At 34.5% G+C, this 71,543-nt stretch overlaps 7 protein-coding genes across 9 annotated transcripts; 4 read left to right on the forward strand and 3 right to left on the reverse strand.

Moving 5' to 3' along the window:
* Positions 1-5,751: 5,751 nt before the first annotated feature.
* On the reverse strand, positions 5,752-7,550 carry LOC112773191 (uncharacterized). Its single transcript, XM_025818252.3, has 3 exons — positions 7,235-7,550; positions 7,023-7,152; positions 5,752-6,849 (listed from the first exon to the last, which is right to left on the reverse strand). The coding sequence occupies exons 1-3, from the start codon at positions 7,368-7,370 to the stop codon at positions 6,105-6,107; spliced, it is 1,011 nt and encodes a 336-aa protein (XP_025674037.1). The 5' UTR covers positions 7,371-7,550; the 3' UTR covers positions 5,752-6,104.
* Positions 7,551-16,681: 9,131 nt separating this feature from the next.
* LOC112771323 (alpha-L-fucosidase 1) lies at positions 16,682-21,698 on the forward strand. Its single transcript, XM_025816032.3, has 4 exons — positions 16,682-17,123; positions 19,516-20,200; positions 20,347-20,589; positions 20,677-21,698. Exons 2-4 carry the CDS (start codon positions 19,656-19,658, stop codon positions 21,473-21,475), a joined length of 1,587 nt encoding a protein of 528 aa, XP_025671817.1. The 5' UTR covers positions 16,682-17,123; positions 19,516-19,655; the 3' UTR covers positions 21,476-21,698.
* A 129-nt stretch (positions 21,699-21,827) lies between these two features.
* LOC112771325 (uncharacterized) lies at positions 21,828-24,145 on the forward strand. 2 transcript variants are annotated; one of them, XM_072225878.1, is made up of 4 exons: positions 21,955-22,243; positions 22,356-22,476; positions 22,628-22,761; positions 23,191-24,145. In XM_072225878.1, the coding sequence occupies exons 1-4, from the start codon at positions 22,010-22,012 to the stop codon at positions 23,194-23,196; spliced, it is 495 nt and encodes a 164-aa protein (XP_072081979.1). In that variant the 5' UTR covers positions 21,955-22,009; the 3' UTR covers positions 23,197-24,145. The 2 variants fall into 2 exon arrangements, with proteins under 2 accessions (XP_025671819.1, XP_072081979.1); XM_025816034.3 differs by lacking the exon at positions 23,191-24,145 and having other exon boundaries at positions 21,828-22,243; positions 22,628-23,019.
* On the reverse strand, positions 23,112-26,342 carry LOC112771324 (serine carboxypeptidase-like). Its single transcript, XM_025816033.2, has 9 exons — positions 25,804-26,342; positions 25,197-25,365; positions 24,850-24,969; positions 24,604-24,747; positions 24,353-24,503; positions 24,110-24,198; positions 23,742-24,000; positions 23,493-23,626; positions 23,112-23,416 (listed from the first exon to the last, which is right to left on the reverse strand). The coding sequence occupies exons 1-9, from the start codon at positions 26,169-26,171 to the stop codon at positions 23,294-23,296; spliced, it is 1,557 nt and encodes a 518-aa protein (XP_025671818.1). The 5' UTR covers positions 26,172-26,342; the 3' UTR covers positions 23,112-23,293.
* Positions 26,343-36,911: 10,569 nt separating this feature from the next.
* Positions 36,912-38,045, forward strand: LOC112769446 (uncharacterized). Its single transcript, XM_025813966.1, has 2 exons — positions 36,912-37,759; positions 37,886-38,045. The coding sequence occupies exons 1-2, from the start codon at positions 36,912-36,914 to the stop codon at positions 38,043-38,045; spliced, it is 1,008 nt and encodes a 335-aa protein (XP_025669751.1).
* A 9,518-nt stretch (positions 38,046-47,563) lies between these two features.
* LOC112772283 (xyloglucan endotransglucosylase/hydrolase protein 31) lies at positions 47,564-49,220 on the forward strand. Its single transcript, XM_025817189.3, has 4 exons — positions 47,564-47,893; positions 48,034-48,134; positions 48,328-48,548; positions 48,623-49,220. Exons 1-4 carry the CDS (start codon positions 47,656-47,658, stop codon positions 48,981-48,983), a joined length of 921 nt encoding a protein of 306 aa, XP_025672974.1. The 5' UTR covers positions 47,564-47,655; the 3' UTR covers positions 48,984-49,220.
* Positions 49,221-51,065: 1,845 nt separating this feature from the next.
* LOC112771799 (probable glucuronoxylan glucuronosyltransferase IRX7) lies at positions 51,066-54,786 on the reverse strand. 2 transcript variants are annotated; one of them, XM_025816619.3, is made up of 4 exons: positions 54,011-54,786; positions 52,630-53,304; positions 52,281-52,534; positions 51,066-52,152 (listed from the first exon to the last, which is right to left on the reverse strand). In XM_025816619.3, the coding sequence occupies exons 2-4, from the start codon at positions 53,245-53,247 to the stop codon at positions 51,672-51,674; spliced, it is 1,353 nt and encodes a 450-aa protein (XP_025672404.1). In that variant the 5' UTR covers positions 53,248-53,304; positions 54,011-54,786; the 3' UTR covers positions 51,066-51,671. The 2 variants fall into 2 exon arrangements, with proteins under 2 accessions (XP_025672404.1, XP_025672403.1); XM_025816618.3 differs by lacking the exon at positions 54,011-54,786 and having other exon boundaries at positions 52,630-53,902.
* Positions 54,787-71,543: the final 16,757 nt, after the last annotated feature.

The raw sequence follows: 71,543 nt of genomic DNA on the forward strand, positions 1-71,543 counted from the left end.
GCGGAACAAGTGATGGAGTTTTCCACCGAGGTTGGAGATGTTGGTGGTGGTAGTTCTATATACTCGACCTATGTACAGGACGACCGACCTCTCGCATCACCACCCATTCATGTCACCATTTTAGTGAAGGACAAGGAGGTGGGTGAGGAAGACTCCAACAAAGAGTACGTTGTTGATAGTGCCGATGGTGATTCTTTTGAAGGGGTGATGAGGAGGAATTTGTACCGGAAATGCCTGTCGGGACAGCGATGCACTATGTTTTGCCTCCCCCCTCCCCCCACCTAATTCCGGTGCTATCAGATGTACCAAGTCACTATTATACATTGGATCTGGACGCCATACATGAGAGAACTCTGTTTTCCAACACGGGGGGAGAGGATTACAACCTAGACGATAGGTTAGAGTTTCGGATCAGCCACAGATTCAAATGCCGAGATGCAGTGATACAGGGTATGAAGAACTACAGTATTCGCAAGAGTGCTGAGTACCGGGTGATCGAATCGGACCGATTAAAGTACCATGTGCAATGTCGTCAAGCTGCAAATGGCTGTCCATGGAGTTTCCGTGTTGCCCTTCAACAGAATCTCGGATACTGGTGAGTTCAAGTTTAATTGAGCCGTACTTACTCATTTATGATTGCTATATGTTAAGTAGTTTTGAACCAGGGCTGAAACATTATGGCTGTTTTATTTCGTTAGGAAGGTCCGGAGGGTTGGTGGAGCACATACTTGTTTAGCACCTACCATTCCCAAGACCATCGACAGTTGAATGACAGTTTCATCTGCAAGGTCAGCATCCTTGTCCTACAAGGTGCGGTCCGACAGAGCTATCACTTCAAACCCTTCTACAGAAAGGTGTGGATGACGAAATAGAAGGCAATTGCTCATATCTATGAAGATTGGGAGGAGTCATACAACAAGGTGCTGAAACTCAAAACCCTAAACCCTAAATTTTTAAATAGGTTTCTATATTTTTTTTATTAAGTTCTTACACTGTTTTTAGTTTTGTAATTAGGTCTTTTTAGTATAAAAAATATTAAAGTTAAATAAATAATTTTTTATAAATTAAAGATATTTATAATTAAGAACATAATTAGATATTTAGTTACATATTTTTGAGAAAAAATATTATTCTGTTAGTTTTAATATATTTGATATAAAAAATTTAATTATAAAATTAAAAGTAATATAATAACTAAATTAAAAAATATAAAAATATAATTATAAATTTGATGAAACTAAAAGAAATAAAATAGTGTTCTAAACTAATAATTATGTAGTGAAATAAAATAGAGTTCAAAATTTCTACTAGTGACCTATTTCTAACTATACAAACTATATTCTAGTTCTTGGCGATTACTTTAACCATGGCTGCATACACACATATATCTATATGAGATTGCATAAAATTCAACATAACAGAATTAATCGCAAAGTCGGCTGCCCCGACGTAATGAAGTCTTGTTCAGCCTGTTGATGTTTCTATCGTTACCAGCTTCGCGCGCCATCATCGTATTTATCGATTATATGGTTAGAAAGGAGTAAAAGAGAGGAGAAAGTGGTTAAAAAGTTTAAATTGGTACACGCTGTTAACGAGCTATATATATAGTTGTCGCCCAGTCTTATCTCGTTTTTACGTATCTGTTTACAGTGTAAATGAGATATACATGTATCATGTTTAAGTGTCTTATCTCGTTTACACTGTAAATGAAATACGTGTAAAATTATTTTGTTTACAGTGTAAACGAGATAAGAGATGCAGACAGATTTCAATAATAATTTTTAAAATTATTTAATTTAGTAATTATTATATTTTTTAATTTATTTAAATAAAAAATCCTTATTGTTGTACCATTCGTTTTTTAAACTATACTTAGTGTCAGTAATGTGATTATACGAGTCAGCACATGACGGAGAATGGGAAAAAGGACAAGAGCAGTGTGTGGAATTTATTGGCCTTGAGCTAATTTGCTTGTATTTTGGATGGCAACGTTACTCCATGGGAACAAAGCAAATGGCAAAAGGATCACGCATTAGTATTCGCTCACTTTTTTTAGGCCTAAAGTATAGAGTTTAAATAACACTTTTGCACTTTGCCTCCATTCCCACGTATATTCATACTCAAGGCTCTATTCAATTGCAATCTCTACTATAGAATCTAATTTGTTAGAAGAACTAAAGAAGGTTGTTTGTTCTTGTTATACTCGGTATATACTAAATTACTAGTATTTAACTATAGAAGTTTGATGTTGATATGTTTTTTTTCAAATAAAAAATTCATTAAGGACGGTATGCTTAGTATTAGTATCGATTTTCTAATAAAGTAAGACAGTTACATTAGTTGATTTCACTGTCATTGGAATTTTTTTTAAATTAGTAACTTTCTAATATTGATTGACTTGTTATTTGTTAATATAGTCCTCAAAAAAATTAAAAAGTTCTAACCTGGATGACATAAATATATAGATTCCATGTGTCACATGTTCATTTATTTTTTGGTATTAGTGTGACGTATTCGTTACTCAACTATACTACATCAATATCATTTTTGTTCTGCTCTGTTGGATCATAACGGGCCTTTACCCACAGGCCTAAATCCACACATTGGCCCTCTTCGAGTTTGGTGTTACCCATGACCCAAATATATGGTGATGGGCCCAAATCATGATGAAAAAAAAACTAAAAAAAGAATGCTAACATGACGTAAAGTAATTCAATCAACCAAGCTCTCTCTTTCTCCTCTAAGATGTGAATTATGAAACCTTATAAGGATCTTCTAAGTTCTAACACAAGAACGAACTATGATAAAATGCATCTGTAATTATGATAAAATTAATTTGTTCATTCTTAAATAAATTTGTATGATTAGAAAATAATTAAAGTGACATTATAAAATGTATCTGTAATTAATTTGATGGAGAGGATATCATTGTATGAAAACAGTAGAAAAGAATTTGTTTTGACAATACAAAGTTTTGTTGATGTGCAATCTCAAGTATGAACAGTGTATGCAGACTATAAAACTTGTCTTCTATCTCCGGTGTAGTAATCATCAGAAGAGACAAGGTTCTTCTGATCTGAGAGGTGCAAGCAACCAGTCCCGAGAATAATCATCTTCATAACTTATTGCTTTTCCTTCTCACCGTGACAAGTCAAACCAACTTCTCAATATATCTAATTACTTAATTAATTAAGCAGCTATAGCGAAAGCTTCAATTATTATTTTATGCGTAGAGATCAGAATACTTCGTTAACAAGTTGAAAGAAAGTGTGACACAGTAATAATCTATTTATGCTGATGACTGTTCTATAGGTCTGACAACGCCCAATTATGAGAATCCCACCCCTGCTCAATGGTTTAGACCTTAAATTAAGCAAATTATTTTGTGACAGGAAAACAGTAACAAACAATGAATTTATATATCTTCAATACAGATTTAAGGCTAATTTTTTTTACGTACAGGTCATTTTAACATAAAATAAAAAAATATTTAATTATTTTAATATTTATACTATTATAGTAATAACATAAAACCTGGTTGACATTTTGTAAAAAAAAATTATTTTTTAATTATAAAAAGACGTTTTGTATAAATATTTTTTTAATTATAAAAAAACAAAATGTTATTGATATTTTGTAAAGACAGACAATAATATATAACATTATTTGAGTCATTTTTTAAAAATTCACTCGTAATAATTTAATATTAGAAAAAAATTTCAGGTTTGATGTTTAGACTAAAATTTTTTATTATGAAAGAAAAATGTGTGTAATTTAATTTTATTGGTTATGTATGTATTTTTATTTTAGTATGAGAATCAGTAATCGGATTTACGATTACTTTTGCAGGTTGATTTTTAAAATGTTTTTAATATTAAATTGAAAGGTCCGATTTGTTTATTGTAATTTTTTAAAAATAAATTTATAAATTAAAAGATTCGATTTTTGTTCTTAACAAATTGTTCAATTTTTATTTCCAAAAGAATTGAAAAATCTAATTTTTATATTTTAAATAAAAAAATTTTACATTTAAAAATACCACCTTTATAATTTATAATTCTAAAAAATACCATTTTTACCTCGACATAACAAAATAATTTGCGTGATGTTTATTGTATTAGATTTTTAAAATGTAAATAGTATCTTGTATATATAGGATGGTATTATGAAAGTGGGTATGCGGCAATGCAAATTTCCAAGTGTTACTCCTACTTCTTTGTTGTTGACAACTAATACTTTTTGAATAATTACACAACTTACTTTATTAAATATGAAGAAATTAATTAAAGTGGGACTTTATAATTTAATATGTCACGATGTTCATATCACTGGGCCACACTGGCCTTTTCATTCACCCTTACATTTATTTCATCAGAAAGGACATTGGATAATAAACATTTAAATTCCATAATCTATAATGCGTGCTGATAAAATTTCAGGGTATAGTTTAGTGATGCAGATCTGCAAACAGAGAGTTAAACAGTTGACACGTTACGAACTCGTCAGATAATAACTCATATATATCTCATTCTGAACAAAAAGTGTATTAATAATTTAATATAGTTGTTTCTAAATAAGAAATATATATAGAGAGAAAATAATAACATATTATATTAATTTTTCTGAATAATAATTTAAGTCTCTGACTTAGCTGCTATGTGTGGTGGAGTTTTTATAATTATCAGCATTATTCTGCAACATGAACTACTCTGACAAAAGTCTCTTTAACGATCATGGAATTTTGGAGCCTTATCAGAGTTATTTGGGTTCCCAAAGGGGACTCTCCCTCCTCTCATCAAATAAAAGAAACGACTCGCATAGCAATTTTCTTTTTCTTTTTTTTTTTTAAATATAAAAAATACCATTATTTATATGTGTATGTGTATGTGTATGGAGTTTAAGTGGATAATAACCTTATTTAATGTGTACTGAATTTTTTTTTTTCGTAATAAATCCATTATATACATAGAGCGGGAGAAAATAAAGTACGTTATATTGGTATAGCAATTAATAAATTTATATTTTTAAATAATGGCATTTTTAAAATTTAGCAGTTTGAATTGTATATATATATATCATATAAGTTATTTGTACAATTTTTTAAGTTAAAAATGTAATTAAGTAGTTTATTTTAAATCGTATTAATGTGAAATTTTATGTTTATAATTTAGAAGATATGAATTTCATACTTAAAAATAAACTATTTTTTTTTATTAAAATAGGGTACTCAACATTGTTTTTCATTTGTCTTACATTTGCTAATCCTAGCCAATTCTCTTTTTCTTTAACTAAAAATGTTAGTCATTTAATATTTTTCAGAAAAATATATTTGATTACTATAGTTTAAGACAAATTGTATTTGGAATAAAAAAAAATGATTTGATTCGAAATAAATTGAAAATAAATTATTATATTTAAGATAGTTATATAAAATAAAATAACATTTTACTACCGGTGGTTAAACCTTTATAACTTATTCAAATATTTTAATTTTAATCCAAATTCTTGAAAAATGAGAAGATTTAATTAAAACAAGTGTTCAAATAAATTTATAAAACATATAATAAGATCAATCTAATTCTTATTATTTATCTATTCAAAAAAATAATTTAAAAATAAAAACAATACCAATTTCACTTTATTCTAAACACACTAAAAGAAAATTAATTAGTCCCATATTTCTTGGGTTAGTAATTGAGGCTGAAAGACATACAAATATAAAGGGGAAAACAACAAAAGCAGGAAAAGCTATGGACTAATAATTTGTCTTGATGATGATGATAAAATTCTAATAAATCAAAACGAGGCATTAACATTTTTCTTAGATAACAACAATAAGAACATATAAATGTCTCTAGCTAATGGATGGGGATGAAATAGTTACAAAAAAAAAAAATGAAAATGTAAGCTAATAATAAGAGCAGTGCAGAAAATATAAAGAAGACATTACCATGTACTGTCACAACTCAGAATTCACAATGCAATAATGAATGTATGTCTCTGAGTTGAGTTCATTGAAACACAACACAAAACCCCAAAAGCAACCTCATATGAGTCCTTTGTTTTTGTTGTTCATCTTCCCTACTAGCCTACTACACTAGTGATCAGTCAGAGTAGATGATGGGCTTGCTCTCTTGTACGGTCTTGTTTTCATCAACACTGAACAACCCATCATTGCTAATAACAAGTTGTTTAATCACCTCTAAATCATAGTCCAATGGGTTTGCCGTTTGGAACAGCCACTTGTCTAGCTTCTCTGTCCACTGGTTATTATTATTAATACCATCATGATCAACCACCATAGCCTGCTGCTGCTGCTCTTCATGATGATGAAACATGTGATGATGATGATGAAACCCCATTTCTTCTTTCTTGATCTCCCTCCCACCATGGCTACAGCTCCCATCAGATGAACTGCAACTCCCTTCACTCCCAAACATAGGGTAATACTGTTGCATGGGGCTCATCAATGCTTGCTGCTGCTCTTGTTGTTGGTTTTGGTAGAAAGGGAGACTAGACATTATTGGTGATGTTGCAATGGTGGTATTGTAATTATAATAATTAGTACTAGTTGAAGGAGGAGGAGCAGTAGTGAAAGACATGCTTGGTGGAGTAGTAGTAGTTGTAGTGTTGTAATAGTAGTAGTGATGATTATTATTATTATTATTATCTGTTGTCATGTGAATAGAAGAAGAAGAAGAAGAGTAGGGAAAGAATGGTGGTGGGTTTTGTTGATTATGATGATGACTCGGAAGCAAAGCCATGAGCTTCTTCTTGAGCTTGGTGTTCCAATAGTTCTTGATATCATTGTCAGTCCTTCCTGGCAACTGTGCTGCTATAATTGACCATCTGCAAATTCAAAAAACTATCTAATTGTGGAGATAGAGATAGAGCTATAGGTAGATCTAATAAGTAATAGATACATGCATGTGCAACTCAAAGAAGCCAAAGATCTCTTTTCATTTTACCTCTTTTAGATACATGGATATGATGGACATGAGGGTATGTATATAACTATATACCTGCTTCCAATATTAGCATAAAGACTGCAGATTATTCTGTCTTCCTCGTCTGAGAATTCACCATGCTTAATGTTAGGCCTCAAATAGTTAAGCCATCTCAATCTACAACTTTTTCCACACCTCTTTAGACCTACATATAAAAAATAAACCATCTTAATTATTATGTAGCTACCTAGGGACAAAAAAAGGTTCATGTATGTTATTATTATTACCAGCTTTGTGAGGAAGAGCGATCCAGTTTCCACCAGTTCCATGCTTGTCTATGTACTCTTTCAGCTTTGTGTCTTCTTCAGGTGACCATGGCCCTCTCTTCACATTTGCCTTGTCACAGCAAGGAGCTCTTCCCATTATTTCTCTGATCTTTTTCACGATCCAAATTTCAAACTCAAACTTCTCTGGCTACTACTGCTTCTTTCTCACTTATAATAAGAGACCCTAGTTTTTCAACACTTAGAAAAAATTATTATAAACAAATTTCTCATGATAGCGAACTGATCGAAAGCATCGACAAGACGTTTAATTCATTTTTTATTACACGGTTTAATTTAATTTTCCACTACACATGCGTGCTTTTAAGTCGTCTTATTTAATCCAAATACACTAAAGTCTAAAGTAAGTACACTGCACTAAATCTAAATTTAAATTTAATTTTATATATTTTTTATCTTTTATGTTTAATACTAAAAGAAGATAAAAAATATTTCTCTTAAATCATATACCAATATAATACCTATATGATCACTCATATAAAATTATCTATTAAAATTTAACAATTAATCTTTAATATTTAAAATTAACTAAATATTGAAAAAAAAATATATTAACTTTTTCGTCACTTAGCATCAAATGAAATAACATAAGATGAGAAGGCATCACATCCAACTCAAAACTTTAAGATATTAAATTAATGAGTCTCTCATTTTATAAACTCCTCACTCTTTCATACTTTATTTGATGTGGGACTAACTTCAACACTTGCAACACTAACAAAATGCTTATATTATGAGTTATATATAGAGGATTTCCTTTCCATTGAGTTATGAGATGAGAAGTTTCTATAATATTGATGGCTGAGTTATTAAATTAAAAATTTAAAACCCAGTTTTATTTATTTGATGTATCTGTTGTGGTGTAATTACAGAAGCATCCAAAGTTTGCGAGATAGAGAATTGAAAGAAACACAGCAGATGAGAACAGGGCTATTGCAGTGATGGATACAGCTACCAGAATTGTGACTCTTTCCAAACACAACGACCAAAATGGAGACTCGCCTGGTTTTCTTCGCACGACATACATACACTAGTGCCTTCTTTAATTAATTACTCCTATTTAGTTAATTATTATTTTATAAATAATAATGCATTGACACTCTGCCAAAAAGTAAAATGCCAGGCCATGTGTATTTAGCAAAAGACACACACAAAAGATATTTAAATGCTGCACGCAACTAATTAAAATATAGTAATACCATTATTATACATACGAAAGGATATAATGTTATATGTATGATTAGGGCATGAAACTTAATAAGATTGATTTAATTTGTATAATAAATATTGATGTACATAAATAAAAAAGGATTAAATAATAGTTTTTAAAGTAGTGCTTGCAGCAGGATGGGAGGTGTATATTTTGAAACAGCATACGACACGTCCATATAAACTTTACAGCCAAAAATCAGAAGGAATTATTATAGGTGGATATATAATAATGCAGTAATATATAGTAGTATTATATATAACAAACAGAATTGGACAACTTTCCAAAAGGCAAAAATAATTGTTAATATTAATAATGAATTAAGGGAATCGCGCATGTACTTATTGTAGTGTCTCATATGTGGTGTGGATCAGATTCTTTGGGATTGACTAATCAATGGAAGGGGTAAGGATGATGATACATCACATACATATATAGATATGTATTAGCATTATTAGGACCAAGATTTGTTGTGAAGAAAAAGGTAAAACAATGATCTTGCATATGCAGATGGGTCGTGTCACTCTATACATAACATTCCTTTTCTTTTTTTTCTTTTTTTTTTTTTTAATTTTATTTTGTTGCGTTGTGACTTATAGGAATAGAAAGAAAACCTAGCTATGGAGTCTCGGGAATGGCTTTAAGTCATTTTCGTACTTCATATACCATCATGGTGTGCCTATACACTAGTCCTCCTCACTCTTTTTTCTTTTCATTAATTATAATTACTAATTGTTCTAGTTATTGAAATGAACAAGAGAGTACGTACATGATTACATACGTAACGTAGAAAGTGATAGTTGATTGATGAATATATACAATTAATTAATTACACGAGCTCAAATATTAAAATTGATACATGGAACTAAGTCCAGTTGTGCGTGTCACTGATAACGTGTGGATTTAATTTGCAGCTAAAACTGTAACCTATATATATGTGTGCAGTTCTGTGAATGCACCTATAATTAGGGTAATTTTAATATAAGCAATTAACCAATTAAATATCTACTAGGTATTCAATTTTGGTCATATCGCTTTCTATTTCTGTTAGAACCTTATAGTAATTCAAGGTTAGTATTTGCCAGAAGAAGTCTACTTAGTCCTCTGGATTTCAATTCTCGAATCTCCTTCGTCTTGTCACACTCACATAAAACTCATTGCATAACACAAACTTTCTTGCAAACTTTTCTTTTATAAGAAGCTCAAACGAATAATCATATTCAAGTTTTCCACAATTTCATCTTCGGCTATGTCTCGGTCAAACGTGGATTTGACCAACAAAAACAATAATAATACAAAAATGTTGGTATTTAATTACTATTTGGATTTACGTGGCCCCTATTAATTAAACACCAAAAGTCATGGTCCTATGAAAGAAGAGTATAGTGGGTTCCATAAAGTAATAAACTTTAGGGATTAAATCAAAGTAATTAATCTGCATCGGTAGGCAGGGATCTAGGATGATATTTTTGGCTTTTTGTAATTAGCTAAGACCTATATATAATGCCTGCATTTTTGTTCCCTTTATGCCCCCAAATAAATATCACTACTATACTGTATATAGTAGTGCTTGTTTACAGTAACATATACTACTTATATTTGACCATACTATATAATATTTAACAATTATAAGGCAATCATTAATCATACGATAGAAACGTTTCACCATACATATATCTCCACAATTTTATTACTCTCAGCAACAAGGCCTACACAAATAAATATTGTCCTCTTCTTCTTATTTAAATAAATATATCGTACATTTATATATCACCCAAATATTTATTCGGCAAAACATATAGCTGTGTCTCTATGAAGGTTAGGGGCTATGAACGAATTGGACTAAATCTCTTGCTTGCAATGCATACACAAAATATTTCAGTATTTACAGTGATATAATGTCATGCTGTATAAAGTTGTGACATGTAGTAGTTCAAAAGTAGCAGCATCAATCTGGTGCCAGGATATGGGACAGGAGGAGGAGGAGTAGTAGTAGTGGAGTAGTAGTAGAGTATATATAATTAAATTGATGAATATATATTAGGGTGAATATATATATAGCTAGGTGGCATTGCAACAAAGCCTTATATTACCATATTTATATAAAGGTCAAGATGCTGACAAAATTAAAGTCTTATATATAATATATTGAAGATTACTGGCTGGGATTGCCACATAATTGGTTATTCGAATAAGTGATCGCAAAATTCAAGCTAGGGACCATTGTGTTAAAATTTTATATTCTGTATATGGCCTAATTTGGTAATATAAAAATTAATTTAAGTCATGTTGTTAATTATTAAGTAATTATCTTTTGATTAATTGTATTGATAGTTAATTTATTTTTTGTTTTCTGATGAAGAGAAAATAATAAGTCATAAAAAAAAAATGTTAATATGATTTATACGTGAAAACCCCAAAACACAAGACTTGTAGTGATCTATCTATAAGTTTGATTTTTATATTTGTACATAAATTGTGAAAATGTGTTAGGTTTTATTAAAATGCTAAAATTTAAAATCCTTTAACGATTTATATAAATAATTTTTTAGAATATGATAATTTAAAATTTTGGTTGTATTATCAAATGTTCTGCCAAGCAACGTGTACTTGTTTTTCGTCTGTTTTCTTTCCGTTTATGAAGTCTAGGAATTGAAAAAACACAATGGGGCCATGGCCTTCCTAATCAATTAAAGTCAAATAAATAAATCATTATAATTAAAAAAATTCGGTAATGATTTCATGAAATTCAGAAAGAAATTCAAAATGACTGGATTAATTAATTAATAGAAGGGAGTGGTGTCATAATCTGGCATTGACTCTGAAACAGCAAGTGATGTCTCCCTTTCCTGTATGGTTGGCGAACTAAGCTGACAAAATTGATTTGTGGCATGTGAATTGTGCTAAAACGACTCTCTTTAGAAAGCGATTTTATTGTTCCGTACCAATAATAAATAATCTAAATGAAGAAAGAAAGAAAACAAGAGTAACAACATTGCTTTCTATTCGTTTTGATAAGTGAAATTGATTTCTAAACACAAACGACGAGTTTGGAAATTTTAGAATGTGAAAAAAGGAGGTTTTGGAGTATGTGTAGTGTATGTAATATTAGAATGTCGTAGTTTCAAAATTAATAGAATGTACTTTAAGTTATTATAAATATAATGATTTAAAATAAATAAATAAATAAACGAATAAAGTTCCTTCTTAAAGATCAATCTGAGGTTGGTTTTGATAATTTTTTTTAAGAGATATTTACATTTTTGAAAAATATAAACACTTCACTTTATTTTTAGTAAATGAAAAAATATAGTTATATATATAAAGTTATGAGTGTTTTGAAAACGTATAAAGAAATACTTTTGAAGTTAGTTTATAATTACTAATTTCAAATATTTAATATAATATACTATATATTAATAAACGGTGATACTATATAAAAATCCATAAAAAAATGCTTTTTTTTTGGTATTTGTGCAGTACATAAATTTTTATTAGAGAATAAAAAAATTTATTCATATCGTATAAAAATTTTTGCACATACACATAAATTTGTATTGCAGATATATTTTGTTAGTTGAGTAAGTTAATATTTTGAGTATGTGATCCTTTAAAAATTTGTATATTATACACCAAAATTTATATATTATACGTATTTTGTTGGTTGAGATATCAATGTTTTAGACATTTGGCCCTCAAAAATTTATGTGTTGAGCACCAATTTTTGGTATTGTGCACCAAAATTTTAGTGTTGTATATATACATCAAAATTTTTATGCTCTAATTTTTTGAATATATATGAGAAGAAGATGATGAAAAAGATGAAAGAGGTTGAGAAAGAAAAAAAGGAAGAAAAGAAATTAAATAAGAGAAGAAGAAGATATTGAAGAAGAAGATAACGATGATGAAGGAGGCGGTGGTAACGCGATAACGTTGAAGAAAAAAATGCGCAGAAAAATTAACGAAGAAAAAAGAAGAGGAAGAGAAGAATAAGAAGCAGCAAACAATTTGTATGTTAAGAAGAAAAAGAAGAAGAAGTACACAATAAATTTAGTTGAAAACTTAATTTAAAAACCGTTTGAACGTCTAATATTATTGATTAATAAATATTTTTATTTTTAATTATATTTGTGACTATTAAATTTATGTTTAAATTATAGTTAAAAATAATTTTATCAAATAGAATTAGTAGTATTACTTATGTTTATTAAAAGAGTTTAATTTTGATGTATTAACAATGTAATTATATCTGTTTTTTTATAATTATTCATGCGATCAACGTAAAAATAATTATTTTTACTCATATAATATTATATACGTAGTTAGATATATGTGTAAAATTACTTTATATTGCTAATGTATTGAAATTAAATTATTATTAAAATTCACTTTTATTTCGATTTAATTTATTAAATATAATTGTTATTTAAAAAAAAAAACAAAAACTTTATCAAATTGGACGTCATTTCTACTGTTTATTATTATTTATGATTAAACATCTGTATGCATGACCTAATAATATGAATGTGACACATATTTAATAATATTTGGTTTACCTTGAGCATTGATTTTTCTTAAGTACCTTGAACTTGTAAGTAGATGTAGGCACGCATGAGTATAACAAAATAATTGGTTATTACTTATTAGTGTAGGGTGGAAGAGAGAATTAAAGTCAAAGAAGGTGTAAGAAAAAATAAAAAAAAATAAAGTGGGATATGTGGTTGGTCGATGAAGGATGTGATGTGTGATTTTGGATGAGAAGATGAATTGGCATGCGTTGAAACTTTGAAGAATGCATGATACGTGGCTATGCTCATCACTCGAAACGTGTCCCTTGTGTGAATACCGAAGACGCCTCCCGCACGTGCATGCACGCTCGCTCCATACAGTCCTACTACTATATACTTATAGTACCCTTCTGATCTACTTCTATGGGGAATAATATTTGAACATCTTCAAAGCTTGTCAACCACACTCTGCCATCCATACATGTTTTGGACAAGAATAATACTTATAATATGAGCCATGAGGAGGAGGAATACGACGTCAAAGATGAGCGCCGAGCAAGAAGGTGGCGCGGATAAACAGCGGCGGAATATGATAAACTACGGACGAACGTGTATTTTTAGATTTATGATGTGCGATAAATGTGACTGTTTTGCTTCTTTCAAGATTTTGTATGGTATTAATTAATAATTAGATGGTTTAAGATTTATTTTAAAATATTAAAATCGAAATTTTGAATTTTAATTAATTTGATTTTTAGATATATATTTAAATTGTAATATATTAATAATTAAATATATTAAATTCGAAACAAAAATTTAAAATTTAAAATTTAAATTTAAATTTTATTTAGTTTGTATTTTAGATGTGTATTTAATTTTAAAAAGGTATTAAATTTATTCATAATTTTTAGATGTATTTATTTTATTTTACTAAATTATTGTAATAAAAGGCTGAATATTGTACTATTTTTAAAGAATACATAGTTGAATTGATTTTATATCTATTCTGATAGGAAGAATACAGAAATATTAACAAAAGATATAATTTATTTTTTATTATTTTTATTAATTTTTTATAATTATAATTTTTATTATTATATATATTTTTTAATTTTTTAAATTGAAAAAATAAAAATAAATTAGATTTCAATAATTTATTTTATTTTATCACCAAGAACACTAAATTTTGTATCTATATCTTTTATATCTAATTTTTATGATCTTATCTTATCCTATTTTCATAAACAAATCTAATAATTGTCTAATAACGTTATATCCAAAAAATGAAAAAACGAATAAAATAAAAAGAGAATTTAACAGATAAGTTTTTGTTCATTCTATCGCTTAAAATAGGATTTTCGAATCTTTCTAGCTCTACCAAAAGGCTTGAACAATACTACCCTAGCCAATTCTTCGCATATAAACATATAGAATAGTTTTTTTAATTTATCATCAACTAGAGATAAATGATTAAGAATTTCATTTAATAATGATAAAGATGAAAAAGGTTTTGATGGAATAATAAATTAATTAAATTAATAAGAGAAGTGATGCATGCGGCATTAATTAAGAAGTATGGTACGTTGAAGTAGCTAAGGTCTCTATATCTGACTGCACCTTACTTTCTGGTGAAGTTGCAGCACTCTTGCTTTGAGAGAGAGAGAGAGAGAGTTATTAAGTGGCCAATGGTGGTCCAATAATAATCAGGGAAAGGAAGACGGAAAACATAGATTAAATAAAAGACCAATCAATCATATCATTCAAAAAAACAAATATAAACTACTAGCAGGGTAAAACCAAGAAACCATTATATTTACTGGTTCGTTGTAGATTTCTATGATGTTTGATATGAAGTTGGTGAAGATAGGTTGCAAGTTTGAATTTGGAAAGTAGTTTGATTTAACAAAGAAGCAATACAATGCAAGACGACAACTTCAAAAACGTTGCATCGATCTGCCCTTCGTTGACTCATCATCTTCTTTTCAAAATACATATATATTATTCAAAATTATATAACATATATGCGTGGTTCATATATATGATTTCACCAAAAAACATGTGACACGTTATACGTACATATGATTAAAATCTGTTAGGCTTTATGCAGCTTCTTTTTTCTTTTCAATATAATATAATACCCGAATATTTTTTTGTTTGGGCTGATTACTGTGTTGTTCGTTTTGGACAGAAAAGATAATAGTGAACTTAACGAGATATACGTATTCTGACACTCGAGATTTGGATATGGAATTAAGGCCCAACTAAGAGTCCAAAAAGGGGCCTGGCTGGACACTAGTGTTATGATTTTGTTGGTCCAAGCCTTGTTGGACTCTGGCGAAGGATATAAACTATAGATCAGAGTACAGTTTAGTTAGTCCAAAGTGTTTAATAATTGTTAAAAACAAAGAACTCAAATTGCTATTAAAAAAAACTTTTTAAGTGGGAGCACTTTTATTAAATTTTATCCAACACTTAGGTAGTGTTTGGTGAAGAGACAAAGGCTAAGACTAAGAGACAGAAAGAGAAATAAATCTCAGTATTCTTTTTGGTGTAAAGTGCAAAAATTAAAACAAGAATGAAATTTTAATTTAATTTGTACAAAAGATAAAATTAGAATTAATTAATTGAAATGAAGGTATTTTAGGTATAAAATGTTATTAAAGTTTCAGTCTCTGTTTCTAAAATTTTAGTCCCCGTGTCCTCACTTTTTGGAAGTACTAAAATACTAAAATTTCAGCGATAGAGACAGAAATTTTAATATCAGTCTCTGAGTCAACAAACATGATACTGTGTCTCAGTCTTTCAGTGTCTGTCCTAGTACCTCAAAACAAATACTACTTTAACTAACAAAAAAAAAGTGAATGATTCTACACTATTAGTAGGGGTGTCCATGGATCGGATCGTATCCGCAGATCCGCAGTAAATATCCGCATCCGATCCGAAAATTGCGGATACAATCCGATCCGCAAATTGATCGGATCCGATCCGCACCCTTTGCGGATCGGATCGCGGATATCTGCTCTATATCCGCGTATCCGATCCGCAAATCCGCACTATAATAATTAAAAAATAAATAAATAAATATATATATATATATATATATATATATATATATATATATATGTTTGGTATTATATTTACTTGTTTGTATATTTTAGTTAGTAATTATTATTTATATATTGTATTATTTTATTTTTGTTATTTAGAGAGAGTTTGATTAAAAATATTTTAGGAATAAATAAGTTTAAAAGTATGAAAGAAATATTTTTATCGAATTCTTTTACATAGAAATATGATTAAAAAGAGAAGGTTTAATTATGCGGATATATCCGATATCCGATCCGGCACTAAAAAGTGCGGATATCATATCCGATCCGATCCGATGAAAATTGTGCGGATTGGATCGAATTTTCGGCCATATCCGATCCGATCCGATCCGCGGACACCCCTAACTATTAGAATCTAACACCATTAATGTTCTGAAAATTGGACCGGACTGACCGATCGAACCGGTTTAATCACAAACCAGCAATACTAACGGTCCGGTCAGGTATGTAAAACCGGAAATCATAAATCGGTAAAAAACCATTGAACCGAATGAGAACCGGCCGGTCGGACCGAACTAGAACCCGGCCGGTTTACACAAAAAAGGAAGCTCATTCGTTTCTTTCTCCCTTTCTTTGTTTCAGTCAGAGAAATCACCCAAACCCAGCCACAAAACCCTAGCACTGTAAGCCTACACCACCGCCACAAGGAGTGGCATACTGTCGCCGTCCGTCGCACTCAAAGTTCGCCATCCGTCATCTAGCTTCCCTCGTGCTCCAAATCTTCAACCCCTGTTCGCTGTCACCGATCGCGGTTGCTTCCTCGAGCTCGGCGTCCGTCGTCTTTGTCTGCTCAGCCGCGCTTCCGTCGCCGTTTGTTTGCCGTTCACGTTCGCGTCTTCGTTCGCGTTCTTCGCCATTCGCGTTCGCTCGGCGTTCACCGTTCGCGTTCACTCGCTGTTCACCGTTCGAGTTCGCGTTCGTCTGGAAGCCACGTTACTCTGCTTCAAACTCTGCCACCAACCCGCGCGCTCCACTCAGCCGTCGAACTGCTCTCTTTTGTCCCCGCCGTGAGTTCCCTAAACCCGCCACCAGACAATACACTCACACAACACCAATACTCTTCTTCAAACTCTGCAACTTCTGATTTCTATTACAATAAGTAATTATTTGATTTGGTAGTGGTTTGGATTTTTTCATAGACTAAATTAAAGTTACAATAGTTATGTTCTCTTCTCTATCACATTGAAATTAAGCTTTGAATTCTCTTATTTCATTTTAATTTTACCGCACTCAACATGTTTGATGAAATGCTTTAACCATATTTCTGGTTGGTTTTATAATTTCTAGCTTTTAGAAACTTAGTAAGTTGATTGCATGTGAAATTAGAATAATTGGATCATAGTAATTAGGAAATTTTAGCTGTACAAATAGCATCTTTGCAGAAAACATGTTAGCATGATGATTCCACTTGCGTGTTCTTCTGGTAAATTTTTTAACTGTTATTGTGAACTTGTTAATTTGCTAATGGTTCTTGTGTTCTTGTGTTACTTTTATTTTTTTTTGTTTTGTTGTGATTTTCTGTTCTTGAATTTGTTAAGTTGATTTGCTAAATTGTTGGGCTGCTGTTGTTTTAATTTGTCAAATTGTTTGGTTGCTGCGACTTAATTTGTTGGATTTTCTATTTAGGTCTTGTTCTTGTTTATTTGCTAAATTGTTGTTGTGTATTTATTGTTTATTTGCTGGATATTGGTGATCATTGTCTTTGAGATTATTTACTATGCAGGTTTAGTGTCATCACTGTTTTGGAATGTTTTATAATGTACTAATGTTTGTTGCTGTTTTGTAATTGCTGGTTGCAAGTTTAGTGTGATTATTGGTTAATGTTTTGGTTTAGTGTTCTCTCTTTTCCAGATTTCCCTTCTCCCTGTATTTCTGCATGTTGCTGAATTGGTAATCAATAAATTTGCCTTTTTGCTGTAACTCGGGACTTTACTAGGATTTGTTAAATTTGTTGCTGAATTTGTTGCTTCCCAGTCACAGAATCAGAACAGAATGCTCAGTCAGTGTTTGATTGATTGGCTTTGCTCACCGATTGTATTTGATGATAAATTTTAAATTGATAACTTTTAAATTTTAAATTTGCCCTGCCCATGTTACTGATTCACTGTTCTTTCAGTGCTTTTTGTTGTTGTTAATCATTGTAATAAGCTTTGTTAAAATTTGCACTGCCTATATTACTGAGTGTTCTTTCAGTGCTTTTTGTTGTTGTTAATCATTGTGGTGAACTTTGTTAAAATTTGCACCGCCTATGTTACTGAGTCACGGATTCATCCCTCTCGTCATTATCATTGGCATGAACTCCGAACCATTGGCATGAACTCCGAACCGAAGCCCCAACTCTCTGGATAAAATTGTAATGAAAGCTTATTGGGACTTTTTCTTCTACTTAAGGTATGAATCAGAATGATGAGGCCAAGTTGTGAATACACAAGTGTCAACGGACTATAACATATATTGAATTTGTGACATTAGAAGGGTGTAATAATAACAATAATGGAGTCATGTTACTTGAATATTGAGGTTTAACATTTAAACTCTCAGCTTCTCAGCCCTGTTTGATTCTTCATCTCAGGCAATTGAATCGAATCAACCAGGCCTTCCTTTTCTTTTTCATTTAGTTGATTCTTAATTTTTCTAATATATGTAACTTTCTGAATCAAGTGGATCAGATTATGTAATTTTCTTGATTTGGGATATTTTCGAAGACGCATTAGAAGAGCTATTTTATTATTATGTTTGCTATAATAATATTCACATGTTCTGTATGCTTGTGATTGTTTCGGTGTTTACATTTTCTTTCCAAGTCACTTGCTATGGTTGTTCTGAGTTAAGGCTTTGTATGTGTGTGTGAGAATGTGATAATGTTGAATGCTGTTGCATCTAATAGGAGTTCTTGGAGTACCCTCATCTTTGGTCCTTTATAATTTATTTATTATTTTATTCTAAAACGATTTTTTCGGTTGAACCATCGGTTGGACTGGTTAGACCAATAAATAAGTGAACCAGTGATTAAAGCGGTTTGATAATCAGTTCGGTTTTCAGAATCTTGTTAAAAACATTAATAATTAATTAATGGTTACAAATCACAAAACTTGCTGGACCTAGCACTTTCCTTCGACAAAAATGATCTTTAATCATTTTAGATGTAACAATTTCATCAAATTTTTATTCTTTGAAATTTTAAGAATTAATCTACTAAGATAGATGGATTCTTTTACTGTTTTCAATCAAATTTTTAATACACATATTAGACAAATAAATATTATTACAAGACAATTAGATTCCAAAAAATATATTTTTAGAAAAATTAGTGTCCGTTTAAAAAAATAAAAAAATTGATTTAAAATTATTTGGGAAATGAATTTGCATAGTTATTTGACTTATTTCACTTATTTGAAGTTATGAATGAGTGAAAATGTGGAACTAGTGTTGGTGTATGGTGAGAAAGCAGTGTTCCATTGTGTTGGTCAAAGTGAAAGACTGAAACTATAAACCCACGCTGATTTATCATAACTCAATATTCTTCCCTTCCAGACACCATGGACAACCTCAACCTGCCATTAAGGTTAGTATTGTCTTTCAACCTATTACTATTACTCCCATGTTGTTGTTGCTGTTGTTCAGTGGCTCCGCCACTTCCCATATTGCCCCTCCCAAACGCCTTCCAGATCCAATGGCAGCTGAGCCACATGTCCCTCTTCTTCCACTTCGGTCTCAACACCTTCACCGGACAAGAGTGGGGCTCCGGCCACGTACACCCTTCCCTCTTCAACCCCACCAACCTCAACGCCACTCACTGGATACACCTCGCCAAAGTCAACGGCTTCAACCGCGTCATCCTCACCGCCAAGCACCACGACGGTTTCTGCTTGTGGCCTTCCCAATACACTAACTACTCTGTTCGCTCCTCTCCCTGGAAGGCCGGCACCGGGGACGTCCTCGCTGACCTCTCCGCCGCCGCCAAACTTGCCGGCGTTGACCTCGGCATCTACCTCTCCCCCTGGGATCGACACGAGCACTGTTACGGTGACACCTTGCTCTACAATCAGTTCTACTTGGCCCAGATGACTGAGCTACTCACTAGGTATAATAAATAATATTTGGGTTTTCGAATTCGAATTTGGTATTACAATTGATTAGTTAGTTATGTTAGTTGTATGTAGTTGTTACTTGTTAGATTCATAATAGGGTTACATTGTGTTAATCATAATATGCATTTCCTGATGGGAGGTATGGAGAGATAAAGGACGTATTTTTGGATGGTGCAAAAGGAGAAGGGGAGAAGGACATGGAGTATTTCTTTCACACTTGGTTCTCTCTCATTCACCAGCTTCAGCCCGCCGCCATTATATTTTCCGATGCTGGTCCTGACACTAGGTGGGTTGGGAATGAACTTGGTCTTGGTGCCTCTACTTGTTGGTCTATTTACAACTCCAGTCTCACTCCAATTGCTGGCATTTACAATGATCCTCGGTGGGTTACTTAAATTCCTACGCTTTAAGCTCTATGCTTTGTTATGCCTTGTCTCAGATTGTTCAATGTTTTCTTTGTTTCTAACAGATATGCGGCCGAGGGAGATCCGGCTGGTCATGAGTGGGTACCTGCCCTCTGTGATGTCTCAATCAGACCTGGTTGGTTTTGGCATCCTTCAGAACTTCCAAAGTCTGCAATCAATCTGCTTGAAATATACTATAAGTCGGTTGGTCGAAATTGTCACTTGCTACTCAATGTGCCTCCAAACTCGTCGGGTCTCATTTCACCCGAGGATATCCAAGTTCTTCAAGGGTTCACTGAACTCAGAAGATCTATATTCTCCCACAATTTAGCTATAAATGCGCTTCTTGAAGCCAGCAGCACGCGAGGAGAAGGAGGAGGAAGAGGAGGGACTTGTGATTCACAGTTTAGTCCCTACAATGTTCTGAAAGAAGGCATATACACTTATTGGGCTCCAGAGGAGTATCAATCAAGTTGGATATTGTACATAGATCTTCAAGAACTAGTATCCTTTAATGTTCTGCAACTACAAGAGCCTATTCAAATGGGACAAAGAGTGAGTGAGTTTCACCTCGAGGCATTGCATCAAGATGATGTATGGAAGAGAGTTACAAATGGCACCACAATTGGATATCAGAGGCTTTTGATGTTTCCAAAAGTAAAATCTCAGCATTTGAAGCTTGTTATTGGCAAGTCTAGAGCTGATCCACTGATATCATACTTGGGGATCTACATGGATCCAGTTACCATTTGGAGCAGCATATATGATGATACAGTATTAACAAGCCATTTCAATGCAACTCAAGTTATTCATATTATCACACAAGACAACTCTCACACTGCTACTTCAACAGCTACAATGTAAACTTGCTCAGTTATTTTTCTTGTAGTTGTATGTTACACAGAAATAGAAGAAAATTTTTTGCTCATTTATGTATGTGGGAATTGGTATCTGTTTTGCTCCCCATGTATTTTGTAGAATCTTGTAGAGGACTCGTCTCTCAATAAGGAGAGCAGTAATCTGTGTAAATTGCTGTGTAATTTACTTTCATAGTATCAAGAACAAATCTTCCAAGTTTCAATGGTTATTAACTTGCACGCATTGGCCTTCAAAATTCCTAAGATAAATTTTTTTTGTTGACATGTTTATTAATAAATCAAAGAAATTAATAAGTTCACCAATATGTATAAACTAAAACTTCAGTAAGTTAAAAAATGAACTAAGTGCAAATCTCATTCTTTCACTTGTTCTATTTTAATTTTTTTTTTTGTGACTGTTCTATTTTAATTTGCTCATATCATAATATCCTTTTTAATTGGATTTTATTTATTTATTCATTATTTTCTTACTAGATTGGAACTTTAAAAGGGTTGATAGAGATATTCATAGTAATTGAGGATGGAAGCAGCTGCAGAGCAAGGAGAGAGAGGAAGCAGAACACAGATGCTAACAGGCACGGTTTTAGGGATAGACCACACCGATCTCTTTTACAGAGTCTGCGCTCTTTGTGAAAGGACCCTTTCCTTTCCCTCCGGTGATGATTCTGATGTCCCAGCTTCTTCCCTCTGCAAATTCTGCCACCCGCACCCTGCTTCTGCCTCCTCTGCCTCCAAAAGACTCTTCCGAATCCTGGTATCTTATTCTTCTTTTTTTCCCCCTTCAAAGTTCTGTTTTTTCTGTGACCCTTTGTGTTATTTACACCAAATAGTATTGAATTTTGTTGTGGGGGTGCTTTGTTTTGCAGATGTCGGTTGCGACAGAAACAAAGGTATTCAGTGTCATATGCTTCGATAGAGTTGCCAGGGTTCTGTTCGGTTGTTCTGCAGATGACTTCTTTCACTTTGCAAAGCTCCACCCTTTTTGTGGTAATCTTCTACCCCTTTCATTTGGAATTTGGATTATCCAAGCTCTCAATGATGTAGAGCTTGAACATAGAGTTTATACTGTGAAAGATTCCTTCTTTTTTTTTTCCTTTTGGGTCCTGCATTCAGCTTTGAACCTGGTTTGTATCTGCAGGTGTGACTGTAAATGAGATTCTGGAGGGAGAGATGTTCACTATGACTCTAACCAAGCCCCTCAATGGCAATGCTAGACATCTAAGGCTTGCATCCGCTGTTCCCTTGAGCTCTACATTTCAGCCCATCATTCAGGTTTTAAGAGAATACTACACATCATCACGTACTAGTTCATAGTCACAATTTATTTTGTGTAAAAATTTTAAGTGAAAATCATTTTACAGTGGCATAATTAAGGTACAAGAAGGTGGGAAATAAATGTTAGTTATTTTCATTTTATGTTAGCCATGATTCATGAGAAAGAAGTATTAGCTCCATTTAGTTTACTTGTTTGGATGGTGTCTCCATACTGAAAACTCTCTATTTCATTATACAGCCTTTGTTTGTGTGTGATTTTTAGTCCTCTTTTTTTAATATTTGTGCCAGTTAATGGCATGACAAAGTAAAAGAGAAAAGAAAAAGATCATTCACTGAGGATCGTGGCATCATGCTGAACTAACATATTTATTCAAAGATTTATTTCTAAATGAATAAAATAAAATACAGATTTGTGCACAATTTCAGGGATAGTAGTAGAAGCTAGACAATCCCAAATATTATGCATGGAGCCATGCCCACAAGTTAATATGATCACAAGCTATGCCTTGTTATTTTTGCTTTGAGTCCATCATTTAGGAGAGACATTGGCTCCACCCTTTTTCGGTGTTAGTTTCCCTTGCATCCAGTTTGTTAGCATCTGAAGTGCAGCTTTTGGTTGATCCATGGGAACCATGTGCCCAGCTTCGTTCACCTGTTTTTTCACAAAATAAAGTTATCAAAAGTGGATATAACAATGTCAACTCAAGAACACACCCTTGAACACAAACCTTGAGGAACGCAAGAGGTCCATGGCTTTTAAGAGTCCCTGCTGCCGCGCCATCTACCAAAAATGGGACAGTAGAAGCTACTTCAAACTCCTTTTGACCTGACCACTCCATTGCATGAACCCACCTTGAATTCCCTGAGCAATGAGAAACAAAAGCATTAAGAATGCTGATCATTGCACTTCTTTTTTTGTCCTTCCAACACAACCAACTTTAGCTTCAAATTAATTGAGTTGGCTGCAAAAAGCTTACCAAGCCAATTGCATATGAGATCTTCTTCTCCAGCATATACAAGAACCTGGATTCCATCCTCAAGAAGAGCTGGGATTCCAACTTCGAGATTTCTCATCCAGTCCTCCATCATAGCATCATAGACTGTGCTACTGCACGAAACAAAGTCCAAGTCCCCAACACCTAAAGCATCCCTAACTGTCTTCTCGTTTAAGAATGTCTCTACATTGGAGAAGTCATAACACAGATTTCCCTCGCATTTCTTTCTAATGTCATAGTACTGCAGTTTCAATAGTAGAAGAATTCATAAGTGAAACTATGGTAGTGTTTTTTAGGCAAATAATTAGATTGGTAAGAAAAGTGTACTATGTTCTCTTATAATACCATACATTAATGTCGCCGGCGATGGACATTATCCGACTGAATATGGCATTGCATTTATATAATGAAGTCATACATGCATCTCCACCATCGGTACCTGACAAATACAATATAATTTAAGGGTGTCAAACAAGTAAAATTACATATTGTTTGAGCAATAAGCTGGTAAGTTTTCTCCCATTGTGTTTTTCTTTTCTAAGATCATTCATCATGGGGCTAAAAAATTTAATTTGTAACCTAACATAACATACCACAGCTTTTTATGGCATCTTTGCATGATGGGATCAACTTGCTGATACTATCATAATCAGACTTTTTAATCAGTCCTCTGTCTAATGCATAGTCTGTGTATGCTTGGTACTGAATTTCCGGATTGGTCAAACCATTACCAATAGCAAAACCCTGTTTATGAAATTGATCAAGAGAATCAGTATAATTATTATCAAGTAAAGGCAATTAACAAACCTTGTAATGTACATATATAATGAGACAGTTTTGAGACCTTGAGATTGATTATTATTCCTTCCTTTGCTTTGTTGCCTTGGTGAACCCTTGATGCAAGAGCTGGAATGTAGTGTCCAGCATATGACTCTCCAGTGATGTAGAAATCATTCTTGACAAATTGAGGGTGCTCCTTGAAAAATGCCTGTCATTGATGTAGAATTGGAGTGTACATGTTATTTTTACCACCATGCATTTTCACTTTATGAATTGTTTTGTTTAATCACAATTATGAAATGGACTTTACCTGCAAGAAATCATAGAGATCATTGCTAACACCTGCTTCATCATGGCGGATGTCATCATCATCAGAAGTATAACTAAAGCCTGTCCCAATAGGCTGGTCTACAAAAAGAATATTTGATGCCTACAAATCAAAAGTAAACATTGATGCCAACCATAACCAATAAAGCTAATGTAACAGTTTGATTCTCTGAGATAGGTACTAGCCATAGCCCCATGTGTGAATGTGCTGAGAGACATAAATTATGACATTCTTTTTTGTTAACTATTCTTAAAAGCGAGGCATTTGCATGGAATGAACATGTTAAAGTAATATTTTGAGAGAAAATGCAGGAGAAAATTTATAGGCACCTTGTCCCAGCCAAATTCATTCCAAACAAGAGACAAGTTCTTTGTGATTTGGAAAGGACCATTCTCATAAAATAAAGCAAGCTCACTGCTGCACCCTGGTCCTCCGGTCAACCATATGACAACAGGGTCTTCCTTCTTATTGCGAGATTCAAAGAAAAAGTAGAACATCCTGCACCATTGATTTGAAGAGAGTTGGGTGGGGGGGGGGGGATTCCATGCAGTTAGGACCATAGATAGTGCCTTAATATATGTATATTTTGGCTAAAAAATAAGTTTGAGTTTCTTAATATGCAAGGAAACAGGCAAGCATTGTTTATAAGCCTAAACCAGTACAAGTCATGTGATGATAAATAAATATTTGAGCCTTAATCATTTAAAGAATCTTTACAACTCATGAAACAGCTTGAGTTATATGAGAAAGTGGCAAGAAATTTAACTTTGTTAACCAAAATATCCAACTTCTTGGCAGTTATTTCTCTCAATAACTGCATAGAACTGCAACAGAGCTTTCTTTGACATGAAGCTAGCAGAGAATTTGATAAGTAAATAACTCAATTGGAACTTCAAATTGCATAGCAGGGTTCATATGTATGTTTAGTTTCCTTACCTTGCCGCTTTGGAACGAGGAAGGCGATAGTACCCTGCATGATGACCAAGATCTTGAACAGATGTACCTGAAGAAGAAGAAGAAGAAGCAAGATTGTAAGGGAATGTGAGCTTCTTCTTCACAATCTTTCCAGGGACAAGATGAGTGTTACTCTCTATTCTGTTAATGGAGCCTTTAGGGAATAGGTTAAGGCCTCTGATGAGGCTCTCGGCCGTGAAAGAGTCGCCTGAGGGGCAAGTTGTAGTTTGAGCTGGAGAGGAGAATGAAGGTGAAATGAAGAGGAAGATGGTGGAGAGTAAGAAGAACAACATAGAAGATGATGCCATGATGTTTGTTTTGAAATGAGTAGAAATAAATATGAATGGCATCTCAATTTATAGTAATTAGTCTCAAAAGTGTTTGAGTATGGGAGGGTTAACAGTTGCCACTACGCACTTTATTAGTCTCATCTTAATATTTAATTATACTTAACAATATATATTCAAGCAACTTCAAATAATTGAATTCTTGGAGGTGTGTAATCAAAATGCCTTCATATTCCTTCATTTATATTTTAATTACAATTTTCATTTAAAAACATATTCATGTGAATAATCATCTTAATAAAGGAAAGTGTATAATTTCATTACTAAAATGTAACAGAGGGATGACAACTCAGTTAGCATGCCTTACAAGGATGGATTCCTCCATATATAATCATCAATTCTTAGTTTTATTTTTTATTAAAATATGTATATCCATATATATGGTATTAAGTATGCTAGCTACTACGTTTTGTTAATTATTCCGTTTACGATTTTCATTTGAATAAACAATGGCTAAAAATTAAAATAGACAAAGTAACAAAAATTTAATCCAAAAGATATATAAAACCATCATGTTTATATATATGCAATTAGAAGTGCAATTGCTATCTATTTATATATATATGCATGTTAGTATGTTACTACTTTTTATAGTTTAATTCGTTTTTTTCCCAGCATGGCACATGCATATGTATTGGCATGGGGTGTTCTATAATTGTGAAGCTATGTAGAAAAGGAGGTTAAGAAAGTGTTGCGTGTAAGATATAATAGTGATGCCTTAAATAAAAGGTCACGCAATTTTGACAAAATATACATCATAGATAAACGAGTATCATATCATATATATTAGTGTGTCCCACTTTTTAGCCCATATAATATAATAACATGAGATTGGTTAGTTTTCCGTTGAAGGTAGGTGTACAACTTATAACTGAAAGTGGCGTATAAGTCCACCAATAATGCCTTAAACTCAGAATCAAAGTAGAGGATCCAATCCATGACCCCGTGACACTTGCATTTGCATATATGTTTGTGTGCGCATTAAATCCTCAATATTTTCTTTTTGCCACTTTTGAGAAAAAGGAACTTGTCTTCTTCCTCATGCATAAAACCTCAGTGATGATACGTCATTTTAGTTTCATCAACAACTTGTATATACGAGTCACGATTTAATTCTGTTAGTAATTTGCCACTTTATGTGCACGCATATAAGATATGAGACGCCACCATATTCATTCCCATTTCTTTATCATCGTTTGCGCTCTGGGCAATGACGCATATGAAAATAACCACATAACGAAATCATATATATTCCGATGAATTAATGACTACATAAATGTATAGTAACAATATTTGGTCTCACTTATGTTATATATGTTTCTATCACACAGCATCGCTTATGGTTATTCCTTATGCATGCGAAAAATCCTCTCATAACTCGCTAAGATTTCCGTTCATATATAAAATAAGAAGAAGTATAGAGAGCCAATGGAATATTTGTACAATGTGTACAATAGAGGTTTAGAAATGTCCGATTTAGTGCTTTTGGGATGAGTGGTTTCATGACTTGATATCAGAGCTCTAGATCCGAAAGGTTAAGAGTTCGATCTTTGGTGATATTTTGATATTCAGTAAAATAATTTTATACAGACAACTAATTATATATTGTCACACTAATAAAATTATTAAATTTATTACTTAAAAAAAATTAAACATATAAATTTAATTGGACAACATTGTGTATTAAAGTTAAATTATCTCTCATTTTTTTTTTTTGGGTTTTTAACGGTATTCTCCAAAGGTCAAGAACTAATTCACTGCGATAATGAGTTCCATTTAAGGATTTGCTGTTGGCCAATAAATTACTATATGCACAAGGTAGGATAATTATCTCTCAATATATATATATATTTTTTTTTTGGTTGCCCACGGTATCTCCCAGCCCGATAGGCCAAGGATTAATCCGTCGCGGATCGGAGCTCCATTTAAGGGTCTGCCGCTGGCCAATAGATTGCTGCATGCACCTCTCTCAATATATATATATATATAAACGGGCCTAAAAAGCCCAGCAGAATATTACATATATATTTTTTCATTTGTTTGGGTCTGGGGGAAAGGACCAAGATGTGTATGAAAGTTTTCTTGGGCTTCCTGTCTTAGCTAGTTTTTTGGGTAAAAGGTGTTGTTTAACCAATAAATAATTTGAAGCCCAAAAGCAACTTGAATTTGGGTTATTGATGATTGATATATATTCAATCCCTCTTCCAAACCTGATTTGTGTTGAGGTCAAGTCAATGCCTTCTAAGGCCCACAGGGAAAAAAAGTCAATGTTTTGATGAAGCATTCGTTATTCCTTTGCACTTTAATCTTATCTTTTCAGTTTTTCTTTATTAAATTAAAACCTACACACTCATGTATAATATTTCATTAGGAAAACAAGTATTTTCGCATTTCATTTAATAAAATGAATGTTATCATGATTACCTAATGATATATAATATGGAATAAAAAAGGAAATATATTATTATAAGGCAAATGGTCCTCTTTTGGCCATTGTAGGCAAGGCAAGAGAGGGCTTATATCACCACAAAGCGCCATTATCATTTATATAGGTCCTTTGCATGAGACACGCCTTTTTATAAAATAAAATGTAGGGTTGGTTCTTTACTTCTTTATTTATTTATTGTTTTCAATTCTTTTTTGGAATTTGTAAGTTGTCACTACTAATCTACTATACTACCTTGAGATATTAATTAATGGAGATGAGATTGTTATTATTTATGTATTTATAGGTTTAATTTAAGGTGAAGAGTTAAGTATAGTTATTTTCATAAATAAATTTATCTATATTATTGTGGGGATAAATATCATATTATAATTTATAATTTTTTTAATAATATATAATGATAATAATATTTATTTATTTTTATTAAATTATTAAATTTGATTCTACAATAATTTTTTATTTAAGTTTTAGTATTTAATAGTCAATTTAAAAATTTTATATTAGATGTCTATTAGAATAATTAATTCTCAATTTAAATAAAATTGATGTTTTTTTATTAAAAATCGACTTAAAAGAGTATTATTTATTTTCTTTTAAAATTAGTTTTAATTTTTTACATAACAACTACATTAATTAAAAGAACTTTCTCAACTATGAATATCAGTAAAAGTTAGCTTCTATTATATGAGAAATAAATTTTTAAATATATATATATATATATATATATATATAAAGAGATATATTTCGATTCTATTGTTAAGAAAAAAATTATTCAATTTTTTAAAAAAATATAAAAGCTAAAAAATATAATTTTAAATTATATATTATTATTTAAATTAATATTTTAGTATTTTAATTTATAAATTAGATATTTTGAAAATTAATCATATTTTACAATAACAAAATATAATTATAACAATAATTATGCTATATGTACATAAAAAAAATAACCGCCCATATAAAATACATATTAAAATATAAAATAATATTAAAAATGAGTTAAACAACATATATATTTATACATAAATACATAATGGTAGGTTAATAAATATTTTGATAACTGATCTTTATATAGATATAATATTTTTATTGTAAAAATTATTATTATATTATATATATTTTACCTCTATTATCAAAATTTTATGGATCTGTCCTTGGATGTATTTATAAATTTAATGTAACATATTTGATTAACCTATAATAATCTAATAACTTTTAATTATCAATTTCACATAAAAATAATTATTTGTGAGTTTATACCTTAATTTAAACTTTTAAAATAGTTTGATTCTAGACATAATTTATAACATGACTATGCTACGTGTATGTGCACCAAAATCAGCCAACAAAGTTAGGTATAAGTATAAATTAAAATAGATGTTGAAATATAAATATATATTGAAAATAAATTAAACCACATATATTTATATACAAATATATTGGTAACTGATTTTGGTATACAAATAGTATTTTTGTTTATAATAACATCGTGAACAAATGGTTAAAATTAAATTAAAGTTGATATATTCTTAAAACTCTCAACTTATATAATAAAAATTTCACAATTGATGATCTATTAATAATAGCTTGTTGAAATTAAAGTTAATATAAAAATCATTCAAATGTGTCTGTCATATAACTTAATAGGGTTTAGTACTGTTTTTTACCCGGCCACTCAAGAATAATAGGGTTTAATTCCATATATATAGATATAGCAATTACAGTAAATCTGAACTTTCATTTTAGCATACACATACAACTTGTCTTCCCTGAAAGGAATGAAAGGATATGTTATTAATAGGGGTAAAGATTAAGCACTATCAGCTGTTTGGGCTTAGTTATCCAATAATAGGCCTAAACACTTTAATTATTTAGGTCATATCAAAATCAAAATGTCAATTCACTTTTAATGCAAGTTTTCTCTTGCACGACTTAAATTGTGGATCGTGGTTAAGTAGGAACACCGTACCATTTGTGCTGGTTTCTGTGCTTATAATTAACAAGCCAATTAATCATAATCGTGAGTGACTATAGTATTTAGGATAGGTTCATGAGATGTGAAGATATATATGTTGTACAAAAAAATTAACAATAATATAAAGATAAGGTGAAAGCAATGTATCTGGCAAGCAACTTTCTGATTTGAAGTTTTGATAGAAAACTTTATTAAAACTTCAAAGTGATATATATTCATTCATAGTGATAGTGAAAGTAATCAATAAAAGCATACTCATCTATATTGGATGCTATTTTCTGTAACAAAAAATGAAATTAACAAAATTATTCATGATATGACCAGTAAACATCGGTTACAAGTTATAGCTCGGTAATATCTAAACTCTAATTATAACCGACGATTTCATAATAGCCATAAACAACTTTAAATCAATAACGTCGGATATGCAATTAATCCTCTTCTTGAGCCTTACATCCTGACCTTTTTCGCTAAAATATAAAGCAGACAAGAAAGTTACAGAAGGTATGTCACTCTTTCTAAGATAAGATCTATTATCCACTTTACACTAACTTGAGCGTTGGAGTGCTTTTACAGATATCCACCCTCGCCGTTCATCCATTGCTGATGTATATCTTGGTCTAGTCGAGAAGTCTACCGACCTTATCAGAGGACGAGTTATACCTTGGAGTAGTAAGGCAAGAACAATTCATTTATTTGAAATAGAAGAATTTTAATTGCTTTAACTAAGATGTGAAACTACTTATTAACCTATATTAAGATGAAGATAACCCGGTTGTCACATCACAATCCTCATCTGCAATTCTGCATTTCAATGAAGGGTGTTCGGATCCATTGGAATTTATTATTAAAAAACCCAAGTAATGCAAGTTATGTAGAAACGTAAGCTTGTTTCAACATTATTTGTATTTGTTGTCCTTATATATAATCAGAAATATAAAGATATATTCCTTATCTATTTGTCCATATGGAAAAATTGAAGGGATGATAAGATTATGGCAATGACTCGATTGGATAAAGCATCTATATTTATATACGGTTAAAGGGTAGCATATATTGATTGGTGCAATGCAAGTAGTTGATGATATGATTCTATTGCGCTATAATCGTCATGGCTACATAATAATTGGTGGATAATTATATTCTAATCTATTGGAAATTGGGTTCGAGACTTTTGGTATAATGATGTATTATGCTTGGGGGACCCGTGAAGATAGTTTTTCTTCTTGTTGCAAAAGATGGGAATTTAAATAATCTTGTTTTTATATTTTAATTAATTGCTTAAATAAATTAAAATGCGAAAATCATGGCATACCCTTTGGTATCGATTTTGGATATAATTATAAGATAACTACTAACAAGATGTGGACATATATTGCGTATTATGATAAACAATTTGACTAAATATATTAAATTATGATGGTATATTATTGTTGAGAAGTTCGAACTTGAATTTATTATAGGTTTGGAAAAGGAGAATAAAATTGAAGTTTCCCTTGTAAAGGATGGTGTGTGAAAACCTGAGTTTTTGATAGGGTATGGACTATGATTCATTTCAAACCACAAGATGGTTTACAATGAGATGATGACTTAGCAAGAAAGTAACCGTCAACTAGCAAACCAACTAACAAGATAACTACTTTAATTTCTTGACATACAAGGGATAAACCAAAATAACTATTTATATTCATGTACGGTTAAAATTTACTTAGCACGTTTTTTAGTAAATCAAGTCTTTAATTTTCAATCTTGTTTCCGTTAGAAATAAGATAATTAGTAGAGTGTCTATGGAGTCAGAAGATGGAAGGAGAATTCAATTCTAGGAGTATACATAGTTACAATATAATTATTTGAAAGATAATTTTTTAAGAGTTTTTTTTTTTATTTGTGATAGGAGATTGTGAGTTATGGAATTGACTAGCGTGAATATAAAATTTTAATTGGAGAAAAAATCTTTACTAATGAGAGTTGGAACTTCTTAACCAACTTCATGACATGTTAAGGCTAGTTAAACTAACAATTGGTAGAGCGGATAGAGTGATGTAAAAATTTGATAAAAAATATGTATTTTTTACTAACTTTTTTTCTGCAGATTTTGCAGGAAAAAATTCTACCGAAAGACATAACCAGTTACTGTTACACTAGAGCAATTTGAAAAAGATTGGTTCTTCCATAAATTGAATTATTTGCATAATTTGTTTATGGTGGACAGTGTGAAAACTATACAGAGATTGAGTAGACTAAGAATTATTAGTAATAGTGATAATATTTGTACTTTGTGTAAGAAGGATATTAAATTCATTCATCACTTGTTCTTTGACTGTGAGTTTACCTAGTAGATTTTGGTGTGCATGAATAACGAACGTACTTTAGTAGAACGTGGGTCATTTTAGGTAGGATTAGACAACACTTTGAGTGTTGGACAGGAGAGTCTAGTGGAAAAGAGGAGTGTAAAAAATGGTTAATTAGATTTTTTGCGACAACTTGAAATATTTGAAAAGAATTTTTAGGAACAAAGAGACAGGTGTTGACTTATTTATCAACAGATCCTGCTCAAGTTATAAATAGTGGTATGGTGTTGATCCATTTAGTTGTTGATGGTAAGTATGGTAATTAAGTTGGATTAGTCTAGTAGTTAGCTTACTAAGTTGCTTAAGCAAGTGTCGAGAGTTCAAATCTCGCTTTGTGCATGCAGCAATTCATTGGCCAGCACAAACCCTTAAATGGAGCTTAAATCCGTGACAGATTAGTTCTTGTCCTGCAGGATTGGGGGATACCGTGAAAAAAAAAATTAGTTTTGCTGTTTTCGTAAATTTTTGTTTCTTCTTGTTAGAATATAATTAGGATCAATTAGAATTATTTAGTATATCTGAATATCTATTATAGAATATTACGTCTTTATTATTACGATTCTCTTAGTCCCTATAAATACCCTTCTATATTGTATCATTCCAGACAATTTGAATAGACAACTTGAATACACTCAATAATACACAAATCCTTCTTCCAATTTAGTCTCTTGTTTCTAACATGGTATCAGAGCCATGGTATCCTCCTTGAAGAGGATAGGTTGTTTTTCTTGCGATGAAATCGCCATAGTTTTTGTATTTTTTTCTATGCCATTCTTCTTTCCCTTTTGTCACTCTTTTGATGGGTTTTCACCTCACCGACTAGCCTATTTTTTCTGTCTTGGGTGTTTTTTCGAGTCGTATGATCAAATACCATTGCCATCCGCTGCTTACCTATTCTCATGAAGAAATCATATAGTTTTTGCTCTCTTTCAGCAGTTCCGTCTGCGTTCTCTCGTGACAGTTCCATCTGTGTTCTCTCGTGACAGTTTCGTCTGCGTTTTCTCGTGGTAGTTCCGTCTGCATTTTGTCTGTGTTTCTTTGTAGCAGTTCCATCTGCGTTTCTTTCTAGCAGTTCCGTCTGTACTTCCTTCAGATAGCGGCAGTTCTGTCTGCGCTTCCTTCAGACAAGCGGCAGTTCCGTCTGTGCTTCCTTCAGACAAGCGGCAATTCCATCTGCGCTTCCTTCTGACAGTTCCGTCTGCATCCGTTTTATCAATTTATGCAATTTTTTTCTCTTTATCTGCGTTCTCTCGTAGCAGTTCCGTCTGTGTTTTCTCGTAGCAGTTCTGTCTGCATTTTGTCTGCATTCCCATCCAGCAGTTCCGTCTGCTTTTCCGTCTGACAGTTCCGTCTGCTTTTTCATCCGGCAGTTCTGTCTGCTTTCTCGTATTGCAGTTCCGTCTGCTTTTCTGTTCGGCAGTTTCGTTTGCGTTTCCTTCCTTCAGACAAGCGGCAATTCCATCTGCGCTTCCTTCAGACTAGCAGCAGTTCCATTTGCGCTTCCTTCCGACAGTTCTGTCTGCACCCGTTTTATCAGTTTATGCAGTTTTTTTTTCCTATTTATTTCGTTGTTTTAAATAAGTTTCAAACTCAAGTTGTCACTTGAGTTTGGGGGAGATGTTAGAATATAATTAGGATCAATTAGGATAAATTAGAATTATTTAGTATATCTGAATATTTATTATAGAATATTACGTCTTTATTATTACGATTCTCTTAGTCCTTATAAATACCCTTCTATATTGTATCATTCCATACAATTTGAATAGACAACTTTAATACACTCAATAATACACAAATCCTTCCTCCAGTTTAGTCTCTTGTTTCTGACACTTCTTTTATATTTATATTTATTTCTGATGCTCTACTTTACTGTATTAAGCTTTTAATTAGCGTATTTTTCAATAAGTCAAGTATTTTCTTTTTATTTCCGCCATTATTATTTGAAGGTTATGGAAAAATAAGAGATTATCAGTATATAATTGTTACGGCCTGGCCCAAACCACTCGCGGGCCGGCCCGACCCGAGCACTATCCGACCCGAACGGTCGAAGGCGAGGAGATCCGTTGCTAACCCGGACACGCGTCCTTGACACGCGTCCCAGACAACTTCTCCACAGCTGTGCAGGAGTGGCCTTGAGAAAGGTGGGCCTGTCCTTGCGGGGCCCACCTCTGACACAGTATATATGGGGAAGGACCTACCCTTCCCCGGAGGTACGTCATATATCACTCCACCTTTTCCGCCTGCACACTTTATTGACTAGAGCGTCGGAGTGTCTTTGCAGGTGGCACCCCCCCTTCGCATAAAGTACTCGGGACCTCGCGCACCCCTGACCGGCAGTCCGCGCCTTGGCGAGTCCTTACCACCACCCAGGAATCCAACCCGAACCGTCCGGTAACTGACAACCGAACATTGGCGCCGTCTGTGGGGACTCGTCCATGGACTTCGTGCTAGTCGAAATGGAGGCAGGCCGCGAGGCCGTACCCGGAGGCGACACCGCTGGGGCGGGAACCCGACAACATCCAAGGTCACCCCCGAGGGACGCAACCCAATCACATGAAAGACGCCCCTTCGGGGGGGGACCGGAGACAACCACGCCAGAATAATGCAAGAGCTACGCCACAGGATGCAAGACTTGGAGCGCCGGCTAGCAGATAGGGAACGCGACCAACACACCCCAGAGCAGAGTCACTCCCGCTCTCGCTCCAGGAGTCGCTCCAGACGCACGCCTAGCCCCCAAGCTGAATCCGAAAGCACCGGGGGGAGAGGGCGCGCGAGAAGACGTCATGACCCTGTCATTTACGCCAGACGCGAGGGGCAGCGTACCAGGAACCGCGGCGACGAGGACATCCGTCGGGAAAGCAATGAGGGAAGAACGACGGGAACACGGGGACCCGTAATAATGGGAGTGACCCCATTCCACCGTTCCGTACTCGAAGTCCGGCTGCCAAAACACTTTGACAAGCCAATGGACATGAGGTACGATGGAACGCAAGACCCACTGGAACACCTCACGGCCTTTGAGGCCAAGATGAACCTAGAAGGAGTGGGAGACGAGGTAAGGTGCCGCGCTTTCCCGGTCACCCTGGCGGGACCTGCTATACGGTGGTTCAATAACCTCCCGCAGGGCTCGGTGATCCAATTCTCCGACATCAGCCACGCCTTCCTGGCCCAGTTCACAACCAGGATCGCCAAAGCCAAGCACCCTATCAATTTGCTAGGGGTGACCCAAAGAGCCGGGGAGCCGACCAGGAAATACTTGGACCGTTTCAACGACGAGTGTTTGGAAATTGACGGGCTGACAGACTCAGTGGCGAGTTTATGTTTGACGAATGGGCTCTTGAATGAGGACTTCAGGAAGCACCTTACCACAAAGCCCGTCTGGACAATGCAGGAGATCCAGTGCGTGGCCAAGGAGTATATCAACGACGAGGAAGTAAGCCGGGTCGTAGCCGCCAATAAACGGCAGCCCGCCTACAACCAAACCCGGTACCACGAGGGCAGAGAAAGACCAAAGGAACACGCCAGGGACGGCGGTCCAAGTAAAGTGCCAAAGCCATTTCCCCGAGTCGGGAAATTCACTAACTATACCTCCCTCACGACATCGATTACAGAAATCTACCAACAGATAGCGGAGAAGGGGATACTATCGAGACCCCGACCTCTGAAGGACAGGACGGGGGGAAACAAGAGCTTATACTGCAAATATCACAAGGGATACGGGCACAAAACCCAAGACTGTTTCGACCTAAAAGACGCCCTGGAGCAAGCAATCAGGGATGGGAAACTTACCGACTTCTCACACCTTATAAGGGAGCCGAGGAGACGCGATCGGGATCGCGAAAGTGAGGACAGGTCCCGGGCGACAAGATGACGCCAAGAGCCAGAGGGGGACGACCACGGTCTCACGGTAGTGAACGTGGTCACAGCAAGAAATTCCGCCCCAAGGTCGAAGTCGGCACAGAAAAAAGATGCCAAGGTCCTCGCGGTCCTCCTCGTCTGTTAGAAGTTCCCGGGGACTCCCATCCATCTCCTTCGGCCCCGAAGACCAATGGTTCGACGAGGCGCCGGAAAATTCCCCCATGGTCATCACGGCCAGGGTTGGAACCGGCCTCGTCAAACGCATCCTGGTGGATACGGGGGCAGACTCAAACATCATGTTTCGAAACATTTTTGATGCCTTGGGACTACGAGATGCCGACCTGGTGACCCACCAGCACGGTGTGGTAGGGTTGGGAGACCACTTCATAAAGCCGGATGGGGTCATTTCACTTCCGACCTCCGTGGGACAAGGGCAGAGACGGAGGACAGTGATGGCCGATTTTGTAATCTTACGAGATTCCACAGCTTACAACATCATCCTGGGGAGAAAAACCATCAACGACCTGGGGGCAGCTATCAGCACGAAGCTACTCGTAATGAAGTTTGTTACTGATGACAGATCCGTAGGATCCATCAGAGGGGACCTGGAAACGGCAGTCGCTTGCGACCACGCCAGCCTCTCTCTCAGGAAAAAATCCAAAGAAGCATCTGGGGTTTTCCTGGCCGACCTATATGCCAGGATAGATGACAAGCCCAGACCTGAGCCAGAAGGGGATTTGGAAAAATTTAGGGTCGGTGATGGGGACGAGAAGTTCACGTTCATAAACAGAAACCTTCCCCATGAATTAAAGGAGCCTTTGATGGAGATGATCAGAGCCAATGCCGACCTCCTTGCTTGGATGCCAGCCGACATGCCAGGGATAGATCCCCAGCTCATGTCACACCATCTGGCCGTCAGACCGGAGGCCAAGCCAGTGGCCCAGAGGAAGAGAAAGATGTCACAGGAAAGGGCAGAGGAGGTGGCCAGGCAGGCGGCCAGCCTTCTTGAAGCAGGGTTCATCCGAGAACTGGACTACTCGACCTGGCTATCGAACGTAGTTTTGGTGAAAAAACACAATGGGAGGTGGAGAATGTGTGTAGACTACTCCGACCTCAATAAGGCATGTCCTAAGGACTGCTATCCCCTGCCCAACATTGACGCACTCATCGACGTAGCGGCGGGGTACCGGTATCTGAGCTTCATGAACGCCTACTCTGGGTACAACCAGATACCGATGCACTGACCTGACGAGGAAAAAACGGCGTTCATAACGCCAGGAGGGATCTATTGCTACAAAGTAATGCCATTTGGTCTGAAAAATGCTGGCGCCACGTACCAGAGATTGATGAACAAAATATTCAGTGAGCTCATAGGCAAGACAGTGGAAGTCTACGTGAACGACATCCTCGCAAAAACCACACGACCTGACCATCTCCTGAGCGACCTGGGGGGCGTATTCGCGTCCCTCCGGCAACACGGCATGAGGCTTAACCCGCTCAAGTGCGCCTTTGCCATGGAGGACGGAAAATTCCTGGGATTCATGATCACCCAAAGAGGAGTAGAAGCCAACCCCGAGAAGTGCCAAGCGATTCTCCAGATGAAGAGCCCGGGTTGTGTCAAAGACGTCCAACGATTGGCGGAAAGGCTGACGGCTTTATCCCGTTTCCTCGGTGCATCGGCAGCAAAAGCCCTACCCTTCTTCAATCTGATGAAAAAGGGAATAGCATTCGAATGGACCCCAGCGTGCGAGGAAGCATTCAACCACTTTAAGGAGATCCTAGCAGCACCTCCGGTGCTCGGGAAGCCCAAGGCCGGAGAGTCACTCTACCTTTACCTGACAGTAACAGAGGAAGCGCTTGCAGCAGTGCTTGTAAGAGAAGAAGGGAAAGCTCAGCAACCGGTCTACTTCGTGAGCAAGGCTCTACAAGGAGCAGAGCTGAGGTACAGCAAGCTGGAAAAACTGGCGTTGACACTCCTAACTTCCTCCCGAAGGTTAAGGCAATACTTCCAGGGCCACCGTATAGTCGTGAGGACGGATCAGGCAATTCGCCAAGTACTCCAAAAACCTGATTTGGCGGGTAGGATGATGACCTGGGCCATCAAGCTCTCCCAATATGACTTGTAGTATGAGCCTCGGCATGCAATCAAGGCCCAGGCAATGACAGACTTTTTGGTTGAGGTAACGGGTGATCCCCCCGACGAAATGGGCATACGATGGAGACTCCAACCAAACGTCCGGGGGAGCCGGGGTCATCTTAGAAAGCCCGGCAGGAGTCATCTACGAGCAATCGACCAAGTTCGAGTTCCCTGTGTCGAACAATCAAGCGGAATATGAAGCTCTCTTAAGCGGCCTAATACTAGCTCGGGAAGTCGGGGCAACGAAGGTCGAAGTATGCAGTGACTCACAGGTCGTCACCTCGCAGGTAAGCGGAAGCTACCAAGCCCAGGACCCCCTTCTGCAAAAATACTTGGAAAAGGTTAAAGAAATGACAAGTCAGTTCCAAGAGGTCACGATCCAACACGTCCCAAGAGAAAGGAACACACGGGCGGACCTCCTGTCCAAACTAGCGAGCACGAAGCCAGGAGCGGGTAACCGGTCTCTCATCCAAGGCATGATGAAGGAGCCAACGGTCTCCCTCCATTTGACAAAGTCAAGCCCCTCATGGTTGGACCCCATCGCAAACTTCCTGGAACTCGGCAAGCTGCCTGACGATGAGAAAGCGGCCAAAACATTGAGAAGGGAGGCGGCCAGTTATGCAATCATACAAGGGCAACTGTTCAGAAAGGGGCTCAGCCAACCCCTATTGAAGTGCTTGCACCCCGACCAGACGGACTATGTACTTAGAGAAATCCACGAGGGTTGTTGCGGCCACCACATCGGGGGCAAAGCCCTAGCGAGGAAGCTCATCCGAGCTGGATACTACTGGCCATCAATGATGAAAGACTCGAGAGAATTTGTCAGAAAGTGTGTAAAGTGTCAACAAAACGCCAACTTCCACAAGGCGCCGGCTTCCGAGCTGAGCCTGCTGACGACCACACGACCTTTCGCTCAATGGGGAGTTGACCTCCTGGGACCTTTCCCAGTTGGCCCAAGGCAAGTCAAATACCTCATAGTCGCCATCGACTACTACACCAAATGGATAGAGGCTGAGCCACTGGCCAGCATATCTTCCTCCAACTGCCGGAAGTTCATGTGGAGGCAGGTGATAACCCGTTTCGGTATCCCGGAGGTCGTCATTTCGGATAATGGGACGCAATTCACTGACAAGAAGTTCACGGAGTTCCTCACCGGCCTAGGAATAAAACAGAAGTTTTTCTCAGTGGAACACCCCCAGACAAATGGACAAGTGGAGTCCGCAAACAAAGTCATCTTACTTGGCCTCAAGAAATGCCTAGACAACAAGAAAGGCGCATGGGCCGATGAGCTCGCTTCGGTCCTGTGGTCCTACCGAACAACTGAGCAAAGCGCTACGGGGGAAACCCCTTTTCGCCTAACGTACGGGGTCGACGCGGTAATACCCGTTGAAATCGGCAAACCGAGCCCCGGCTACTACTCGCAGGTGTGGACGAAGCGGTGGAAAAGGACCTGGTGGAGGAGACGAGGGAGATGGCCCACCTGTCAGAAACGGCGTTGAAACAAAGAATAGCCCTGTGCTACAACGCTAAAGTCTTCAGAAGGGATTTTGAGGAAAGAGACCTCGTCCTGCGACGCAACGATGTCGGTCTACCGACCCCGGGAGAAGGGAAGCTGGCGGCAAATTGGGAAGGTCTCTACAGAATTAAAGAAGTACTTGGCAAGGGTGCCTACAAACTCGAGAGACTTGACGGCAAAGAAATCCCTAGAACATGGAATGCAGGTAACTTGAGGAGGTTCTACTCCTAACTCGGGCACACCGACCAAGAGGCCTAACGGGCTCATATATGCTTGCTTTGTTAACATGTAAATTTTTAGCGCTTGTTACTTTTTAGCTATTTACTCCTATCGAATACTTGCCATGTTAACAAACTTGCCTAGTTGACGATTAATTCTCACTTGTCAAAATATTTTCTTACTTATCTGTTGCTTCCCAATACGTGTTTCACACAATTGCGTCCTAAAACGGCAGCCCGGGACTGATCACCCCGGGAACCATTTGGACCACAGCCATAACTAACGGCGGCGACAACACGACCAAAGCGGTCCAAAACCATTACCAACGTAAAACGGCAAAACGGGCACAAGCAATAAGCCCGCCCCGAAAAGGCGGTAATGAAAACAATACAACAAGCAAAGACAAAAGATAATAATGGCAAATCGGCTAGACGACTAAGATAAGCACAAGTTATAAAGTTTCAAATTGCAAAACGTTCAGCAAAAAGTTCAGCAAATCCACACTAAAATATCCAAGTTACAACAGATCACTTCCTAGGCATATCGACGATCTTGCCATCTTGGACCATCTTGAAGACCCCGATAGCCGACGTATCGAAGTCGGGAGCCACGATCTTCACTTGAGCTTTCAGGGCATCTTCAGTCATAGAAATCGCATTCTTCCCCTGCTATTTGGTCGCTTTCAGCTTCTTCCTGAGCTCCTCGACCTCGGCTTTGGCGGCTTTAGCCAGCAAGATGGCTTGGTCACACTCCTTCTCCAAGCCCGCCACCCGACCTTGAGCGGCATTCAGCTGACTCTCCAAGGTCATCTCCCGCTCGGCTAAACGGGCCACCGTCTCATCGGAAGCCTTCAGTTTCTCCGCGACAGAGGTCGCTTTTTCCTCCGAAACCTTGAGCTTCTCCCCCGTCTCGGACAACTGGCTCTGGAGCAGCTCGACTTGTGCTTTGAAATCATTGTTAGCCTTGCCAGAGGATTCAAGTTTCCTCCGGAGAGCCTGCATTCCCGACAACTTGAACTCAGCCTTTCGAGCTATCACGGCTCCCCGGAGCAAAGTCCGGTACATCCATCTTGCCTGCCCGGCCAGGTCAGTGCCGAGAAAGTGCTCCTCCGTCCCAGGGATCAGCTGGGAGTCAATGAATTTTGTAGCATCAAAGTTTCTCTCCATGATGGTGAGAGTCCCCTCCGGGCTGGCAGACGCCCTCCGCCTCTTAGGAGTATGAATGAGCTCCACATCATCATAGTCTTGGTGGGAAGAGGATGAGTGCCCCCAACGGCCGCCTCTTCGGGAATGGGGGAGCTCTGCACCTCGACGGGCTTCTTCCCCGTCATAACGGCGTCCCTGGGAGAGGGCTCAGCCTGACTCTCCTTCTCCCCGGAAGGACCCTCCGACCTCCCGGCATCTCTCTCCTCAACCTTCTCTTCATCGCTTTCCTCGAAGAAGGTCTTCATCAGGTTCTCAAGTCCCGTTACTGTAGCAGACATTTCCACTGCAGCAAACAGACAAACACATCAGTCGTTAGATCAGGTAAAGCAAAAGGTGACAAACAACACAAACACAAAACAAGATGACTCACGGATATAGCTCCTGGCGGCCTCCCGTTCACCCATAAGGAGATAGGGATTCACGGGGTTCTTCTCAAAAAGAGCAAATAACACATCGGCTATTTTCTTATCTACAAAGGACATCCTTTTATACGTCACCTTAATAAAAGAGTTCGACCCCGCCCCAAAACTCCAATAAGTGGGGATAAGGCGCTCCCCCTCTAACGACAACCAAAAGGGGTGACGCCCTTTAACGGGGCGGACTTTGAAGAACTTATCTTTGAACCCATGGTAGGAGTCCTCAAACAGACCAAATATTCTCCTACCTTGGGCAGACCGGAAAGAGGGGAACCCTTTCCTCGCTTTCCCTTGTTTGGAGGGATTGGTAAGGTTGAAGAAGAAGAGAAAGACATCCACCGACACCGGCAGCTCGAGATACTCGCAAACCATCTCGAAACAGCGGATAGAAGCCCAGCTGTTCGGATGGAGCTGTGACGGCGACACGGATATCCGACTAAGAAGCGCCATCTAGAAATCGGAAAACGGTATCCGAACGCCAACCTGAGTGAACATGGCTTTATAAAACCAAATCCAATCAGCAACCCGGGGAGCATGAAAGTTGATCTCATACAACCGCTCATCGGAGGCAGGGACGATGGTCTCATAATTGAGCTCCTCGTCTGTGCCACCACAGAGGTACCCGGCTTGCCGGAACTCCGTCAGTTCCTCCAGATCCATTTGATTCGGAGAATCTTTCACATCGGAGGTCACCCAGGCGTACGGGTCGTAATTTGCGGCAGAAGTAGAACATCGAGCGACAATGCGAGGCATACCTACAAGTGGGGTACCACTCCGTTAGACTATGAAATCGGGAGCCCGGAAAATACCCAGAAACTACGATAATCCTGCTAAACAGTTAAAATGGAGCATGGACAAATCTACACCTATCAAGCAAACCGCCCAAAAACCTACCCTGGAATGGTACCCCTCCCCTAACTCATCTACCTAAGCACTGGAAGGACATCCAGCAACGAAAGCCAAGCAGAGTAGCAAACACAAGCAACAAGCACACAACAATAAAACACAAACAAAGCGCAAGAGAATAGGGATGGAGAGTCACCTGAATTGGTTGCAGGAACTTGAAAGTGAAGGAAGAGGCACAGAGACGCTCGAACAAGAAGCTTTGGATATCAGGGAGAGAAGAAAATGGGAATAGCAAGAGTGGGAGCAAAAGAAAGAAGAAACCGTTTAAAAACCGCTGCACAAAGCGCGAAAAGGCCAGGGGTAAAATGGTCTTTGCGCGCGGGGTTTTTATAACCCATTATGAGCATTTAATGCTCAGCGCGAAGAACAAGAAGCTTTGGATATCAGGGAGAGAAGAAAATGGGAATAGCAAGAGTGGGAGCAAAAGAAAGAAGAAACCGTTTAAAAACCGCTGCACAAAGCGCGAAAAGGCCAGGGGTAAAATGGTCTTTGCGCGCGGGGTTTTTATAACCCATTATGAGCATTTAATGCTCAGCGCGAAGAACGAAGCGACAAAACGGTCGCCTCAGCAACCAAGAGACACGCGCGCAGGGGGCACGTCCCTCCCACGGCCAGCCAACCCGGCGACAACACACGAACGAAGAAGCCACGCGCCATCAATATCCCCCACGATCATTACTGGCGCGTCGGGGGCACACCCTTCCCCGGAGGTACGTCATATATCACTCCACCCTTTCCGCCTGCACACTTTACTGACTAGAGCGTCGAAGTGTCTTTGCAGGTGGCACCCCCCTTCGCATAAAGTACTCGGGACCTCGCGCACCCCTGACCGGCAGTCCGCGCCTTGGCGAGTCCTTACCACCACCCAGGAATCCAACCCGAACTGTCCGGTAACCGACAACCGAACAATAATAATTATGGTAATTAAAAATAAAAGATCCATGTTATGTCATCAATACTTTATATATATCATCTACAAAAAGTTGTGTTAATCCATACATCATCTAACATTAAACTAAAGACAAAATTCATTTAAAATTAGATCAACATTTAATGTGTCTATAGACAAACATAAAAAACACTAGAGTTCAGCATAATAACGAACACAAAGAAGTATAGTCTTTTTTAAAATGAAGAAATTAGTAAAATAAAAATAAAAAATATAATTACTTTTAAATTAAGATAATAAATTCGTACATAATAAAAATTATAAATTTAATGATAAAAAAGAGAAAATGATTTTCCTAATATGGTAAAAAATGTGAGTAGAAAGGTCATGTGAGAGCCATTGCACATTGTTTCAGGGTTGGTATGATTTGGAACACATTCCACATGGTCCCATAATTATTTACATGACATGATTCCATAGATTAGGAATTCCCATAATTTCACTATTTTGATTTTGATGGTACATTAACTTTTCGAGAGAATGATACCGCACTAAATCTCATACCATTTCTTGTAGGGCATAGGCACCCCCCAACAATAACCCAACAAACACGTTCGTCCAATTCTTGTGCCATGCATAGTCCTTAACGGGGTTCCCACATTACAAGAATCGAGTTTCATAACTTATGATTGCCGACTAATTAATTGATATACATCCCAAATCAGATTTAGTTGAACAAATTAATGTATTTCAATTTTCATATAAGCATATGGTATAATAATTATGACACTACATTATTAGTACATTCATTCTTCAAGAGTTATTACTGTATCAAATTAATGCCTATTATCTATGTTTTAACAATGACTTGTTCATTCCAACTATTGTTAGTTAATATTGTGAAATAATTGTCGAAAATGAAGCATTAAAGATGGTTGTGCATGGAAAAGGATTGACAATGAATTTGTAGCATAAAAGATGGAAGCAAAATTGCGAAACATATGGAAGATGAATCCACATTGCACATGATGATGAGAACAACTTGCGTAGTTGAATTGTTCTTCTTTTGTTTCTTTACGAAAAAGCAGGGGTCTTTGTATTTGTATTCATCCAACTTCCAATCCTATCCATTATCCAATCAGAGACGAGGAACCATGCAAAATTTGGCAATTATGCATTCACATAACTAACCTCCACATTTAGCAAACTACTACGGAACAAGTTTCATTTGGTATTAACAAAATTAACCACCATATAACAAAATTAACCACTACTTTATCCATATATATCTTAGTTGTTGAGATTTTGCATTTTATTATTGTAAGGGCAGTTGATTAGACATAATTTTTATTGAATGATTGTTAGAGACAAAACGTACAAAGTTGTTGATGTTGCAAACAGAGTGATGAAAGCAGATAATAATTATATACAACTGTTTGTTAGCAACAACGGTGCATGATTGCATGAAATAATCAAAGAAGCTTCAAGTTGAGATATATTTTCCGGATATAAAAAAAATTATATGTTGTCAAATAGGATTTAGCTAATATTATTATTGAAAAATTTTAAATATTTTCATTTGATGAATATAAAATAAATACATAAAATTAAAATTTTAAATTTTTTATATTTTCAATAATTTTTTTTTTGTTTTATAATCGACAAGTACTGTTAGGGAGAATAACCATCCGGATACTAGGAGAATAAACATCTCATGTCATAACTCTTGACCTTTTGGATCTAGAACTCTAGTACCATATCATGAAACCACTTATCCCAAAAGCGTAACCTGATAGGACAATGTAAGGCTTGGTTTGGTAAATCTTTTCGAAGAGGTGCATGTGCTTTTTAAAAGCTCAAGCTCCTCATTTTGTGTTTGGTAAATAAAAAAGATCATGTACTTGTGCTTATAACTTTTAAAAGATAGAGGTACTTTTGAAAGCACCTAAGATAGAGCTTTTCAAAGTTGGCTTGTGCTTTTCAAAATTTAAAAGTCTAATATAACCTCATATGTTAACTAATTTTCAAATTTAATGCTTGCATTTATGTCTATTATAGTATTTTTAAATTTTAAAAGCTATTTTACCAAATGCAATTGTTGTTGCTTGTGATTATTAAAAGTAATTTTTAATTTGATTTACCAAACATAAATGCTACAACTTTTAAAAAGTCATCTTTTAAAAATTAGCTTTTATAAGCTACTTTTCAAAAGTAAAAGCTTTACCAAACTAAGACTAATAGTCATATTTCTAATACTTTCTAAATTTTCATTGTACACGTTGTACGCTTAGACTCCCTATGCTTATTCTTAACATGTGTCTTACCGTTTCTTTAATCATTTTGTAGGTTGTGGTTGGTTGTGAGTTCCTGTCGAAGTTGCTCATTGAGTGTTGACTAATCAATTATTCAACCCTCATTACTCTGGGTAAAATGGCAAGAAAAAGCTGTTATGTGTATTAAGTGTGTGCATATTTTCCTTTTCTTTTTCTTTTTTACTTTCGATATTAAAAAGTGATCAATAAAGAGAAAAGAGAAGACAAAATGGAGGTGTATGTATAAAAGAAGTGAATGTAAAAAATAGTATAAATATTATTTCTTAATAAACTCATTCAAATAGCATGTGCACGTAGATGATCAGTTAACAAATTAATCATGGTGTATTTGTGTATATTTATAATATTGGTTTATATATTTTTTAACTAAATAATTAATTATTAAAATAATTAAATTTATAATATATTAATAACCAAATTTATTTATAACAGTATAATATTTTTTATGAAATACTAAATATGTATTTTTCTGGTATATCAAAATTTTTATAAAGTGGCTAATTAATAGTTGATTTTTCATATATATATATATATATATATATATATATATATATATATATATATATATATATATATATATATATAAACCCTAAACTCTAAATACCAAATATTACATTATAAAAATTTGTATGCAGTTATTTTTATGTGAAGTTAATATTTAAAAATTATTAGATAATTGATAAATTTAATTAAATTATTATCTAATAATTTTTAATTATCAATTTCACGTAAAAATAACTGTACGTGAGTGTTTACTCATTACACATAATTTTACAAAGAGTGAATACCCCACCTGGCCTCTGACAACTAACTCGAAAGGACAACGAGACCCCCAAAAAAAAAAAACACCCAATTCGGTCCTTGATATTTTTTTTGGAACTGATTAGCTCCTGTGTCAAAAAAAATAATATTAACTTTTTTTTGACACAGAAACCTCGTTGTCCTTTCGAGGTAATTGTCAGAGATCGAGTTGGATTTTTTTGTCAAAGACCTCGTTGCCTTTTTAAATAATTCTCAGAAGCTATTTTGGGTTTTTCTCTTTTACAAAAAAATGTTTAGTATTAGAAATTAGTAACCAACTTTACCAGTCCATAGGAAGTGTGGGGCCCTCCAAAATCCCTATAAATACATACACATACTCTAACTTTTGGTAGCCACAGTCTTCCATGATCACTAACTATAACTTGTAGGCCATCAACCCTGCATTTTAAGCAGAGTCACTCTGTTCCAACAATGCCATCATTGCTTTCCTCTTCTCTCCTTCAAATGCTTCCTCTTCTATTCTCTCTTATAATCTCACTCATGCTTTGTGGAATCATTGCTGATGAGTCTCCACCTTCACCTGGCTACTACCCTAGTTCCCAAGTTAGTTCTGTTGCCTTTGATCAAGCTTATAGAAACCTTTGGGGACCTCAGCACCAAAGACTAGACCAATCTGGCTCACTAACTATTTGGCTTGACTCTTACTCTGGTACATTATTAAATAATGTGCTTCAAAAGAAAATGCTTGAAAATTTTGCTGAATTGAAATGACACGTTCATGTAACCATGTAACAACTCTATAGCATTATTATGCTTCTTAGACATTTTGAATTTGTTTGTTTAAAACAGGAAGTGGATTCAAGTCAATCCGGCCGTATCGATCCGGATACTTTGGTGCTGCCATTAAGCTTCAATCTGGTTACACTGCAGGAGTGATTACATGTCTCTATGTGAGAATCATTAGTGTATAACTCTTTAATTAAGAATCAATTATGCTTCGTGTACACTAAAATCAACTACCAAAGTCAGCTACCAGTATAAAATACATGTTTGAATACAAATACAAATTGATTGTAGCGTACGAATAACATTTTTTATTAAGAATATATCCATTATTATTAATTAATTTGGGAATTGCTGTAGCTTTCAAACAACCAAGACTACCCAGGAGACCATGATGAAGTGGACATTGAGTTCCTTGGTACCATCCCAGGTAAGCAATATGTGCTGCAGACAAATGTGTTCATGAGAGGAAGCGGAGACAAGAATAATGTGATAGGAAGAGAGATGAGGTTTCACCTTTGGTTCGATCCAACACAAGATTTTCACCACTATGCTATTCTATGGACACCCACTGACATCATGTAATCTTTGTTACATATTCATAACATTATTATTATTTTGTTATGATTGTTAATATAGATGAATTTGAATGCAGATTTTTGGTGGACGATGTTCCAATAAGGAATTACCCAAGAAAGAATGATGCAACATTCCCTGAAAGAGCAATGTACGTGTACGGATCAATATGGGATGCATCATCATGGGCCACAGAGAATGGTAAATACAAAGCTGATTACAAATACCAACCATTCATTGGAAGATACAAAGATTTCAAGCTCCAAGGTTGCACCACTCAATCTTCCTCCTCATGCCAGCCACCCTCACCTTCACCACCTGGCTACAATTCACTAAGTCCTCAACAGTATAATGCAATGCAATGGGTCCAAAACAATTACTTGGTCTATGACTATTGCCGTGATCCCAATAGAGACCATACCCTTACTCCAGAATGCTAATTAATTATTTATACTCTTAAAGGGGATGGTAATTGAGATGACCCCACCTGCTTAATTAAAGTGTAATTGCAAGGGCAGTTGAGCGTCCAAGCCACCCCCAACATTCAAGATTGTGATGTATTTGTTGTTTCTGCCAATTGTGTGTTTAATTTTCACTATTACTTATTGAATTAAATAATTCAATTTGGATGCATGTACCAAAATATATATATACATCAATTTGTATGCTTTTTCTAATATAGGACTATATCTCTTATCTTTCTTTCTATACATTTTTTGTATTTATTTTTCTTAAAAGTAATTAAATCAATGATAGATATATATAAACAAAAATTCGAATTCATGGTGTGTCATGTATAAGAGAAAAACGGACCATGTTCCCTTGAAAGTTGAAAGTAAGCCGTGTGAAAGATAACTATTGGACTATGTTGCTGAATTATTGGACCCCCCCAAAATAACTATATATTCAATATATAACAGAAAATGATAGTGTTTCTATCACATAGAATTTTCTCAGATCATTCTTTTGATTCTCATTACCATGCGAGTATTAGTTTAGGGTTTTTCTATATGTCATGTGATAGACACATTAAACTATATGGTATGAGCAAATTTTATACATGCCTCATTGGCTCCTAGGCCAAGTTGAAGTGTATTTGATATTTCACGTGAACTAATATCGATCTTCCCCCTAAATGGCATCTTACGCAGTTTAGTACCATGGATTTCTGTTTGATCTCGTGAATGACCAGAAACCTTACTTTGTCGTTTAATTGTGGCATTGTCAAATGTCACATGAATGGAATTAGGATACTACCATAGTTGCTGCATTTCCCCATGCCTTGTTTAAAAAGAATGATTTGGATTCATGCAACTTCATTGGCTTCACACACTTTCCATTTTGATCCTTTGACTTTGTCACGGCCTCACGGGGGATACAAATACAAAGGCAATGTTTGTTTTTCTCCATTTTCTTTCTCATAATTTGTTTTTGTTAGGCACCGTATCTCCTAGCTCGACAGGTTAACGAATAATTCGTTGCGAATCTGAATTCCATTTAAAGGTCTGTCATGAATTACTACATACACAAAACAAAATTCGAACTCCAATACTTATTTAAGCGGACGAGTCAACCGATCACTTTGATTTTCTTATAATTATTCTGTCACCTCGTTGGGCGCTCGTTGGGCGCTTTGATTGGTTAATTTATTTTTATTTTTATGTTAATGTTTTTTTTTCCCTATGTTAATGATGATCTGTGTGAAAATCCTAAACTGAAAAAAAGATGGTCTTTCTTTGGACTTCTGTTTTTTGGTAAGGAGGTCTTTCTTTGGACTTTATCATGGTATTTATCATATCCAATGATTCTAGACCTTCAAATAAAATTGTACTGGATTTGGATGCTAGATTAAAGAGATAAGGAAAATATGAAGCCCAAAACTGTAGGGTAATTGCTTCTGGACAAGGGCCTAGCCCATTGAAAAAGTTATCAGTAAGACTCTGTCTCATTGAAAGGGCCATGTGTTTCTCTTATCTTTATTTGTGGATCCATTTTTTATATATTATAAAAAATTTAAGAAAATTGATCAGCTATGTGATATTGACAAGGGTCAGTCATCATTTGGTCTTCAATTTCATGAAGCAATTTAATTGAATATGTTAAATTATTTAGTAATTTGCAGGCATTATCTTTGCATGAAGATATCATAGATTCATAGTACTCACCTGATTAACCAAATTGGGTTGGTCCCCCTGATTTTACTTTCCTATATTTTACTACAGAAATTATTATTCTTAAATATCCTTTTGTAATTCTCAGAAATTATTTAGAGTAACGTACTTTGAAATTTCAATTGAGTTCTTCCACTAATGAGTAAACCATGTTTTGGAAATTTTAAACAAGAAAACAAAGACACTTATGATTCACGGATTCACGGATTAGGAAAGAAACAGAGACTGCACAACTTACTGAAGCTTTGATAGCCAATGTTACTAACATAACACGTTAATAGAGGCGCTCATGCAACGAAAATAAGTTATTGGGAGTTGGTACAAAAAAGCATTTTGGTACAAGAACAAACAGAGAGAAAAAGACAATGAAAATTACATTCCATTACAGAGTGGCCAGCTAGCTTTTAAGCTTTAGCTACCTACCTATTTTTGAATGCTGACATTAAGCATTCATTCACTCATAAAAACTACACTCCAATGCCACCGTTGGATTCTTTCTCCCTCAATTAAATTTCACGTCCATTCCTCACCTTACCCGTGACCACACTTATTCACTGCCTCAATCCAAATAACAACAGACGTACACATTTCAACTTCTGACAATTCATCACTTCTCAGTCCCAACACCAAAAAATATACATATACTATGACTGTTTATTTCACATCCATATCATGAATTCATTTAATAATTAGTATGGTTTATTTACATCGGAAATTAATAATTATACAACAATGGTTGCTTTGCCATGTCATAAAGAATAATAAACCCTCCACGTTAGCATTAACGAGCTGGACCAAAAGTCGCTACTCCATAGTTAATATCCATCCATCTACCCTCTGTGTGGTGTGGTCCCCACTGACACATAGCCAGAGACCGAATTCAAAATCGAATAGCTGTCATCCATCATCATATGCAGCCAGCAATTCCAAGCTGGGAAGAACTTTAACCCGAAAGCCTTACGTGTCACTCTCCAATTCGCCAGAAACTGTAGACCTACCGTAAGACCTACCAAGCTTCTCACTCAGACTAACCAGAGTCTGCCACGTGGCATCCCCTTCCTGCACCTCCTCGTTGAACATCAGGGCCCGCCTCGTTCTCGGGTCCCACAGGTTCCTCTGAATCGCCGTGAGGTTCGTCGCTGCCACGCGCTCAAGGATCCTCCCAAGCTTCCCGACGTCCCTCTCGGCCACCCTAACGGAAATATCCGGCCACCTCACGGCAGACGAAAACGGTAACCGAATACCGTCTGAGATAATTACGGGCACGCATCCTAATAAAACAGACTCAACCAGTCTGGGACTCCAGGGGGCCCACCCAAGTGGACACAAACAGAAAACAGACCTCGCTATCTCTGACTGGTAACCGGCAAACCTATGCCTCTTGAGGTAAAATCTCCGGTCACCGCTGAATTTACGCCATATCACCGTCCTCACTCTCCTAAAAGAAACAAAAATAGAAAAAACGTCAATTCAGCAAAAGTTTTTCAGTTAAAATCCAAATGCGGCTTAATTATTGATCAATGATGAGAGTGTGGGGTCATTACTGATTAATTAGTAATTACTTACTTGCTGTAAAACCTTCCGCTTATGTTCTTAGGATGAACCTCCATTTTCCCACGGAAGAACGCAAAAATGTCTCTGCGTCCGTTCGCCGGAGAATTCTTAGCAAGAGTCTTCCGTACACTTTCCGGCGACACGTAAGGCGGTATGACTACATTCTCAACTTGTTGGCACGGGTGCTGGTACTCAACGCCGAACGTCTGCAACACTATTGAGTTCTTCATTATTTCCAGTATCCCATGCTGCATGGCCACATCTTCCTTCAATAAGAAAAGAAACAAGAGAGTCAGGTCATTGGAACTAAGGAAGAAAGAAAATGCACGCAAAAAAATGTGTGGAGTTATTAGGTAGTTACGAGATTGTGGAAACAAGCGCCAAAATCATGGGAAGCGACGAAGACGTGGTCGGATCCGGAGGTGCGGTTCCAGAAAGGGTGGTGTGTGGAGATGAGTTGCACCGCGGAGGAAATGAGGTTGCGGGCGTGTGAGATTGAAGGGAAGCCATTGACGGTGCTGAAGTTGCAGGAGACGTAGACCGGGACGAAGAAGAAGTCAGCTTGGTTGGGGTCAAAGGTTCGAAGGTCGCTGGTCAAGAGTGCTCTGTGAATGGCGACTTCCGACGCAAACAAGTGAGTGCTGCACCTCTCGTTGGTTAACCAATCTGTGTTGTACTTTGATGGGAGCTCGTAGATGAACACCTTCATATTCTTGAGTTTGCTTGCAATGTTGCTGGATTCTAACAGTGTACGAGGTACAACATGGGATTTAACGAAGTTCTCGGTTGGTTCTGTCTTTTGGGCGGTGGTGTTGTTGTTATTGGTGATGAGAAAAGAGGTGAAGAAGTAGAGGGAGAGAGAGAGCCATAGAAGCCATTTGTAGTATCTGCAGAAGCAGCTTCTATCTTGTTGTTGCTGTTGATAATGCTGATTGAGCTTGTTGTAGTTGTAGCCATGTTTGTGATGAAAGAGGTTCATCTTCACATACAAGCCCCTACTACTACTACTACTCTTTGGGGGTCTCTGGTTTTTGTGCTGTTGTTCCACCATTATTGAAGAGAACCAAGAAATAAGATAAGAGTAGAAGAGGTACAAACAATTTTATTATTGCTAGAACTTAGCACCAAAAATAAAACAGTTGGAAGCATTTATTATTTATTAGTACGTGTTTTCGATATCTGAATTCCGAGACTTCACTAATTATTGAAGAGGCATTATTTAACTAATAAAAAAAACAAAATAGGAAAGGGGAAAGAGAATGGATTTTAGAGGGTGATGTTTGTTTTTTGAGAGAGTTGTATGTGAGTGAGTTCACATGGGGATGATCAGAATGTAGCTTGGGCCTTATGTATGTAGCGTTCTTTATTTCTTTATTTCTTTCTACAAATTAAATTAATCTAAATATAATCATGTGATGAGATATGATATGATATGTCAACATGGTTTGGTTCCTGATCAGCATATCAATTAATTAAGCTCTAGACTTCAAAACCATTCTAGTAGTGTCCATGCATTGCACCACATAAAGCTCTTTTAGTAACATCAACTAACAATAAGGCTTAAATACACTACAACATACCATGTGAGAATGAAAATTAAGTTTGGAGTAAACATGTGCAAAAAAAAAAAAAAACATATTTATCGATTATATAACATTCTTGAATCCATCAAACTCTAACCGTTAGTCCGTTACTATAGTTTAGTATTGCTTAAGCAAAGTTGGATAAGATAGATGCTTAACTAATTATTTAGCTCGTTGTATATGTAGTATCTTCGATTAGCAGCAATTAATGACCTCATCTTGGACCTGCATAAACAAACAGTTGGAAAGTTAGAAACCAGATCGGAATATTGAAGGAATAGAATAGAATATATGAGTAGAATTCAGAATTAAAGGACGCAAAAACTGAAAAGTATAAGAAATAAAGAGGTATGTGGGCCGTAGCATTAGCATATTTGCAAAGCTCCAAAAATAATAAACCCTTTAGCAAATTAATTAGTGTTGATCTCTTATATATAATTAGCTTGTGTATGTCTCAAGCTAAGGCTAAGATAGTAAATTGATTATATATATATATATATATATTAGTAGTATATGATGACACCTAAAACCAATTCGAAACGAGATATTTTATGTTAAGGTAACGCCATTGGAGGAATTGATAAGTTTAGGTAAAACTTTTGCCATATAAGCATTGATGCTTATTCGATTGAGCAAAAATGCGTCTTTACTACGTTGCCATCATTGCTTGCTACTAGTGCTGTTTTCGTTGTATCCTTTTTTGTCGCTGAACCTATCATTTGCCAAATGTTGATATGTGTGCTATAATATTAGCTACTATATTTTATAAGTATAACCGCCATAAAAAAAAATTTCTCTATTGGATGGTGGATTATGTTCATGAATAAATTTTGTTGTAACAAAGAACTTAATTAACCCTTGCTGATTATGAAAATATGCATCGGCAAGAATAATATTAAGCTTTTGTATACTTGAAAGTATATTATAATGAGATTGGGGGGTTGGATGAATTATGACAATACAACTAATAACTTTGAACATAGAATGTCCATGCATGAGCAATTTGACAATTTATAAATATTTATAAATTAATTATATATATAGTCCTTATCAAAAGTAGGAATAAATAATAAGAAGGGAAGGATTAAGGGGCATGGGAAGAGGAGTTTGAGCTGGAAAAAAGAGTCCCAAAGAATTGTTTATGGATTAATCGACCCCACTAACACTGCGATGTGAGCTGTGTGAGCACATGGAGAAGCTCAAAAAGATAGAATCTGGCAATGCAAAATTATGAGTGTAAAAAGGGTCAATGAAAGTAGCCTTTGGATACGGGAACAAGAACATGTTCCGATGTGTGCATGTGAGAGACGCCAGAGCCAACAATGCAAACAACAAAAGCCTCTCATCCTCATGTGTTCCATTTTCAATGTGTGGGGACTCCACATAGAGTATATTTCCTACCCTATCATATGCTTCACTTGTGTGTACATGCATTTCACTGCTCACTATGCCCATTCAGGCCCCTTTATATTTTATTTCCTAACATTATCACTTTATTCATAACCAAAAACACCACCAAGCTTGTACCATCAGTAGAAGAATAATATTATCATTCATATTTATGCTGCCCACCATACAAAGTGCCTCTTGACCCTCCCTTGCCTATCCATCTTGAACAAGTATAATATATGAAAAAATATATATGTCTATTTTCTTATAAATTTTCAGAATTAAGGCAACATATTATTGCTTACATTTATTACATGCTTGTTTGGGTGTTATTATTTTGATGAAAAAAAATCTTTTTTCAATAAAAAAATCTTTTTTTATTCTTTAGTGTGTTTAGCAAATTTTTAGTAGTAAAAATAAAAGTACTAGAAAAAAAAATATTTTTTGAGTAGTTGTAATTTACATTTTTTTTTAAATTTCTTTTTCTAAAAAAAAGATATTTTTCATATAATAAATACACAAAAAGTACTTATATATTATTATACCCAAACATAATTGATAGATAAAAAATTTTTTTGCATGAGATATCCAAACATAAAATTACTTTTACTTTTTCATAACATCTTTTAAAAAAAGATAACTCGAAAAAAGATTTTTTTTCTTAGAAACTCACCCAAACAAGTCTTATATCTTACTAATTCTATAACCAAATATGTTATATATTACCCTCACCTTATATTGAAATCAAATTTTTTTCTCTAAAATTAAAGAGTTTCTCTTTCTCTCTCTCTAATCTTTATTTTTCTCATTCTTTTACTCACTCTATCTCTCTTATATATTATTATTAATGATTAATTACAAATTTAACAATTAAAATCTATAACATGATATTTTTTAATTATAATTAAAATTAAAATTAAAATATAGCTATATTATATTACTAATTTAACAACTAAAATTTATCACACGTTCTTATTAAAATTGAAATAAAATTAATAAATTCTCTTTTTCCATCTTCTTATCTACCTCTCTCCCATTTTCTATTTTTTTTCTACCATTCCAACTCTATATATAACTTATAACTTATAATTTATATTTTGTATTATTAGTTTGACAAACCAATATGCCACGAGATATTCTTTCATAATGACTAAAATAAAATCTTTTTCTCCAAAATTAACAAACTCTTCCTCTCATTCTTTTTCTTTGTCTTTCTCTATCTTTTTTCTCTCATTCTCTATCTATCTCTCTAAATTTTTGTTCTATAAAAAATAAAATTAATAAAATAATATCATTTAAATAAATTCATAAAATTATAAAAAGTAATCCCATAATATTATTCACATAAAATTATTATTATTATTATTATTATTATTATTATTATTATTATTATTATTATTATTATTATTATTATTATATGCACATTATTATAGTTTTTTTATTTGATTTTAAATTTTTATTATTTATCTTTGTAATTTATATTTTTGTTTCTCTTCTTTTAAATATTTAGTATATATAATTTAAAAAAAATACTAATGTTATGATTAATAATTAAAATCAAGATTTAATTGTTTCAAAAAAATAATTTTACATTAATTGTATAACTATTAATATAATATTTTTTTACTAATGTTTAATTATATATTATATTTATAAAAAAATATTATTTTTAAATAATAAATATGAAAATTAATTATTCCGCAACCTCTTAATTGAGTATGGAGAGACTATGCCATTTGAGCTATTACTCATTGGCATTTATACAGTATATTTAATACCTAATCAAACGTAAATATATATACATTAAATTTTTTTATGTTTTAAATAATTAATATTAAAATTAATTATTAGTAAAAATTGAAGATGGTCTAAGTACGGGACATCACAATAAAAAATACAGTTCTTTTATTCAAATGGTAGTAGAGATACTCGAACGAGCAGAAGCCAATGTGAAAGAGGATAGTCTCTTTTTGTAATGATGACCTTATGTCATATAAGAATCAGTCTCAGAGCATAATCCAAAATCAAGAGAGCCCTGGAGAGATATCAAAAGGGATGTGAAAGAAATTTCTGTATTTCTGGAGATAGCCAAAAAAGATATTTAGTTTCTTATTGGTAATGGAGGTAAAATAAGTTTTTGGGAGGATATTTGGATGGTGAAGTCTCTGGTGGCTAGAATATTAATGGCTAAAAATGGCTAAGAGTTGACCTTCAAATAAAATAATGACACCTGGTAGATTTGGTTTCACAATTTTTGAATAGTCTGAAGGGTGGTTAAGAGTGTGCAATAATTACTAGGAAATTATTATGTGGATAGAATTGTCATTTGAGGTTATTTTATGTGTTGTTGGATCCTGGACAAAAATTTTATTGGGCCATTATACAAAATAAAATCAAAACTGCACAAGCATAAGGTCTAATAATTTTTTTTGGCACAATTATAAAATAAAGTTTATTTCTTCAATAATTTATTCCTTAGTTTATTTGTATTTCTCTAAAAAATAACCGTAAAAAATATTATAATGCCCTAAAAATTTTATTAAGGGAACAAAATTAATATTTTTTTACAAGATATATTTGTAAGATTTATTTTTTATATTTGTTTAAAAAATTGTTGGATTGTAGAGTGTTCGGTTTTTTTTAATAATTATACAAAAAAATAATAATGAATTAATATAAATATATTAATATTTGTAAAATATATATTATAAACATTAAAGTCAGTCACCAATATAAAATATATGTTAGAATATAAATACATATTTATTATTTATTATATACTACTGATTTTACAACTAAAATATGCCACATGTTATTTTTTCATTGCAATTAAAATCAAATTTTTCTCTCGAAAATTAAAGAGTTCTCTCTTCCTCTCTCTATCCCTTTCTTTATCTCTCTCATTCCTTCACTCACTCTATCTCTCTTATATATCATTATCAATTACTAATTATAAATTTGACAATCAAAATATACAACATGACATTCTCTAATTACATTCAAACAAAATTAAAATTTTGAAATTGAATATAGCTATATTATATATTATATTTATATATTACTAACTAATTTAATAACTAAAAAGTGTCACATGACACTCTCTTATTAAAATTTAAAGAAAATATTTTCTTCCAAAATTACTAAATTTCCTTCTTACATTCTCTTATCTACCTCTTTTTTTTTCTATTTCTCTCTATCATTCGCACTCTATATATAATTTATATTTTATATTAGAAATTTGACAAATAAAAAATGTGCCACCAAATATTCTTTTATTGTAATTAAAATAAAAAAATTGTTAACTTCCAAAATTAACAAACTCCTACTCCCATTCTTCTTTTTTATCTTTCTCTCTCTTTTCTCTCATTGTCTATCTTTCTCTACCATTTTGTTCTACAAAAAATAAAATTAACAACATAATATAATTTAATTAAAAATTTTTATTATATACATATTTTTTATTTAGCTTTAATTTTTTTCTACTTATTATCTTTCTAATTTATGTTTTCACTTTTTTTTTTCAAATATTTATTGTATATAATTTAAAAAAATACTAATACTGTGATTAAAAGTTAGAATTGATATAAATTTTTTTATGCTAATATCTAATTATATATATATATATATATATATAGAGTAACAAATATTATTTTTAAATAACAAGTATAAAATTAATTATTTTTATTTGTACAACAAACTTAACACCTAATTAAATTTAAGAGTATACAAGTTATAAATTCTTTCAAATTTTAGATAAGGAATGTTAAAATTAATTATTATTAAAAAGTTAAACTCTTTCATATGAAATACTAAAAAACTTATTGTTAATTTTGGAAGCTAAAGAAAAATTTTATTTGATTACAATAAAAGAATATTGGGCGGCATATTTTGATTTGTCAAATTACTAATATAAAATATAAATTATATATAGAATGCGAATGATAGAGAGAAACAGAAAAAAAGAGAGATAGATAAGAGAATGTAAGAAGAAGGTTTAGTAATTTTGGAAGAAAATATTTTTCTCTAAATTTTAATAAGAGAGTGTCATATGACACATTTTAGTTATTAAATTAGTTAGTAATATATAAATACAATATATAATATAACTATATTCAATTTTAAAATTTTAATTTTATTTGAATGTAATTAGAGAATGTCATGTTGTATATTTTGATTGTCAAATTTATAATTAATAATTAATAATGATATATAAGAGAGATAGAGTGAGTGAAAGAATGAGAGAGATAGAGAAAGGGTGAGAGATGAGGGAAGAATTCGTTAATTTTGGAAAAAAAAATTTTATTTTAATTGCAATAAGAAATTGACATGTGACACATTTTGGTTATAAAATTAATAGTATATAATAGATATAATACATGTATATTTATATTTTAATATATATTTTATTTTGGTGGCTGACTTTAGTGACTAATTTTAATGTACATATAGCATAACCCTTTATTTAGTGAAGTTTTAGTCTTGCATGGAACGCTTAATTTCATTAAAAAAAATTTACTTGTAAATTTTATACAGAATCAATTATGCAATCAAATCACAAAAATTTATTGAATAATTAATTTACAAAGAGAAAGAGATTTCATTATTTGAACCTAAATTTTAAAAAAAAAATTGTGATTGTTTAGTTTGAATTTTAGTCTTTTTTAAATTTATGTTTTTTTATCTCTCTTACACAATTATATATTGGCATGTACTTTTTTTTATATTATACAAAAGATAACCAATAAAATATAATGACACAAAATATTTACAAAGACATTATTATTAAACGTATTATAAACAATATTGTCAACATATTAAAATAGCAAAAAGATACTTTTTAATTATTAAATTTTTTGATATGTTAATTAAGTTATTAAAATTTTATTAATATACTTAATTTTACAAATGTTTATATATTTATATTAATTCATTATTATTTTCTTGTATCATTATTAAAAAAAAAACGAACACTCCCACAATCCAACAATTTTTTAAACAAATATAAAAAATAAAGCTTACAAATATATCTCGTAAAAAAATACTAATTTTGTTCTCTTAATAAAATTTTTAGGTATCATAATGTTTTTTACGGTTATTTTTTTGTAGAGAAATACAAATACAGGAACAAATTATTAAAGAAATAAACTTTATTTTACAATCTAACCAAAAAAATTATTGGACCTTATATTTGAGGAGTTTTGATTTTATTTTGTATAATGGCCTAATAATATTTTTGTTTAAGATCCAACAACACATGAGATAATCTCAAATGACAATTATATCCACAAGGTAACTTTTTAGTAATTATTGCACACTCACTTAACCTTTTAGAATATTGAAAAGTTAACAAACCAAACCCACCAAGTGTCACTATTTTATTTGAAAGTCAACTTTTAGCCATTTTTAGCCATTAGTATTTTGGCCACCAGAGACTTCACCTATTTGGATTGGTGAAATATCTCTAAAAGATAAATTTCTAAGACTCTACTTGATATCCACGTTAAAATTCGAGACAATTGTAAACTGTGAATTTTTTTTAATAGAAGAGTTAGATTTTATGTTACAAATTGTTCTGTGTGTGCAGGTGATGAAGATAGATTAGTTTAGAATTTCTCAAAAGAAGAAAGCTTCTGGTTAGATCACTGGTGAACACAGCTTGAAAAGAAAAGTTAGGCATGTCAGAATTCAAACATTGTTTTGATAATATTTGAAGGGAATTAGATCTCTTAAGAGTGGAGATGATGATATAATTTATTATTGTTGGCAATAAATTTAATACAAAGATGAGACTGGTGAAGGTGAAGAGTCCTAGGTTTAAATGAAGTAAATTGCGGCTTATGTAAGTACGTAGAAAAACGGTGAGAAAAGGCAATGCATATGGAAGGGATTAGATGGGTTAGGCTGGTGGATCTAAACACTTTCTTTGATTCATGGTGTGATCAAAATGAAACAAAATGTGGGAGAAAAATTTGGATCAATTTATGCTTTGCAAAAGTGTGGACAATATGGAGAATTAGAAATCTTAAACTCTTTGAAAATAAAGAATTTCAACAGGATGAAGTTTGAGAGATAATAAAACACCATTGGAATGAATGAAAAAAATTGAATGCTTAGGTCCGGTTTGGATAGGTTCATAAGTGATTTTTTTTAACTTTTAACTTATGAAAAGATATAGTATTAATGTCTGGTACAATTTTTAAAATAAAATTGCAACTTTTTAAAAAATTATTTTGGTGCTTAAGGAGAAGTTAAAAAAAATGACTTCTCTCATAATAAAAAAAACTTTTTATGACTTTTCTCTTAAAATAAATATTTTTAGAACTAAAAAATCAAATACAAAATAACTTATTTATAAGCTATTTTTAATATAAACATTTATTGTTTAAACTATTTCTTCAAAAGTAACTTAATTAAGTTGAGACCGATTAATAGGAGTGAAAGAATAGGTCATAGTAAACACCATGAAGGAAAAAAGAGTTTTTTTTTTTTTTGTCTCAAGGAAAAAAGGAGTTGGTAATTATGTATAGAGTATATTCATAAAAAACATGTGACTGCAGGGTGGTTATCTCTTGAACCATAATAATAATGTGCTTGTTTTTTTTGTGTGAATTTGTAGGTATAGGATGTAATGCGGGTGCAGCTATGCTTGGTGTAGAATTAGTGACACAATTTATTCTTGAAGAGGAGTTAGGATCATTGGATGACGTAGTATTCATATCTAAAGAACAGTATTTGGTGAGATGGTAAAAAAAAAGGTGAATACATATTCCATGCTAAACTTTGAGAGAAATAAATTTATGAATCTAATATAAAAGACTGGGCTTTTAATATTTCATTAGGAAATGTTAAAGAATTTAGTGAATACTATCATAAAAATTTTATAATTGTCTTCATATAAAAATATTTTTTTTTTATTCTTAAATGATGAATTGTATGACTAGATTTTGATATATTATAAAAGTGTTGTCTTTGTTTAAAGTATGATTAAATAAATAAATTATATTTTTAAACAAAACATCTTCATAAAAAAAATATTTTTACTATCTTCATTTGAGTAATTGCCAAAAAATTTTACTTATTAAAAAGTTTAGAAAAGAATAGCAACACAACAAAATTCAATTAGAATAATGTAGTACAACTCATAGAAACTAATTACTCTTGACGTGCTTGCTCCTTGTGTGCATATAACAGGGATTATTTGTAATAAACTAGTGGATCACTTAAAGTGAAGATTTGGAGAAAAGATTTATATTTGTTTTAAATTGATAATACTTGTTTGGATTGATGACACTCATTGTGTCTTTTAGTGGAGGCCTTATGTTAGTTGTGTGTTGCTCATGGAAGACCATGTGATTTAGAAAGGACTCTATGGAGGGTTTTTTTTTTTTTCAAAGAATTTATTTGGTTGTTGTATTGTTTACTTACTTGAACTCTTCTTTTGTCTGTTTTTCACTTTTTTGTTTGGGGCTTTGGGGTGATTATGCAATCTTGATGCCCATGCTAAAGGAGTTTATGTAATTGATCATTAAACTTTTTAAGACTTTTTTTTTTTTTCAATTGGGTCGGTTGTAACTAGACTATTGAAAAAAACATAAAAAAAATAATAAAATTTATTATTTGATTCTTTTATTTGCGAAAATTCTGGTTTTTTTCGTCAACGAAAACTTTTATCTCCTACGATTTTTTTGTAAAATTAGTTTGATTTTATAAATTTTTTGGCCATAACCTATAATGTCATGATAAAATTCACATAATTTCAAAATATTTATATTCTCGTTTCGTTATTATGGACAAAAATACTAGTATAATATAGGAATAACTATTGTTTTGGTCCCTAACGTTGAGGGTCAGAATCGAAACCGTCCCCAACGTAATTTCCGATTTAAAATCATCCTTAACATTTTTTCGTATTAAAATCGTCTTTTTAATTTTTCGGACAAAAATACCCTCACCACTACCAGCACAATTACCTCCTCCATCACCACTAACACCAACACCAACACCACCACCACAACCAGCACCAACACCACCACCAGCACCAGCACCAGCACCACCACCAGCACCAACACCAACAAAATAAACAGAAGAAAAAAATTGAGACCTGGGAAGCAGAAAATTGGAGCAGGGAAGGAGAAGGAAACGTGGTGGTGAGGAACGGGCGGAGCAACTCAGTTGGCCTGGTGGTGGCGCTGGCGACGTGGCAGCGGTCAGTACGCAGTGAAATGGAAACAGGGATTTTGCCCTGTTCTAACCTTCGAAGACAGTAGGAGGAGCGATGGAGCAAGGGGAAGGGGAAAGGGCTTCGCACGAAGGGGAGGGGCTTGGACGCCACGGCGGCGCTGGGTTGGGTCGCCATGGCTCGTCGATGGTGGAGGCTACGGGTCAGGGGTTCGGCCATGGGGAGGTTGGTTCGCGATGGTGGTTCGACGCTGAGAGGAGACGCGAGGGGAGAAGAGGGTAGAGGGTCGCGGGGGTGGTTGGCTGGGTTAGGGTTCGGACAGGGGGTGGTGACGGGTTGGGACGCCGGTAAGGGCGCAGTGGCGAAGGTTGGGTGGCAACGTCGTCACTGAGGGGGCGCGGCGGCTATTCGGTGGCAGAGGAGAGGAGTGTGGGGCAAGGGGACAGAGAAGAGATGAGAGAAGAGGAAGAAGAAAGGGGAGAGGGAGAAAGGTGGTCGCGGTGGCTCGCTGGCGATTAGGGGTATAGTTTAGGAATAAAATTAAAAATTTTATTAAAAAGGACGATTTTAATACGAAAAAAAAAACATTAAGGATGATTTTAAATAGGAAATTACGTTGGGGACGGTTTCGATTCTGACCCTCAACGTTAGGAACCAAAACAATACTTATCCCTATAATATATATAGTAGGTGACTCTCTTTCAGCAATCAAAATATTCAAAATACATATTTACTAATTTTAAAATTTTGTGAAGAAAAAAGGTATTTAATAATGACGACTGATATTGAAACAAGTTATTTTAATTTCTTTCGGTATAATTTTTTTTTGTCAAATCTAGGCCCAGATTCAAGGAAATGCAGGTCTAACCCAAGTTCGGACCCAGATTTCAAACTTCTTCCTCCTTCGCTGCATGTGTGCTAGGCCGCTCTAACACCTCCGAACTTCCAAGAAGACCTTCATCCGCTGCGAACATGCCACCGTCGCACACTTCACCCGCTAGGCCGGTTCCTTCTCGTGCCCACATGGTCGTTGAGACCATCATTGGTTCTGCAATTGCTGGTCTTTCCTTTGCTTCGCTTCTCTGGTTCCATTGCAGCTTTGGTGACACTTCCACACCGCCGTTCTCGTCGCCATCTACCTAGCTTCAAATGGTTGTCCTCTGTTCCAATTGACTTTGCGCCGTCTTCCTCAACGGATACGTCGTCCCCTCCATAGGCCTGGTATCCATTGCCACCTTTGGCCTCCACCAACGGTTGCATTGATACTGCACCTTCAAGCCCGCTACTTTGCTCCTCCGCTTTCGAGGATCGTCGTTGCTTCTTGCTAGTTGCTCCTCGTTGTGCTTGTGTTCCTCGAAGCATCTCTATTACCGGTTGCATTGATTTCTCTTGCCATTGCATATTATTACCCCTTTCATCACCGATTTGCTGCACCAGAGTCCGCCAGCACGTTGCCTCACCGTTCGCTGTCACGGTGGTCAACGGCCGCTCTTGCTCTGTTGTGATACCGTGTCTCCGCACTTCTTCTCCCTGATTGAGGTGCTAAGGCGAATCTTCCTGTCTTCTTCTACTTCGCCATGCTGCCGTCTTCTCCCTCTTTAAGATTCTTGCTATTTCTCCCGATGGACGCCGGTTCCAATCATTGATGAGTTTTCTGCTGAGCATGAGGGTGGCCACAAGGTGGGGCAGTTGATTCCCTTCCCTAGGTGTCCATGTGAACTCTCCACCAGAGGCTTCCTGCTTCATCTATGCAATATCCATCAGAATCGAATCCACTTCCCCCAAGCTACCTTTTGATTTCAATGTTTGGATTAAGGGTAAGCAATCTGATTCTATCAAAACATTGCTTAGTCCTAAATTACTTATTATGATCATTGAATTTCTTATAGCATTTGCTTCTGCCGCGAGTGCTGAACATGAAGCAATTATCTCTGCTGCTCCCAACAGAAGCTTTCCATCTGTGTCTCTGATCACAACCACGGTTGCTGCCTCCCCTGTGCTTGCTCTGAATGCTGCGTCAACATTAGCTTTTAACCAACCCTCTGGCAGTGTTCTCCAGGTAATGTGCCCCACCCTGTCTTTCCTGATACTGTGTTTGTTTATTATGTCTAATTGTATGGCTTTTCTGTATTCCTGTTCTCCTGTTCTAGCTTTCATGATCATCAACTTAGGAGTCACCACCTCTTTTTGGTATATTGCTCTATTTCGTGCCTTCCAAATCTCCCAGCATAAGGCAGCAACTTTACTAATCATGATATCTTGTTCTTTCCCTTCGATTTGCTTTGTCTTTAAAATGTTTTCTAAGAACCAATTCCCAAAAGATGATACTGTCTCTTTTGTTGGAATGTACTGACATTGCGCTCCAAACCAAGTAGCTCTGGTCCACGGGCATCGTAGAAGGGCGTGTTCAGTAGTTTCCTCCTCCTCACGACAAATCTGACATATTGGTGTCTTAGTTAACTTCTTTTTGTGTAAATTAGAGTTTACTGGTACAACATTTTGAGAAGCTTTCCACAAAAATATTTTAAGTTTTTGTGGTACTTGTAACTCCCATATACCTTTCCATAACTCCCTCCAGTCTGCTCCAGTTATTGAGCTCGAAGGCTTTTGTTGTTGTTTTCCTACCGACGCTTCCTTTCTTGTTATGGAATATCCCGATTTAATAGTGTACATGCCGTCCTATTTATAAGGCCAGTATAAGAAATCTTCCCTTTCCCTCAAGCTGACAGGTGTCTGAAAGATTTTTTAAATCATATGTTGAAAAATTTCTGCGTCAATCTTAACTCTATTCCACCCTTCTCCTCTAATTATTAGCTCGTATACTCTCATATTCGTGCTGCCCGTCCTGTCACTACCTTTTGTCATGCCTGCAATCCAATTATCTTTCCCTATTACTATTTTTTCTCCATTTCCCACACTCCATTTGTCATTTCTTCTCAAAAAATCTCTCCCAATTAAGAGGCTTCTCCACACCCATGATGCTTGCCTTTGAACTTGCGCATCCCAAAAGTCCGAGTTGGAAAAATATATGGATTTTAAAATTTTTACCCACAGTGCCTCTGGATCCTTAATCATCCTCCAAGCTTGCTTCGCTAGGTGGGCAATATTCTGACATTAGAAATCTTTAAATCCTAACCCACTTTCCAGCTTGCACTTGCTAATGGTTTCCCAATCCTTTCAATGTATGCCTCGATCTCTACTTGGTGCTGCCCGTCAAAATCGGGTAATTCTTGCAGTTAGTCTTTGACAAAAATTGTTGGGAAACATGATCACATTCATAGCGTATGTCGGGATAGTTTCTATCACTGACTTTATTAAAACCTTCTTACCTGCTTAATTCAAAAGTTTTTCCTTCCATCCATCCATCCATCTTGTTCATAACTTTCTCTTCTATCCATCATAGAGCCCTACTTTTTTATCTTTCCTACTGAGCTGGGAGGCCTAAATATTTTTTCAGATTATCCCAAGCTGACATTTCCAAGATTTTCTCTATGCTCACCCTTACTTGTATTGGAACCTGTCTTTCATAGGTGATCTCTGATTTCTCCACATTGATCTTTTGACCTAATGCTTCCGTATATTTATTTAGTATAAGTATAATCTGGTAGATTTTTTCTTCTTTTGCTTCAGCCAAAATGATGCAATCATCTGCAAAAAGGAGATGAGTGAGAGTTGGAGCCCCTGGTCTGATTTTGAACCCTGAGATTCGGCCATATCTATGTACTTCCTCCATGAGGATGGAGAAAACCTCAGCAGCTAATATGAATAGGTATGGTGATAAAGGATCACCTTGTCTAAGTCCTCTTTGCGGATACATCTTTTGTGTTAAGTTTCCATTCACTTTAAATCTATAATTTGCACTCTTAACACACGTCATCACCAGTTGCACCCATTCTTTTTGGATCCCAAAAGCTAGAAGGAATTTTTCCAAAAAATTTCATTCCAAGCGGTCGTAGGCCTTATTCATGTCTAGCTTGATTGCCAAATTTCCTAAAGCTTCTTTTCCTTTCTTTTCTAAACTGTGATAGGCTTTTTGAACTATAATTATGTTATCCTAAATTAGTCTCCCGCCCACAAAAGCACTTTGAATAGGTGAAATTAGCTTGTTGAGCCTCAAGACTATGATTTTTGCAATGATTTTGTAAATGTAATTGAAACAGCTTATCGATCTCAAATGATTAAGGCTCTCTGGTTGCTTGATTTTTGGAATTAAGACCACAGTAGTTTTTTCTATACTCTCTGGTAATCTTTTGTTTATAAAAAAAATCCTTGACCACATCTCCAACTTCCTTGCTTATGTCGTCCCAATACTTTTGGAAAAAGAGTCCATTTAATCCATCAGGTCCCGGTGTTCTAAGAGCTCCCATACTAAAGGCAGCATCTCTTATCTCACTATCCTTAATTTCTTCCATTAAATCATCATTTATTTCTCGTGTGACCCTCTTCAAAATCTTGTTTATGCACCTTTGCCACTCTGATCTGGTTAAAGTTTTAAATAGATTTTTAAAATGCTCTTCAATCATCCTCATAATATCCCCTTCTTCACAAATCCAATTATTTTTATATATATATATGCCATAATTCTGAAAATCTATAAGAAAATAGACATATGTGTGTGCGCGCGCGCATGAGAGAGAGAGTAAAGAGTAATAATATTAGAGAAATTTTAGAAGGCTAGCACTTTAATTAAAATTTGGCAAGCACTTAACCAGTAAAAGAAAAGTGAGTAATCTCACATTATTGGATGAAATCTCACACCATTAAAAATATCAATGACGATTAATTGATGGCTATAAATTACAAAACTTGCTGGCTCCTAACACTCCTCATAATATTAATGCTTACATTTAATATATCTTACTAATTCTATAACGAACATATATGTTACATGTCACTCTCACCTTATATTGAAATCAAATTTTTTTTCTAAAATTAAAGAGTTATCTCTTTTTCTTTCTCCTTTTTTTTCTAATGTATATCTCTCTCATTCTTTCATCATTCTATCTCTTTTATATATCATTATCAATGACTATTTACAAATTTAACAATCAAAATTTGTAACATGATATTTTCTAATTGTAATTAAAATTAAATTTAAATCGAAATTGAAATATAGCTATATTATATACTAATTTAACAACTAAAATTTATCACATGACACACTCTCATTAAAATTAAAATAAAATTAATAAATTCTCTTCTTCTATACTCTTATCTACCTCTCTCTCATTCTCTATTTTTCTCTACTATTCCAACTCTATATATAACTTATAACTTATAATTTATAATTTATATTTTGTATTACTAGTTTGACAAACCAATGTGTCACGAGATATTCTTTCATAACAATTAAAATAAAATCTTTTTTTCCAAAATTAACAAACTCCCTCTCTCCTTTTTTTTTCTTTTTCTATATTTTTTCTCTCATTCTCTATCTTTCTCTAAATTTATATTCTATAAAAAACAAAAATAATAAAATAATATCATTTAAATAAATTTATAAAATTATAAAAAATATATTAAATTTTTAATTAAGTATAATTAAAAAATAATTTCATAATATTATTCACATAAAATAATAATAATAATAATAATAATAATAATAATAATAATAATAATAATAATAATAATAATAATTATTATTATTATTATTATTATTATTATTATTATTATTATTATTATTATTATTATTATTATTATTATTATACTATTGTAGTTTTTTTATTTAGTTTTAAATTTTCATCGTTTATCTTTGTAGTTTGTATTTTTACTTTTCTTCTTTTAAATATTTAATACATATAATTTCGAGAGAATACTAATGTTGTGATTAATAATTAGAATTAAGATTTAATTATTTTAAAAAATAATTTTACGTTAATTTTATAACTATTAATATAATAATTTTTTACTAATGTCTAATTATATATTTATATATAAAAAAATATTATTTTTAAATTTTTTTTATGTCTTAGATAATTAATTATTAGTAAAAAATTATGGTGGTCTAGATGTGGGGGACATCACTATAAAAAATACAGCTCTTATTTTCATTTTCGTCAGCCAACAAGAATTCCCCTTGGTCATAACAAGGGAACTAGTACTAAGGTAGCGTTTGTTTGCGAGACAAAGACCAAGAGACATAGACAGAGAGACAGAGACCAAGAGACAGAGACAGAAATCCAATTCAGTATTGTGTTTGGTGTAGAATTGTACAAGACTGATTTATGTCTCAGTATCCTGTTTGGTTTGAAATAAAAATAGAGACTAAAATTTTAAAATTACAAAAATACCCTTTATTTTAATTTAGGGTCCTAATCTCCAATTCCAATTTTATTTTTGTCAGCAAGCAACCCTAACCCCCCTTTATCCTCTCTTTTCCGGTGAAGGAATCCTCTACCGCTGGTAGCACCTCCAAGGGTCCGAACGATGACGGCGCATCTCCAACAGTTCACGTTCGTGGCGCTAGTTGCTCCCCAAGGTTTGTGATTTTGCTGCCGTTTACGCGCCTGTGGTTTGCGTGGCCACCGTCGCTACCGTTTCGGAGCTGTTTCTCTGGTCTCCGTTCTTTCTCTCTTAGCGGACATGGTATCTTTTGTCAATTTATCTTATTTACTTGTTAATTTTATGAAGTTCAAAATTGATAATTTCATATAGCTTTTTTGAATCCCTGATTTTTTGATTTGTGAATCCCTAATTTCTGATTTGTGAATCCCTAATTTCCATTTGGGGAACCATAAATCATTAAAAAAAAAGAAGTTACCAAGTTGCAATTACTCTTTGTTACTTGGCCTGAGGTGTTAAATTTGTTCTCCTAAATTTGATGTGCATGTTATCACTATAGAGATCAAAGGTGCAAGTTGTTTTGGTTATTGTTAACCACACCAACCTCCTAATTCCACCAGATAATAATATATCCATTGACATCATCATGGATACTACTACTAATTCCTTAAAGAATGTTCTAAGTATTTGCTTGACTATGGTTAATGGTAATTAATGCTACAGGGATCTTTTTGAGAAGCGTTGATCTTTTCAACGAACCTGTTGATGATCAATCTTCAATAAGAAGAGAGCAAAGGAGGCCATTGCTTGAAGACACTTCATATAAAGCCTAGTTTCTGATCCATTTTATAGTGTTAGTAATACTGTGCTCAAACAGTTGCATATCCCATATATGTGTATTATCTTTGAACATCCACATTGTTCCTTGAAGAGGGAAAAATTGGTGGCATCCACGTTTGATACTCTGTTGCTGAAGACGAGGGTACTGATGGCCTCACCTTTATATCAAATTAGATTTAATGGTATTACTAGATTAAGTCACCATTTTCAAATGTTTTTCCATGTAAATTACTGTGCAACTATTGTAATTGTAAGATGTTCAAAATAAGCAAGTGACAAAGTGTGTAAATTTTTTTTAAATATAAAATGAGTATATGTTTCAGTATGTGTATACACTTATTTTTAGTCAAATTTGCATGTATGATGCATTTTATTATTGAAGAAAGTTGTTTATGTTGTGATAATATTGCAACATGTGAGTCACTTAATTTAAGTCATTTACTCGAAAGGGATCAAAAGAGATTTAAGCATAAATGGGTTGGGTATATGTCATTCTTCTCAATTGTAACTAAGTATATATTCTTTCAAAATTTGAAGGTATTCTGAATTTATCTACTATTCATGCTTTCGCATTCAACTGTTTTGCTTTCCTTTTCTTACTCAGCACTATGTCCAATTAATTAGGTTATAGATCGTAATAAGACCAAGTGTTTTCTCCATATTAGGAGACCTAAATTTAGAATGAATCAAAGACCCGTTGCTGAAGATTCTGCAGAAGTTAGTTGTGATAGCTGAAATAGTTAATCTAGTTTAGTTAAATCATTTCTGAGAAGTTAGTTAGATGGTCATGGGAGTTATGACACCAAAAATACAGACCATGGGAGTTAGGATACCAAAAATATTGTACTAAGCCAACAAAACATACTCAATACAGACCAAAATAAAGGCAATACCACACTACTAAAAATATTATACTAAGCCAACAAAACCTATTCAATACAGACCAAGATAAATGCAATACCAAAATATACAGCCAAATGTATACCAAATATAAGCTTTGTA

The sequence above is a fragment of the Arachis hypogaea genome, chromosome 18, assembly GCF_003086295.3.
Source record: "Arachis hypogaea cultivar Tifrunner chromosome 18, arahy.Tifrunner.gnm2.J5K5, whole genome shotgun sequence".
NCBI classification, from domain to species: Eukaryota; Viridiplantae; Streptophyta; class Magnoliopsida; order Fabales; family Fabaceae; genus Arachis; species Arachis hypogaea.

Coding starts and splice junctions, on each gene's coding strand:
- LOC112773191 (XM_025818252.3), bottom strand. CDS start 7,370: ATGGGAAGAGCTCCTTGCTGTGACAAGGCAAATGTGAAGAGAGGGCCA. Junction 7,153..7,234: donor CGCTCTTCCTCACAAAGCTG/GTAATAATAATA, acceptor TTTTATATGTAG/GTCTAAAGAGGTGTGGAAAA. Junction 6,850..7,022: donor TATGCTAATATTGGAAGCAG/GTATATAGTTAT, acceptor TTGAATTTGCAG/ATGGTCAATTATAGCAGCAC.
- LOC112771323 (XM_025816032.3), top strand. CDS start 19,656: ATGGACAACCTCAACCTGCCATTAAGGTTAGTATTGTCTTTCAACCTA. Junction 20,201..20,346: donor ATGACTGAGCTACTCACTAG/GTATAATAAATA, acceptor TCCTGATGGGAG/GTATGGAGAGATAAAGGACG. Junction 20,590..20,676: donor GGCATTTACAATGATCCTCG/GTGGGTTACTTA, acceptor TGTTTCTAACAG/ATATGCGGCCGAGGGAGATC.
- LOC112771325 (XM_025816034.3), top strand. CDS start 22,010: ATGGAAGCAGCTGCAGAGCAAGGAGAGAGAGGAAGCAGAACACAGATG. Junction 22,244..22,355: donor AAAGACTCTTCCGAATCCTG/GTATCTTATTCT, acceptor TTTGTTTTGCAG/ATGTCGGTTGCGACAGAAAC. Junction 22,477..22,627: donor AAAGCTCCACCCTTTTTGTG/GTAATCTTCTAC, acceptor TTGTATCTGCAG/GTGTGACTGTAAATGAGATT.
- LOC112771324 (XM_025816033.2), bottom strand. CDS start 26,171: ATGCCATTCATATTTATTTCTACTCATTTCAAAACAAACATCATGGCA. Junction 24,504..24,603: donor GAATAATAATCAATCTCAAG/GTCTCAAAACTG, acceptor TTTCATAAACAG/GGTTTTGCTATTGGTAATGG. Junction 24,001..24,109: donor CCATCGCCGGCGACATTAAT/GTATGGTATTAT, acceptor TTGAAACTGCAG/TACTATGACATTAGAAAGAA.
- LOC112769446 (XM_025813966.1), top strand. CDS start 36,912: ATGCCAAGGTCCTCGCGGTCCTCCTCGTCTGTTAGAAGTTCCCGGGGA. Junction 37,760..37,885: donor GCCCAGAGGAAGAGAAAGAT/GTCACAGGAAAG, acceptor ACACAATGGGAG/GTGGAGAATGTGTGTAGACT.
- LOC112772283 (XM_025817189.3), top strand. CDS start 47,656: ATGCCATCATTGCTTTCCTCTTCTCTCCTTCAAATGCTTCCTCTTCTA. Junction 48,135..48,327: donor GAGTGATTACATGTCTCTAT/GTGAGAATCATT, acceptor GAATTGCTGTAG/CTTTCAAACAACCAAGACTA. Junction 48,549..48,622: donor TGGACACCCACTGACATCAT/GTAATCTTTGTT, acceptor ATTTGAATGCAG/ATTTTTGGTGGACGATGTTC.
- LOC112771799 (XM_025816618.3), bottom strand. CDS start 53,319: ATGGTGGAACAACAGCACAAAAACCAGAGACCCCCAAAGAGTAGTAGT. Junction 52,535..52,629: donor GCGCTTGTTTCCACAATCTC/GTAACTACCTAA, acceptor TTCTTATTGAAG/GAAGATGTGGCCATGCAGCA. Junction 52,153..52,280: donor AGCGGAAGGTTTTACAGCAA/GTAAGTAATTAC, acceptor TGTTTCTTTTAG/GAGAGTGAGGACGGTGATAT.